Source organism: Pristiophorus japonicus, chromosome 13 (genome assembly GCF_044704955.1).
Source record: "Pristiophorus japonicus isolate sPriJap1 chromosome 13, sPriJap1.hap1, whole genome shotgun sequence".
In the NCBI taxonomy this organism is placed as follows: domain Eukaryota; kingdom Metazoa; phylum Chordata; class Chondrichthyes; family Pristiophoridae; genus Pristiophorus; species Pristiophorus japonicus.
The window spans coordinates 181,855,493-181,927,581 of NC_091989.1; positions in this window are offsets into that span (position 1 = coordinate 181,855,493).

Sequence of the window (72,089 nt, forward strand, 5' to 3'; positions counted from 1 at the left end):
TAACTTTGACATTTCTGAGCACTTCTTGTCCAAAGTTTATTTCGAAGTGCAGGCCTGTTTGCCGTCTCCAATCTCTCTGCACAACATAGGCTCAAACTGCATCACACCCAGCAACTGTGGGGTGGATCCTGAGTTTATGCGACAGTGTAAAACGGGCGCTAACGAGTCGGCAGCCAGAATTTTTTATTTTCACTGAAATCAAGCGGGAGTGATGTAAAGCAGGCTGCTGACTTTCTTTCGCCCCGTTCACACTATCGCACAAAGTCGCAATCTACCCCACTGTGGGCAATATCACAGGAGATACGTTAGTCATCACCATCATAGGCACTCCCTCGGAGTCGAGGAAGACTTGCTTCCACTCTAAAAGTGAGTTCTCAGGTGGCTGAAGAGTCCGATGCTGGAATTACAGTCTCTGTCACAGGTGGGACAGACTGTCGTTGAGGGAAAGGGTGGGTGGGGAGTCTGGTTTGCCGCACGCTCCTTCCGCTGCCTGCACTTGTTTTCTGCATGCTCTCGGCGACAAGACTCGAGGTGTTAGCGCCCTCCCGGATGCTCTTCCACCACTTAGGGCAGTCTTTGGCCAGGGTCTCCCAGGTGTCAGTGGGGATGTTGCATTTTATTAAGGAGACTTTAAGGGTGCCCTTGAAACATTTCCTCTGTCCATCTCAGGCTCGCTTGCCGTGACGAAGCTCCGAGTAGAGCGCTTGCTTTGGGAGTCTTGTGTCAGGCATGCGGATGATGTGGCCCACCCAACGGAGCTGATTGAGTGTGCTCAATGTTTCGATGCTGGGGATGTTAGCCTGAACGAGAACACTGATGTTGTTATCTGTTAGTATAAATGGGAATGGTAGCATAGTGATCATGTACTATGGGAACGGTAGCATAGTGGTTACATTACAGGCCTGGTCATCCAGTGGTCTGGACTGTTGATCCAGAGACATGAGTTCAAATCCCACCACGGCAGCTGGGGAATTTAAATTCAGTTAATAAAACAAATCTAAAATACAAAGCTAGTTTGTCGTAAAAACCCATCTAATTCACTAATGTTCTTTATTGAAGGAAATCTGCTGCCCTTATCCAGTCTGGCCTATATGTGATTCCAGACCCACAGCAATGTGGTTGACTCTTCACTGCCCTGTGAAATGGCCCTAGCAAGCCATTTAGTCATATAGGGATGGGCAATAAATGCTGCCAGCGACACTCATATCCCGTGAATGAAAAATAAATAAATCTGTGAGTGTGGTGTGTGTCAGCATACCTCTTGCGCATCTCCAATTTTCACCGTTTCTCCATTAGTGGGCGTATCTTCAGCTGCCGAGGCCCTAAGTTCTGGAATTCCCTCCCTAAACCTCTCCACCTCTCTACCCCTGTCTCCTCCTTTAAGATGCTCCTTCAAACCTTTTTGTCCAACCTTTTGTCACCTGGCCTGTCCTAGTATCTCCCATGTCCTGGCCAATATTTATCCCTCAATTAACATAACAAAAACAGATTATCTGGTCATGATCACATTGCTGTTTGTGGGAGCTTGCTGTGCACAAGTTGGCTGCTGTGTTTCATACATTACAACAGTGAATACACTCCAAAAGTACTTCATTGGCTGTAAAGCTATTTGAGGCGTCCGGTGGTCATGAAAGGCGCTATCCAAGTCTTTCTTTTTTTATTACGTGGACTCTCTATCAAATTTTGTTTGACAACGCTCCTGTGATGGGCTTTGGGACGTTTTACTACATTAAAGGTGCTATAAAATGCAAGTTGTTGTTGTAGTTACGTATATGCTGGAAATACATGGCAGATCAGTCGGCAACTTTAAAGAGACAGCTTAATGGCTTGCTCAGAGACCTTTGTTCTGACGCACAGTTACACAAAACATTTGCCTGTGTTCTCTCTTCGCCGAAACTGAGTGAAGAATTCCAGCATTTTCTGATCTTGTTTGGTTTCCATCCTTTGCAAAGCTTCTTTATACTTACCAAATAAAGTCCACTATTTTTTTTTCTGTGTAAATTATTTATATTGTGTCTTTTTAAAGATGTTATCAATAAACTCAGTGAGACTCTTGGCATTTTAGCGGAGTTGGATTGTGTAGGTTATTGAATTCAGGCTGTATGATCCCAAGATTCAGCTTTACAATGCGCGGGTCATTAGGAGCATCCATGCAGAGCCTTTGCATCCACAAATGCTGCCTACATTCAGCCTTTAATTCCAGCACAGGCCTTGAGCTTTATCTGGGTTGGGATTGGAATGCCTTCTGCTGGAAGCTTATCTCAGCTTACACTCGCCGCAAAGCACTCCTGCTCCTCCATGCTCCACGGTCGGGTAAGTACTCTTTAACATCTTCCCCCTTTTGTTGGTGGCCTCCAGTGGTCCCGTTGGTTAGACCACTTGTAGACGCGGTGTGGTGTTGTCTGTATTAAGGGCAGTCCAACATAAATAAGGGGTCCTCAAAGTGGGATTAGCCCCCCCCCCCTCCCACCATGCCAAAAGGGTGTAAAGTCCCATTCAGGCGAGGGCCAGAGATGCATACACTGGAGCCTTTATCAATATAGTGGGCTAGAGCTGGGTGTCATCAGCGCACACTTGGTAACTGATGCCGACTGTTGTTGAGGTGCAGCATGTAGACGAGTAAGAGGAGGGGGGGGGCGGGTCAGAGATAGATCCTTGAAGGCAGGTGGGGTGTGGTCTCAAGGTGACAGGATGTTGGTGAGCATGATCAGATCCATGATCAGATCAGCCATGATCTTATTGAAAGGCGGAGCAGGCTCGAGGGGCCGTATGGCCTACTCCTGCTCCTATTTCTTATGTTCTTATGTTATTATGACAAAAGAATTAACTGCATGGTGTAATATGAAGGTCACTCTCTGCCATGAAATCCTCAGTAAAGGTTTAGAAAAACCCTGAAAACTGTGTCCATGAACTCCACAATATACACTATCATAGGATCATAGATTCATAGAATAGTACAGCAGAGAAAGAAACCATTCAGCCCATTGAGCCTGTGCCAGCTCTTTCGAAGAGTTGGTCCCACTAGTTAATCCCACTCTTTCCCTATATCCCTGCAATTTATTCTCCTTCAAATATTTATCCAATTCCCTTTTGAAGGCTGCCATTGAATCTGCTTCCACCAGCCTTTCAAGCAGTGCGTTCTAGATCAGCTCCGCTGGGCAGGCCACATCATTCGCATGCCAGACACGAACCAAAGCAAGTGCTCTACTCGGAACTCCTTCACGGCAAACAAGCCAAAGGTGGGCAGAGGAAACGTTACAAGGACACCCTCAAACTTCCCTGATAAAGTGCAACATCCCCACTGACACCTGGGAGTCCCTGGCCAAAGACCGCCCTAAGTGGAGGAAGTGCATCCGGGAGGGCAATGAGCGCCTCAAGTCTCATCGCCGAGAGCATGCAGAAAACAAGCGCAGGCAGCGGAAGGAGCGTGCGGCAAACCTGTCCCACCTACCTCTTCCCTCAACGACTATCTGCCCCACCTGTGACAGGGACTGTGGTTCTCATATTAGACTGTTCAGCCACCCAAGGATTCATTTTAAGAGTGGAAGCAAGTCTTCCTCGATTCCGAGGGACTGCCTATGATTGATTGATTGATCTAGATCATAACAACTCGCTGCATAAAAAAGTCTTTCCTCATGTCGCCTCTGGTTCTTTTGCCAATCACCTTCAATCTGCACACTCTGGTTATCGACCAGCCATTAGAAACAGTTTCCCTTGTCATGTATTTAACCATCTTGCAATGACATTGTCATGTAACTGTAACTCATGTACACTGTTCCTGTACCCTGGAAACCCAGGTGAGGAGCGTCTCCCGCAAGTTCACCCCCTGTGGTCAGGATGTGCATTTCTTTACTTTTATCTAAACCCTTCATGATTTTAAATGCCTCTATCAAATCTCCTCTTGGCCTTCTCTGCTCTTAGGAGAACAAACTCAGCTTCTACAGTTTATCCACTTAACTGGAATCTCTCATCCCTGGAACCATTTTCATAAAGCCCTTCTATACCCTCTCCAAGGTCATTTCTATAAAACATATTGGATATGGGGATAAGGCAGGAAGGTGGATTTGAGGTAGAAGTTCAGCAATGATCTTATTGAATGACCGAGCAGGTGCAAGAGGCCATATGGCCTCCTCCTGCTCCTGATTCTTATGTTCTTGTGTTATCGGTGTGAAGCGAATTTCAGATGATGCATCGTGAACTGCTGGATCTTTGAATTTTGTGGTTTATGAATCTAGATTTAGATAGGTTAAGCGAATGGGCTAAGGTTTGGTAGATGGAATACAATGTCGGAAAGTGTGAGGTCATCCACCTTGGGAAAATAAACAGTAAAAGGGAATATTATTTGAATGGGGAGAAATTACAACATGCTGCGGTGCAGAGGGACCTGGGGGTCCTTGTGCATGAATCCCAAAAAGTTAGTTTGCAGGTGCAGCAGGTAATCAGGAAGGCGAATGGAATGTTGGCTTTCATTGCGAGAGGGATGGAGTACAAAAGCAGGGAGATCCTGCTGCAATTGTATAGGGTATTGGTGAGGCCGCACCTGGAGTATGGTCACCTTACTTAAGGAAGGATATACTAGCTTTGGAGGGGGTACAGAGACGATTCACTAGGCTGATTCCGGAGATGAGGGGGTTACCTTATGATGATAGATTGAGTAGACTGGGTCTTTACTCGTTGGAGTTCAGAAGGATGAGGGGTGATCTTATAGAAACATTTAAAATAATGAAAGGGATAGACAAGATAGAGGCAGAGAGGTTGTTTCCACTGGTCGGGGAGACTGGAACTAGGGGGCACAGCCTCAAAATACGGGGGAGCCAATTTAAAACTGAGTTGAGAAGGAATTTCTTCTCCCAGAGAGTTGTGAATCTGTGGAATTCTCTGCCCAAGGAAGCAGTTGAGGCTAGTTCATTGAATGTATTCTAGTAACAGGTAGATAGATTTTTAACCAATAAGGGAATTAAGGGTTACGGGGAGCGGGCGGGTAAGTGGAGCTGAGTCCACGGCCAGATCAGCCGTGATCTTATTGAATGGTGGAGCAGGCTCGAGGGGCTAGATGGCCTACTCCTGTTCCTAATTCTTATGTTCTTATGTTCTAACTTGAATGCCTTTAATGACATTCAAGTGCTGTCTTATGATGAGAGATTGTGTAAAACGGGCCTGTACGCTCTGGAGTTTAGAAGAATGAGAGGTGATCTCATTGAAACATACAAGATTCTGAGGAGGATTGTAGGGGCAAATGCCGAGAGGCTGTTTCCCCGGGCTGGAGAGTGTAGTACCAGGGGTCACAGTCTCAGAATAAGGGGTCGTCCATTTAGGACTGAGATGAGGAGAAATTTCTTCACCCAGAATGTGGTGAATTCTTTGGAATTCTCTGCCCCAGAAGGCTTTGGATGCTCAGTCATTGAATATATATTTGGAGTCTAAGGGAATCAAGAGATATGGGGATAGTGCAGGAAAGTGGAATTGAGGTAGAAGATCAGCCATGATCCTATTGAATGGTGGAGCAGGTTCAAGGGGCAGTATGCTCTCCTCGTGCTCCTAATTCTTATGTTCTAAGCCAAATATTAGAACCACCAGCACTTCTTCTAAGGGGAATTCCCACTGTTGTGGGCCCAGGGCCAAGGGTGTGCCCTTCAGGAGGAAAATCATTCCAAACTGGATCGCAATCTCAGCAGCGTTGGTATTTGTTCAGCTTCTGGGTAGTCTGGAGACATCTTTGGGGCATCCCGTTCCCGAGGCGATTACTTGTGCTGGGAATATTTGGAAGCACTGAGGGGGGATTTCAAGCCTGGGCTTTCCTGTCTTCATTTGAGAATGCCGCAAAATTAAGAACATAAGAACGAGGAGCAGGAGTAGGCCATTTGGCTCCTCCCACCTGCTCCACCTTTCAATAAGATCATGGCTGATCTTCTACCTCAACTCCACTTTCCTGCACTATCCCCATATCCGTACTGAATTCAAAAGAAACTTCTTCAGCCAGAGAGTGGTGAGAATGTGGAACTCGCTGCCACAGGGAGTGGTTGAAGCGAATAGTAGCGATGCATTTAAGGGGAGGATAGACAAGCATATGAGGGAGAATGGAATTGAGGGTTATGATGACAGATTTAGATGAGGAAAGACGGGAGGAGGCTCGAGTGGAGCATAAATGCTAGCATGGACTGGTTGGGCCGAACGACCTGTTTCTGTGTCGTATAACATATGTAATCGTATGCAAACCCTTGATGCCCTTAAGATCCAAAAATCTATCAATCTCTGTCTTAAATATACTCAACGACTGCACCTCTACAGCCTTCTGGGGTAGAGAATTCTCAGTCTCAGTCATCTCAGTCCTAAATGGCCAACCCCTTATTCTGAGACTGTGACCCCTCCTGGTTCTCGCCTCCCCAGCCAGGGGAAATATCCTGAACCCTATAATCTCTCAAGGGTATCCGTTATTCTTCGCATATATCTGAAACTACTTATATTTTTCCTGCGCCATTACACCAAAGTCTGGAGAATTTCCACAGGGTTCTTCACATCTACTGCCTTATCTGCAATGCACATACCCTGGGGAAACAGCATAAATGGCCTTCCTATCCCATGTACGAGGGGTCGGCAGCAGCGGGGCGGAAGTGGGAACTGCCGGAAAAAGCACCTGGGAGAATTTCATGTGCGGCGACCATTCATCTCCGCCGCGTAGGTGGCACTTTCCAGCCGTAAGAGGCATTTTCCGGAGGCTGAATTTTGTAAGGGGTTTTCAGGGAGTGTTGTTGTGCCTTGGATGTCTCTCTCTGGGCTTCTGCCCTCACAGCTTATGCCTGGCCTGTGAGGTACCATGAGTGCTGTAAGAGCACCCTTGGAGAGACTTATGAATGGGGTTTTGAGACTCGTGCGTCCCCACAGCTTATGCCTAGCCTGTGAGGCACCTGTGAGTGTCAAACACTCCTAACCCCTTCTTCCCTAGCCTGTGACACACAGTTGAGCATTTTCGAGGCGCTCCTAGCTTCCCTTACACGGTTCTGACATAAGACTCGCGATCAGGAGATGTAATACAATAGAACTGAGACAAGGTGATTCCAAGAGGAACTTAGGCTTCCAATTTATTTGACAAGGTGTATCTCAACAAACAGCAATACACCAACAAAATAATTCCCCTAAATCCCACTAAACGGACACAACGAAAATCTTTACACCAGTTTAGCAGTGCAATGCCCAACCTCCCACCTTTCCTGGCCTAACTGAGTTGGGAGTTCCGGGGGCCAGAGGTTATACTCACTACTTCTGCAAGTCTGGTGGTTTGTTTCTTCTATCTTCGGTGTCTTCGGACACTGGTTTTCCTTCAGTGTCGAGAGGCTTGCTGGTTGTTGGATCACGAGAGCAGGGAACCACCCACACGACGTCAGAAACCCTTTTTATAGCCAGATTATCAAGTCTGCCTCTCCTGCTGAAATCGATTCTTCCCATTGGTGGGCTTTGTGATTTTGAAAAATGCAGCAGTTTTAGATTATTGCGGGTTTTTTCCACTGATGTTAACCTACTCAAGGATTGAGTGGGTGTTGATTGCGTTGGCCTCTTGTAGCCATTGTGTCGGCCCTTGGGTTGTTTTGGGTTCCCTGGTTTCTGAAGGTCTGCATAATTTTCCTCCAATTCAGTTTTTCTAACCTACTCAAGGTTTGAGTAGGTGTTGATTAGGTTGGCCTCCTGTAGCCATTGTGTAGGCCCTTGGTTTGTTTTGGGTTCCCTAGTTTTCTGAAGGTCTGCACAATTTCCTTCCATAGTGTAAACATGGGGAAGACAATAGTATGAGTCAGTCCCACAGTTTTCGAGCAAGTGCTCTCCCATTGGCTTGAAAGCCCCATGCTTCGGGCTGACTCTGTCCCACCATTGGCCCTCCGGTGTCCTCCCCCGTCCAATCACTGCTCTGCCAAGGTCAAACTGTCTTGGTTTCAATTCACAGCACAGACCGATCCCACAGCCCTTTTCCTTCTGGGTAAAATGAGGGGGTTTTTGTCCTTCCCTACAATTTCAGCCCCCAAGTCTTCAGGTGAGTTCGAAGAATGAAAGATAATCCGACCAGAAAATGCAGTTATAATTCAGACCACATTCGAAAGTCATGCGTTCTGTCATTTATTTTTAATCGGCTCAGATTTAGCAGAGCCAGATATTTTGAGTGGCATTGCAGGAACATAAACCTCACCAGGTGAGTTCACATCTGGAGTACTGTGCATAGTTTTGGTCTCCTTATCGGAGAAAGGACATATTTGCCTTGGAAGCGGTGCAACAAAGATTCACCAGACTGATTCCTGGGATGAGTGGATCGAGAACTAGTTAGAGACAGGAAGCAAAGAGTTGGAATAAACAGGTTCCTTTTCAGAATGGCAGGCAGTAACTAGTGGGGTGCCGCAGGGTTCAGTGCTGGGACCCCAGCTATTTACAATAAACATTAATGATTTAGACGGAGAAATTGAATGTAATAGCTCCCAAGTTTGCAGATGGTACTAAGCTGGGTGGCAGTGCGAGCTGTGAGGAGGATGTTAGGAGGCTACAGGGGGACTGGGACAGGTTAGGTGAATGGGCAAATGCATGGCAGATGCAGTATAATGTGGATAAATGTGAGGTTATCCACTTTGGTGGCAAAAACATGAAGGCAGATTATTATTTGAATGGTGACAGATTAGGAAAAGGGGAGGTGCAACGAGACCTGGGTATCATGGTACATCAGTCATTGAAGGTAGGCATGCAGGTACAGCAGGCAGTAAAGAAGGCAAATGGCATAGCAAGGGGATTTGAGTATAGGAGCAGGAAGGTTTTATTACAGTTGTACAGGACCTTGGTGAGACCACACCTTGAGTATTGTGTGCAGTTTTGGTCTCCTAATCTGAGAAAGGACATTCTTGCTATTGAAGGAATGCAGCGAAGGTTCACCAGACTGATTCCCGGGATGGCAGGACTGACATATAAACAAAGACTGGATCGACTAGGCCTGTATTCACTGGAATTTAGAAGAATGAGACGGGATCTCATAGAAACATATAAAATTCTGACAGGATTGGACAGGTTAGATGCAGGAAGAATGATCCCAATGTTGGGGAAATCAAGAACAAGCAATCACAGTCTAAGGATAAGGGGTAAACCATTTAGACCGAGATGAGGAGAAACTTCTTCACTCAGAGAATTGTGAACCTGTGGAATTCTCTACCACAGAAAGTTGTTGAGGCCAGTTTGTTAGATATATTCAAAAGGGAGTTAGATGTGGCCCTTACGTCTAAAGGGATCAAGTGATATGGGGAGAATGCAGGAATGGGGTACTGAGGTTGCATGATCAGCTATGATCATGAACGGTGGTTTAGGCTTGAAGGACCGAATGGCCTACTCCTGCACCTACTTTCTATGTTTCTATGTTTTTTATGATGAGAGATTGTGTAGATTGGGCCTTTAATTTCTGGAGTTTAGAAGAATGAGAGATGATCTTGCTGAAACATATAAGATTCTGAAGGGGATTGACAGATTGATAGACGCTGACAGGTTGTTTACCCTGGATGGAGTGTCTCGAACTAGGGTTTCAGTCTCAGGATAAGGGGTCGGCCATTTAAGACGGAGATGAAGAGGAATTTCTTCACTCAAGTGATTGCAAATCTTTGGAATTCTCTGCCCCAGAGTGCTGTGGATGCTCAGTCGCATATTCAAGGCAGAGACCGATAGATTTTTGGACTCAAGGGATATAGGATCGGGCAGGAAAGTGGAGTAGAGGATGAAGATCATCCGTGATCTTATTGAATGGTGGAGCAGGCTCGAGGGGCTGTATGATCTACTCCTGCTCCTATTTCTTATATTCTTATGTTCTTAAACCCACGACCTCTACCACCTTGAAGGAAAAGAGCAACAGGCGCATGGGAACACCCACCACCTCCAAGTTCCCCTCCAAATCACACACCATCATGACTTAGAAATATATCGGCCGTTCCTTCATCGTCACTGGGTCAAAACCTTGGAACTCTCTTCCTAACAGCACTGTGGGAGCACCTTCACCACACGGACTGCAGCGATTCAAGAAGGCAGCTCACCACCACCTTTTCAAGGGAATTAGGGATGGGCAATAAATGCTGGCCTTGCCAGCGACGCCCACATCCCGTGAACAAATTTTTTAAAAGGTTGAGGGCGAGCCGCCATTTTCGCGAAGCTAACGGCGGAGCGGCGCAAATCGTCCTGCAACTTGTGGGGATTCGCTACTCCCGGGGTCTCTCTGCCTTGCCACAAATTGGTGGATGCTGTACAGATTAATAATGCCGAGCGCCATTAAACTCACCATGACGTTCCCAGCAAATACTGGGCCTTATTTTGTATTATTTATCATTTAACAGTAAAAAGGTTACAGCAATTTGGGAAGCAGAGACATAGAGTTGGTTGGAACAGTGAGTGTCTCCTCAATTCCTGCTGAGGAACTGGGAGACACAAAACGAAGACAGTGCTAGCAGGAAGGTATAATTATACCATGACAACTTTGTTTTATTATGAACGTGGATCTGTACAACGGCAGAAAATTGACGCGGAAATGTGACAACAGGAAATACGATTATTGTCGACTGCGTCCCTCTCAATCTGTTGCTATAGCAACAGTTACGACTGTGTAACTTCAGATCCGAATCATAATTCTCTGTGTAAGCCAGCCAAGCATGTTGTTTGCAACGCATCATTCCCAAATGGGTGAAGCACAATTGTATCACTGGATGTTGTGTACATCAGAAAACACATGCAGTGTTCTGTGGGGTGACAACACGAGCAACTTCAGTAATAAATCTAGTGTCACTTGAAGTATGAACAAAGAACGGTTGTCAGATACAGGGCAGTAATTGAGTTGAGGAGTTCCAACAATGTTGATATTGATTCAGTCACTGCCTTGAAGTTTATTGCTAGCTGTCTATTATTCTACATATAATGCAGATGTTGCTTCAGATCTCATGCTTCAGTGCTCATAACCTTCTCTCTACTTCTCTTACCGCTGCGGTTGAATCACAAAATGATGAGCCTCTCCTTACTACGACGCAATTAGATGCTTTTTCTCCCTTTTGAAAATACAAGGGGGGAGAAATTCTATTAGGGCCGCCCCTTAACACCTCCCGCCTGAGCGGCATGCCGTCAGCGCCTGCCGCAAACTTCAGTGAAGGTTTAACGGCGGCGCTGACAGATTGCGCTGCACTCGCTAGCCCCGCCCACCCGATGATGTCACCCAGTGCACAATGCCCCCATAGTCCCGCGTTTGCTAAACTGACTTTCTTGCCTGCGGTAGCGCCTGGCGCTGAGATCGGTGGGGAAAGCAATCGGTCCAGCGACGATCCCGGGGCGATATCGTCCGGAGAGCAAGGTAAGTGCTGAAATTTCACTTTTTTAACTTTTATTTATTCGTTGCAGTAGTGGTTGTGGTTTATTGAATTTTTCTTTTCATCTTCAGGTGCTGGGATGCTGACATCCTCGTGCCAAAAAGCTGAGTCAACCTTCTGCGCTATCGCTCCGTTTGCGCCCGAAGTGGAGTGTGAAATGCTTCCCTTAGCGCTGCACTCTCCTCTCAGGGCGATATAACTTTGTTCTCATAAGAACATAAGAATTAGGAACAGCAGTAGGCCATCTAGCCCCTCGAGCCTGCTCCGCCATTCAACAAGATCATGGCTGATCTGGCCGTGGACTCAGCTCCAATTACCCGCTCGCTCCCCGTAACCCTTAATTCCCTTATTGGTTAAAAATCTATCTATCTGTGATTTGAATACATTCAATGAGCTAGCCTCAACTGCTTCCTTGGGCAGAGAATTCCACAGATTCACAACCCTCTGGGAGAAGAAGTTCCTTCTCAACTCGGTTTTAAATTGGCTCCCCCGTAATTTGAGGCTGTGCCCCCTAGTTCTGGTCTCCCCGACCAGTGGAAACAACCTCTCTGCCTCTATCTTGTCTATCCCTTTCATTATTTTAAATGTTTCTATAAGATCCCCCTCATCCTTCTGAACTCCATCGAGTAAAGACCCAGTCTACTCAATCTATCATCATAAGCTAACCCCTCATCTCCGGAATCAACCTCGTGAATCGTCTCTGTACCCCCTCCAAAGCTAGTATATCCTTCCTTAAGTAAGGTGACCAAAACTGCACGCAGTACTCCAGGTGCGGCCTCACCAATACCCTGTATAGTTGCAGCAGGACCTCCCTGCTTTTGTACTCCATCCCTCTCACTTTGAGGCAGTGGACATCACCTGGCACTAAAGGAAGATGATACCGAATTTCTAGCACACAGTTTCTTATAAGCCTAACCATCCTTACATATAATTATATATAAATTATAACATCATCAACATCATAGGCAGCCCCTCGGAATCGAGGAAGACTTGCTTCCACTCTAAAAATGAGTTCTTAGGTGACGGAACCGTCCAAGGCAGGAATTACGGTCTCTGTCACAGGTGGGACAGACAGTCATTGAGGGGAAGGGTGGGTGGGGAGTCTGGTTTGCCGCACGCTCCTTCCGCTGCCTGCACCTGGTTTCTGCATGCACTTGGCGATGAGACGAGATGAGACAGCTCCCTCCCGGATGCTCACCCTCCACTTGGTCAGGGACTCCCAGGTATGGGTGGGGATGTTACATTTTATCAAGGAGGCTTTGAGGGTGTCCTTGAACATTTCCTCTGCCCACCTGGGGCTCGCTTGCCGTGCAGGAGTTCCAAGTAGAGCGCTTGCTTTGGGAGTCTTGTGTCAGGCAGGCGAGCAATGTGGCCCACCCAGCGGAGCTAGTCGAGTGTGGTCAGTGCTTCGATGCTGGGGATGTTGGCCTGGTTGAGGACGCTAACGTTGGTGTGTCTGTCCTCCCAGGGAATTTGCAGGATCTTGCGGAGACATCGTTGGTGGTAGCTCTCCAGCAATTTGAGGTGTCTATTCGAAATACGGTTGACCACTCTGCTTGGAGGCATTCCTGGAGGTTTGGTCATGTGACATTCTGACCACGTGCCATCTGACCACATGACACCAGGTCACGTGATGCTCAGTCACGTGATTTCTACAAATGTTGCCGTATTTACCTTATAAAGGGTTGGACCCCTGCTGTTGAGTATTTTTGCTCGTGGTTTTGCCCCAGCAGTCGCGAGAAGTTCCAAGAGCCAAGAGGACCCTCATGAGCTGGGGAAGAGGAGAAACCAAAGGCGGGAGAGCAATTTGCAGAAGCAGGAGGAACTTTGATTCGACTCACTGAAATTGCACTGATAACTAATAGTGGTAACACTCAGAGAATCTCTCATAACCAAGAGTAATACAATAACTCACTGATAGTCCATATATAACTGATTGTAATAGGCATAATGCCTGATGAGAGAAAGCTATGTGCTAGAGTCAAAGTGAAGTGGTGCAATGATTTACCCCTGCACCCTTGGAAAATACCAACTGGAGCAAGGTCCAACCAAGAACAACAACAATAACAACTTTATTTATGTAGCACCTTTAACATAGTAAGACCTCCCAAGAAGCTTCACTGGAGCATTATCAAACAAAATTTAACACCAAGCCACATAAGGAGATCTTAAGGCAGGTGACCAAAAGCATGGTTAAAGAGGTAGGTTTTAAGGAGCATCGTAAAGGAGGAAAGAGACGAGGAGAGGTTTGGGGAGAGAGTTCCAGAGCTTAGGGCCCAGGCAGCTGAAGGCACAGCCACCAATGGTAGAGCGATTAAAATCGGGGATGCTCAAGAGGCCAGAATTGGAAGAGCGCTGATATCTCGGAGGATTGTGGGGCTGGAGGAGATTACAGAACACAAGGGATTCTGACAGTAGTTCATGCTGTTTGGGATCTGTACGCATTCTGTGTTTGTGAAAGAGCTTTGTAAAATTCCTACCCTATTGGAAAGGTGGAAACAGAAAAAGAATAAGTAAATAAGGACCCAGGGTTGATGCTGGAGTCAGCAAGCCGGTTAGAGAGGATGAATTGAAGGTCGATTGGAGGAAGGTTAAAAGGTTATTCGAAGGTCCTAGAATTAGTTGAAGAAATGAATATTGAGGCAAGATGAGTTGGCTAAATTAGGAATTTCAGTCAAACCAAGCAAGAGATGGGGTCAGTTACAGCTGTGGGAGTGAGAACAAGATGCCGACAGCAGGAAAACTAAAATACATCTCAGAGAGCCATTTTTAGCCTGAACTGAGATGCACCTAACTGGCAGATTCAATTGTGGCTTTCAATAGGGAGTTGGATAAGTACCTGAAAAATAAATGCCGGGGCTACGGGGAAAGGACAGGGAGAGTGGGACTGGCTGAAGTGGTCCTACAGGAAGCTGGCACGGGCTCAATGGGCCGAATGGCCTCCTTCTGTGCTGTAACCATTCTATGAAGTGGGATTTAAAAGAGAGGTAGCAAGATGAAGAGACAGTATAGAAAAAGTATTTCCATATTCAAGATCCTCAGGCACACCTCATTACTTCAGAGGATCATAAGACCAATAGGGAGTTATAAATAATGCATCGTAATGAAATCAGATTCCAGAAGTGCAATCACCTTCTCGGTTATACCCCAAGAACCCCTGCCTCAGTGTTCATTTCTTCAATTAACCCTAGAACCTTCGAATAACCTTTTAACCTTCCTCCAATCGACCTTCAATTCATTCTCTCTAATCGGCATGCTGACTCCAGCATCAATTCTGGTCCTTATTTATTTACTCTTTTTCTGTTTCCGCCCTTCCAATAGGGTAGGAGTTTTACTCTTGCACGGCAAGCGGTTCCCAGGTGGGCAGAGGAAATGTTTGAAGGACACCCTCAAAACCTCCTTGATAAAGTGCATCATCCCCACCAGCACCTGGGAGTCCCTGGCCAAAGACTGCCCAAAGTGGAGGAAGAGCATCCGGGAGAGCGCAGAGCACCTCGAGTTTCGTCGCCGAGAACATGCAGAATATAAGCGCAAGCAGCGAAAGGGGCGTGTGGCAAACCTGTCCTATCCACCCTTTCCTTCAACCACTGTCTGTCCCACCTGTGACAGAGACTGTAATTTCCGTATTGGATGGTTCAGTCACCTGTGAACTCACTTTTAGAGTGGAAGCAAGTCTTCCTTGATTTCGAGGGACTGCCTATGATGATGATGATATACCTCAAGAGAAGGTTGACCTTGTAAGTGACTAGGTTCCTTCTGCCATAGAAGGATAATGTGAATGCAATCTCATGATGAGACTCACAAAGCGAATCAAGGTGCTACGAGCACATACAAACTTTTAAACCGAGTACCTCTGTTCAGTTCGGAAGCCTCCAGTCACCTGTCATTTTAATTCCCCACTCCCACTCTGACCTCTCTGTCCTCTGCCTCTTACAATATTCCATCTTTCGATGTCGCACTTTACAGTCTTCTGGACTCAACATTGAGTTCAACAATATCAGATCTTAACCACTGCTCCCATTTAATTGGACGTCAGCTCTTGATGATTCTGCTATCCCCATTTCTAGACTTTATTATTCCAACACACTCTTGGCCGGCCTCCCACATTCTACCCTATGTAAAGTAGAGGTGATCCAAAACTTGACTGCCTGTGTCCTAACTCGCACCAAGTCTCACTCACCCATTACCCTTGTGCTTGCTGACCCACACTGACTCCTAGTCTGGCAAGGCCTTGATTTCAAAATTCTCATCCTTGTTTTCAAATCCCTCCATGGCCTCTCCCCTCCCAACCTCTGTAATCCCCTCCAGCCCCACAACCGCCCAAGATGTCTATGCTCCTCTACTTCTGCCCTCATAAGAATCTCTGATTATAATCGCTCAACCATTGGCGGCCTTCTGTTGCCTGGGCCCGAAGCTCTGGAACTCCCTGCCTAAACCTCTCCGCCTCTCTACCTCTCTTTCCTCCTTCAAGATGCTCCTTAAAACCTACCTCTTTGACCAAGCTTTCTCCTTGATTTCTCCTTGTGTGGCTTGGTATCAAATTTTTTATCTCATAATACTCTAGTGAAGCGTCTTGGGATGTTTCACTATGTTAAAGGCGCTATATAAATACAAGTTGTTGTTGTTCTTGTTGTTACACCTCCTTTAGACCCACCTTTTGTTTCTTTAGTTGTCCCATAACCTTCTCCCTTTGCCACGCTCCCATCCCTTTTGTCATTTAATCTCTTCTGCCTTCCACCCTATCACAGGCCTTCCCTTTTGTTCTTTCATCCTCTCCCCCTTTCCCTTGCTTAAAATCTATTACATCTCTAACGTTTTGCAATCCTGACGAAAGGTCATCGACCTGCAATGTCTGTTTCTCTCTCCACAGATACTGCCTGACCTGCTGAGTAGTTCCACAAACTTCTTGTTTGTATTTCAGATTTCCAGCATCTGCAGTATCTTGCTTTTGGTTTAGAACTGAGCAGCTAATGACCTCCCACATTCTTCAAGCTGTGGAGACCCAATTTCGAACAAGCTGCTACACTTACCATAGTGGCCTTTACAGGAGAGAGGAGCTTACCGCGGCTTCGGTCAGATGTACAAATCGACTGGGTGGATCTTGTGACAAAGGGGCCAAAATTGCCTCTCCCGATAAGGCTTCTGGCCACCTGAGAGCGACGGTCACGGGGCGGCGCGGAATGGCCGCCGACTCTCCGCGGAGTGGCCACCATTTTGCAAATTGTCCTTCATGAGTTTAGGAGTGTAAGCGTTACACAGTTTCATAACAGGCACAGGAAGAGACCACAAACTAAAAATGGTTTAAAGAAACTTTTGGGACTGCCTTGGTGGGGAAAAAGGGCGCCAGCCTGTGACAAGTGGTGACTCATCACAGATCGATACAATCTCTGCGGTCAGGAGCTAGACCTGATTATATAAAGGGTTTGATACAATCGTGCAGTGGAGCCCCTGGATTGATTGGCCAGAGGGGGAAAAACAGTTCGCTATGGAGGCTACAAGTCGACAAAAAATCAGGACAAGAAAAGATTCCACAAGGTGCACATTTTTAGATAACGGGACACTAAAGATGAGGAGTTATCTTTTGCCCCGTCGACTCCATGTGCAAATTGTGGCCACCAAAACGCAGCCAGTCAAACAGATCACCACAAAACATCGAGGTCGATCCAGACGCATTAACAGAGAAGCAGCCCATCAGGAGATATATTCATAAAATGGGTATATAGGTAAGAGCTGGAAAGAACAGCTCAGAGAACACTAGAAGGAAAAAGATCAAGAAGACCATGAAGCCAGACTACGGTTGACCAGCAGGACGAGAAAGAGGGAACATCGGAGATGAACAACAGGTCAAGGAACAATGACCACGAGCCGACAATCGACAACAACAGCAACTAAATGGATGGGTGATTGTATGTCTTCGGTCAATTATCTCAGAAGTCTTGTTCTGTAATTTTTAGTGGGTTTTTGTGTAATAAACTAACAATTGGGTTTAAGCCTAAACTTTGCGTTACATGGAGTTCTTCCTGTAATTCGCAAGGTATAGGAATCAAAGTAGAGGGAAAAATGAACACCCTACAGGAGTGGTGCCCGGGACCGCTCATCCAGCCATGTCATGCACGCACCAACCCCTCTCATGAAATTGATCTGTGGGAAATGGCCCCTTTCCCGGTATTGCCCCGCAGGAGTGGCCCCATCACCGGTCGGTACCCCCAACAGCTTTTTGTGTCGGTGCACTCTCTGTGGCATGGTGGCATTGCCGCCCTTAAAGGGGACGGCGCACTGCCGCGGCCGCCATGTTGTTTTTTTTTTGACGACTGACTGCCAGGGCGACCCAACAGTTATGCCCGCGGGTTTGGCCAGGCCTCCAACAGGCAGCCTGGCACTCCCTCTTGGGTGCCAGGCCACTGGACCGGCTGAAGCCCTCCCTGTTGGCCCAGTGGACCTAACTTAAACATACGCAGAGCTCGCAGCGGCTCTCCCCTTGAACTGAAGGGGAGGGAGGTGGTGACGCGTCAGCGCAGGGCTGATGACTGGTCGGAGTGGCAGTCCCACTGCAAGGGCACCTCTGCCCCTCAACCGCCACAACTTCCGCCCCGAGCCCAAAAACACTTCAAAGTGCCAAATATCGACGCCATCTCCGCTGCATGGGTTACGGCGGAGAAAAACTTCCAAAAATCGGAGGGTGCGCCCCATAATCTGCAAAAGCGGGGCAATATGTTCTCACAGTCACGTACCTCTTTTTGCCAAGTGGGTAGAATTTTTACCAGCTGGAGCACTGTGTCCAATTCTGGGCACCACACTTAAGGGAGGGTGTCAAGTCCTTATAGATGGTGCAGAGAAGATTTACTAAAATGGTACCACAGATGCAGGACTTCAGTTGCATGGAGAGACTGGAGAAGCTAGGGTTCTCCTCCGAGCAGAGAAGGTTAAGGGGAGATTAAATAGAGATGTTAAAAATCCTGAAAGGCTTTGCAGATAGTAAATAAGGACAAATTATTTCTAGTGGCAGAAGGGTCGGTAACCAGAGGACACAGATTTAAGGAAATTGAGAAAAGAACTGGAGTTGAAATGAAGAAAATGTTTTTTTACGCAGCACGTTGTTATGATCTGGAATGCACTGCCTGAAAGGATGGTGGAAGCAGATTCAATAATAACGTTCAAAAGCGAATTGGATAAACACTTGAAAAGGGAATGATTTCCAGGGCTATGGGGAAAGGGAGGAGGACTGGGACTAACGGGATAGCTCTTTCAAAGATACGATGGGTCGAATGGCCTCCTTCTGTGCTGCATCAGTCTATGACTCTCACTATGATAATCCAAGGACACTGAAGTTACTGCCATCCGGCTCACCAATCATATTCACTCTGTCACAGAGTTTGATAAATTATCCCCATTTCACATCGGGATTGAGGAGCACTCTGCACAAATAGAGCTTCTTCACATCAGTCGGAATTTTCCTTTCACCACTTCCTTCCTCAGTTTGTCACAGACTCTTATGAAGTAGGAAAAATAAATGGGGGTCATTTTAATTCTCGTCGATAGTGTAAAGCGGACAATATTGGATTGGTTTGCTACAAATGTCTTGAAGTTTATGGAAACGAAAATCAGGAGATGCGTGCACTAGGCGGCTGATCCAATATCACCCGTTTACACTATATTTATTCATTCTCAGGATGTGGGCGTCAATGCCAAGGCCAGCATTTATTGCCCATCACTAATTGCCCTTTAGAAGGTGGTGGTGAGCCGTCTTCTTGAACCGCTGCAGTCCGTGTGAAGATGCTCCCACAGTGCTGTTAGGGAGTGAGTTCCAGGATTTTGACCCCATACTTTCAGTATACATCTGCACTATCCATGACATTTCCTCCATGTCACTTAGTGTCTCTGCACCTTGCTGTAAGCGCACTTGTGGATGCTGTGTGAAGGGCAGGGATGGGCAACCAATGATACACCCCGACACGCAGTGAAAAAGCCTGCCAACACCCACTGTCCAGGTCACGGGAGTTCAAGGTAGGGCCATAGGTGGACAATAAGCCTGACCTTGGAGTCCAGATCACTCAGGGTTATTAATGCTTAGATTTCTTCTCCGCTGGTTTGTCTTGGTTGAATTTCACGAGGGGTTGGAGGTTTGAAAGGGTTGTACTTTGTGCTTTTGACTTGTTGGTAAATTCCAAAGGCAGAATATCAAAATCATCAATATCAGCAACTGGAAGTATTTACAAATGACTGGTCACATGGATTGAATCTTTTTATGCATGGTGCCAAGGACCCACAAGACAAAAGCTTGAACACACCTGGTCTCCATGCGCACAATAAACATGACCACTTTGGCAGGGTTCTGTGAGCTGATCGCACCAATGGATTATACCCCAAAAATAGACGGTATCTCCATGAAAAGACAAGAGAAAGAGGGGCATATGTGTACAATTTAAAAAGGCTGTTTTTATCGATTAACTTAACTGGTTCCAGAGGAGATATATATTCTCCTGTTTACATTGCTGTTCACACTGTACATTAATGAGTTAGACGAGGGGATTAAATGTAGTATCTCCAAATTTGCGGATGACACTAAGTTGGGTGGCAGTGTGAGCTGTGAGGAGGATGCTATGAGGCTGCAGAGTGACTTGGATACGTTAGGTGAGTGGGCAAATGCATGGCAGATGAAGTATAATGTGGATAAATGTGAGGTTATCCACTTTGGTGGTAAAAACAGATGGAGACAGACTATTATCTGAATGGTGACAGATTAGGAAAAGGGGAGGTGCAACGAGGCCTGGGTGTCATGGTACATCAGTCATTGAAGGTTGGCATGCAGGTACAGCAGGCGGTTAAGAAAGCAAATAGCATGTTGGCCTTCATAGCGAGGGGATTTGAGTACAGGGGCAGGGAGGTGTTACTACAGTTGTACAGGGCCTTGGTGTGGCCACACCTGGAGTATTGTGTACAGTTTTGGTCTCCTAACTTGAGGAAGGACATTCTTGCTATTGAGGGAGTGCAGCGAAGGTTCACCAGACTGATTCCCGGGATGGCGGGACTGACATATCAAGAAAGACTGGATCAACTGGGCTTGTATTCACTGGAGTTCAGAAGAATGAGAGGGAATCTCATAGAAACGTTTAAAATTCTGACGGGTTTAGACAGGTTAGATGCAGGAAGAATGTTCCCAATGTTGGGGAAGTCCAGAACCAGAGGTCACAGTCTAAGGGTAAGAGGTAAGCCATTTAGGACCGAGATGAGGAGAAACTTCTTCACCCAGAGAGTGGTGAACCTGTGGAATTCTCTACCACAGAAAGTTGTTGAGGCCAATTCACTAAATATATTCAAAAAGGAGTTAGATGAAGTCCTTACTACTAGTGGAATCAAGGGGTATGGCGAGAAAGCAGGAATGGGGTACTGAAGTTGCATGTTCAGCCATGAACTCATTGAATGGCGGTGCAGGCTCGAAGGGCTGAATGGCCTACTCCTGCATCTATTTTCTATGTTTCTATGTTTCTATATTCGCTTCTTACATGGAGCAGTGAGGCCTTCCCTGTGGGTGAAACATGTACCATCTATGGCACCAAAGAGAATCTACTGTCCTCTCTCACATTCAAATGGTTTTGAATGGAAGACATGGTAGATTAAGGGAATGGTAGCATAGTAGTTATGTTACTGAACTAGTAGTCCAGAAGCTTGGATTAGTGATCCCTGGGACAAGTGTTCAAATCCCACCATGGCAGCTGTGGAATTCAGGTTCAGTTATATTTGTCGGAACATAGCATGATGGAAATTCAATCAAGAAAGTTGTCGGGGAAATACTGATCGAGTTGCAGAATGCAGACAGGACACTGATCTAATTAACAAACTGCCATTGTCACTATTTCTGAGGTAGCGGTTCAAAAATGTGGAGTCAGGTGGGAAAACAAGGTAAATAAGCCAGATCTACTAAATGGATTAAAAGCAAGCCAAGAACCTTTGACTTGCGATAGATACGTAACTATAATATAATCAAGGAGAATGAATGTGAGCCACGCCCTGGGGACCACCCCCAGGAGCACATGGCCAGGGACCGAGAAAGATCTCAGAATGTAACCATTTCTGTATTCTGCAGAGTGCTGCACGTCGAGCAGTCGAGGGAGGCTCTCTGCGCATAGGCCCAAGAAATAAATGATGTTGAATTAAGACCTACCCGACTCGACTCATTAGAAGGACCGGAGGTGGTCTCGGTTGAAAAGCAATTGAGACAGTTAGGGCGCATTTCACCCGGACGAGGTCCGATCTCTGAAGTGTTACCTCAATAAGTTAGAATAAATTGAGTATCACTAATGGTGGCCATGTAACTACTGGATTGTCGTAAAAACCCACCTGGCTGACTAGTGTCCTTTAGGGAAGGCAATCTGCTGTCCTTACCTGGCCTGGCCTATATGTGACTCCAGACACACGGCAATGTGGTTGACTCTTAAAGGCCCTCTGAAATGGCCCAGCAAGGCACTCAGTAGTATTCAAAAAGATGCTCACCACCACTTTCTCAAGGGCAATTAGGGATGGGCAATAAATGCTGGCCTTGCCGGCGATGCCCACATCCTATGAAGAAAAAATGTGTCTGGCCAATAAAATACAGGAGTAGCTGTCCTTGGATAGCCGAGAAATATAGAGGGAGATTATGCAACAGTATTAAGCTAATAGTTCATCAGGTAGATGCACTACTTTGACCTGGTAGTTATTGTGTTCCAAACACAGATGAGGCTGCACACAGGGAAGTTAAAGTAACAGTGACTTCAGTCTTTATTAAGACACTCCAGAGTGAGGAACAGGCCTTAGGGGCCGGCTTATATGCAGTGCTCCCAAGGGATTCTGGGATCCCTTGGGACTTCAGGGGATGCGCTCCCTGGTGGCGGAACATGGGAGTGCATGCTTTACAAATACACAACGTCACTCCCCCCCAAAGTCAAAGTGAAAACTATTTACAAGGTGAGGCGGTCGGGAGCCTTTCTTTCCCTGGTGGACCACCTCGGTACAAATGTCTGTTCTGGTGTGTTGGCTGTGCCCTCGCTGGGCTGGTGTGTTGTTGGTTCAAAGAGCTGCTGGGTGAGCCTGGCCTTGCTGGACTATTGGGCGTGATGGGTTCAATTTCCTGGTCCGAAGTGGTGTCGCTGATCCTTTGGGTGTGTGTTATGGGCTTGAAAAAGGTGGTGTCTGCTGTGGGTTGGTCAGGGCAGTCTGTGAACCGCAGCCTCGTTTGGTCCAGGTGTTTTTTGCAAATTTGTCCATTGTCTAGTTTGACTACAAACACCCTATTCCCTTCTTTAGCTATCACCGTGCCCGTGATCCACTTGGGACCATGTCCATAGTTTAACACATACACAGGGTCATTCAGATCAATTTCCCGTGACACAGTGGCGCGACCATCGTTTACATTTTGTTGCTGCCGCCTGCTCTCTACCTTATCATGCAATTTGGGCTGGACCTGCGAGAGTCTGGTTTTAAGTGTCCTTTTCATGAGTAGCTCAGCCAGGGGCACCCCTGTGAGTGAGTAGGGTCTCGTGCGATAGCTGAGCAGTACTCGGGACAGGCGGGTTTGGAGTGAGCCTTCTGTGACTCGTTTAAGGCTCTGTTTGATTGTTTGTACTGCCCGCTCTGCCTGCCCATTGAAGGCTGGTTTAAACGGGGCCGAGGTGACATGTTTGATCCCATGGCGGGTCATGAATTCTTTAAATTCGGCACTGGTGAAACATGGCCCATTGTCACTGACCAGTATGTCAGGCAGGCCGTGGGTGGCAAACATGGCCCTCAGGCTTTCAATGGTGGCGGTGGCGGTGCTTCCCGACATTATTTCACATTCAATCCATTTTGAAAAAGCATCCATCACCACTCGGAACATTTTACCGAGAAACAGGCCCGCATAGTCGTCATGGATCCTTGACCATGGTCTGGAGGGCCAGGACCACAAACTTAGTGGTGCCTCTCTGAGCGCGTTGCTCAACTGAGCACACACGCCGCATTGCCGTACACAGGACTCTAAGTCAGAGTCGATACCGGGCCAACCACACGTGGGATCTGGCTATTGTTTTCATCATTACTATCCAAGATCCGAGATGAACGTCTTCCTACCCTTTTTGGGTAGCACTACGCGGTTACCCCACAACAGGCAGTTTGCCTGAATGGACAGCTCGTCCTTTTGCCGCTGGAACGGCTTGATTGGCTCTTGCATTTCAACGGGGATGCTGGCCCAGCTCCCATGCAGTACACAGTTTTTTACTCGGGACAGCAGAGGATCTTGGCTGGTCCAAGTCCTAATCTGGCGGGCCATGACAGGTGATTTATCATTTTCAAATGCTTCCATGAATATCAACAAGTCTGCAGGCTGCGCCATTTGCACCCCCGTGGTGGGCAATGGTAGCCGACTGAAAGCATCCGCACAGTTCTCGGTGCCTGCCCTGTGGTGGATGGTATAGTTATATGTTGATAGCACGAGTGCCCACCTTTGTATGTGGGCTGAGGCATTAGCATTTATCCCCTTGTTTTCACCGAACAGGGATATGAGGGGCTTGTGATCGGTTTCCAGCTCAAATTTGAGGCCAAACAGGTACAGATGCATTTTCTTTACCCCAAACACACACGCTAATGCCTCTTTCTCAATCATGCTGTAGGCCCTCTCGGCCTTAGACAAGCTCCTGGAGGCATAGGCGACAGGTTGCAACTTCCCCACAACGTTAGCTTGTTGTAATGCACACTCGACTCCGTACGACGATGCATCACATGCTAACACAAGTCTTTTACAGGGTTATACAATACAAGCAGCTTGTTGGAACATAAAATGTTTCTGGCTTTCTCAAAAGCAATTACTTGTTTTTTTCCGATACCCAGTTCTCACCTTTATGCAATAACACATGTAGGGGCTCTAAGAGGGTATTTAACACCGGTAGGAAGTTACCAAAATAGTTGAGGAGTCCCAGAAACGACCGCAGCTCCATGACATTCTGTGGCCTGGGCGCGTTCCTGATAGTCTCTGTCTTGGTGTCTGTGGGTCGAATGCCATCCGCCGCGATCTTTCTCCCCAAAAACTCCACTTCTGTTGCCATGAAGATGCATTTCGTGCTCTTCAGCCGCAGCCCTACGCGATCCATTCGCTGGAGGACCTCCTCCAGGTTTTGTAGGTGCTCGACAGTGTCCCGACCCATGACCAATATGTCGTCCTGAAAAACCACCGTGCATGGTACCGACTTGAGTAGGCTCTCCATGTTTCTCTGGAAGATCGTTGCAGCCGACCAAATTCCAAACGGGCATCTGTTGTAAATGAACAGTCCCTTGTGCGTGTTGATGCCCTTCAAAACTCCTCCAGCTCCTGCGTGATGTAGGCCGAAGTCAGGTCGAGCTTGGTGAATGTCTTGCCTCCTGCCAGCGTCGCAAATAGGTTGTCTGCCTTAAGTAGCGGGTATTGGTCCTGTAGCGAGAAATGATTAATAGTTTATAATCGCCGCAAATCCTGACCGTGCCATCACTTTTGAGTACTGGAACAATCGGGCTGGCCCACTCACTGAATTCCACTGGGGAGATGATGCCCTCGCGTTGCAGCCTGTCCAGCTCGATTCCCACTCTCTCCCTCATCAGGTGAGGTACCGCTCGCGCCTTGTGGTGAATGGGTCATGCCTCTGGGACCAAGTGGATCCGCACCTTCGCCCCGGAAAAGTTTCCAATGCCTGGCTCAAAAAGGGAAGGAAATTTGTTAAGAGCCTGGGTACATGAGGCCTCATCGACATGTGATAGCGTTCGGATGTCATCCCAGCTCCAGCGGATTTTGCGCAGCCAGTTCCTTCCAAGCAGTGTGGGGCCATCGCCCGGGACAATCCAGAGTGGCAGTTCATGTACCGTGCCCTCGTAGGTGACCTTGACCATGGTGCTGCCCAGGACAGTGATAAGCTCTTTGGTGTACGTTCTCAGTTTCGTGTGAATGGTGCTCAGGGCTGGTCTAAGTGCCTTGTTGCACCACAGTCTCTCAAACATCTTTTTACTCATGATGGATTGGCTAGCACCAGTGTCCAGTTCCATGCCTACGGGTAAGCCATTCAATTTTACATTTAGCATTATAGGTGGACATTTCATCGAAAATGTGTGCACCCTGTGTACTTCAGCATTTGCCTCCTCTCTCTGAGGCTCGAAATTGCTTTGATCCGCCATGGACCGATCTTCCTCTGCCATGTGGTGGTTAGCAGGTTTTGCAGAGCTTATAGCTTATCTGCAAGCTTGTTGGAGGTGCTCCATTGTTTCACAGCTCTTGCAAACATACCCTTTGAAGCGGCATGAATAGGCTGAATGGAAGCCTCCACAATGCCAACAAGGTATTGCCTTGCAGTCATTATTTGTTGCGGACTATGAGTCACCTGGGTCACCTGAGGCCTGCTGGCAGTTGCAGACTCGTGGTTTCTGCCCTGTACATTTCTGCTCGCAAACACAGTTCCAGTTATTTTATGAACATTGCTAGCACTTGTGTGTTGTGAGATTTATTTGGTTTATCACTGGTGGACATAAACGCCTGTGCTATTGCAATGGCCTTACTGAGGGTCGGTGTCTCTACAGTCAAAAGTTTTCATAGGATGGTCTCGTGGCCAATGCCCAGTACAAAAAATCTCTGAGCATCTGCTCCAGGTAGCCATCAAACTCACATTGTCCTGCAAGTCACCTTAGCTCGGCGACGTAGCTCGCCACTTCCTGACCTTCAGATCGCTGGTACGTGTAGAACCGATACCTCGCCATCAGCACGCTCTCCCTCGGGTTAAGATGCTCCCGAACCAGTGTACACAGCTTCTCATACGACTTATCTGTGGGTTTCACTGGAGCCAGAAGATTCTTCATGAGGCTGTAGATCGGTGCCCCGCAGACCAAGAGGAGGACCGCTCTCCTTTTTGCAGCGCTTCCTTTTCCGTCCAGCTCGTTGGCTACAAAGTACTGGTCTAGCCGTACGACATATGCTTCCCAGTCTTCACCCTCTGAGAACTTCTCCAGGATTCCCACAGTTTGCTGCATCTTTGCGTCGCCAGTTATTGTGTTCCTAACACAGATGAGGCTGCACACAGGGAGGTTAAAGTAACAGTGACCTCAGTCTTTAATAAGACACTCCAGAGTGAGGAACAGGCCTTAGGGGCCGGCTTATATAAAGTGCTCCCAAGGGATGCTGGGATCCCTTGGGACTTCAGGGGATGCGCTCTCTGGTGGCGGAATATGGGAGTGCATGCTTTACAGTTACACAACATCACTAAACAAACATTCAAACATTGCCCCACAATTGGACTCTCGACATTGATGGGGAACAAGAGATAAAGTCCAGCCATTGTTCGGCCTGTGGTGGAAGTTGACGCCTTGCCTAGGCCAGAGACAAATGTTAAAGCTGCTGACATAATAAGATCATTGTGTAATGACAGGTTTGACAAAGGATAAAAAAAATCACCGCAGAACATTTAAACTGAACAGCAGCGTATTCATCATCACAGAGAGAAGTTCTTTTTAACAAGATTTGGCCTTCCACCTCTTGCAATGACAGGAGTCTTTAAAAAAAAATCTTCTCACTAAATAAGATTTCCTTCAGCAATTACTTTTTATGCTTTGTCCCAGACAGATACTGATTGAAAACCTATGATTTGAGGGCAGATCTTGCACAAGAGGTTGATTGGTAGTGCCTCTGCATTAGGAAACACATCAAGTCAGTATGACACCAACAGCATGCCCGAGGCAGTACTAAAACGCTGTAGGTAAGAGATAATGCTGGCAAGTAAAGTCCATGTTTTATGTCCTGGGCAATATTTATCCCTCATTCAACGTAACAAAAACAGATTATCTGGTCATTATCACATTAATGTTTGAGAGAGCTTGCTTGTGTGCAAATTGGCTGCCGCGTTTCCTAGAACAATGACTACACTTTTTAAAAAAGTACTTCATTGGCTGTAAAGCGCTTTAAGACGTCCGGTTGTTGTCAAAGACGCAATGTAAATCCAAGTCTATGCATTGATTAGTAAACTCCTATTTTTTATGTTCAGAGGTGTTTCGAGGAGACTAAGTTTCTGGAATTCATTTAGTGGTAATCTATAATCTCTGGATTACTACCAACGATGTCTCCGCAAGATCCAACAAATCCGTGCACCAACGTCAGCGTCCTCATTCAGGCTAACATCCCCAGCGTTGAAGCACTGACCACACTCGATCAGCTCCGCTGGGCAGGTCACATAGTTCGCATGCCAGACACGAGACTCCCAAAGCAAGCGCTCTGCTCAGAACTCCTTCACGGCAAATGAGCCAAAGGTGGGCAGCGGAAATGCTACAAGGACACCCTCAAAGCCTCCCTGACAAAGTGCGACATCCCCACTGACACCTGGGAGTCCCTGGCCCAAGACCGCCCTCGGTGGCGAAAGTGCATCCGAGAGGACCCTGAGCACCTCGAGTGTCAATGCCGAGTGTATGCAGAAATCAAGCGCGGGCAGCGGAAAAAACATGCAAAAAACCTGTCCCACCCACCCCTTCCCTCAATGACTATCTGTCTCACCTGTCTCTGTCTTTACTTCAGTTAAAATTCTCATTCCGCATTTTCAAATCCCTCCATGGCTGCACCCCTCGCTATCCCTCTGACCTCTTCCAGCCCCACAACTCTCCATGATCTCTGCGCTCCTCCAATTCTGGTCTTTTATCCATCCCTTATTTTCATCGCTCCACCACTGCCGGACGTGCCTTCAGATGCCCAGGCCCTAAGCTCTGGAACTCCCTCCCTAAATCTCCGCCTCTCTACCTCTTTCACCTCATTTAAGATATTCCTTAAAACCTACATCTTTGACCAAGCTGTACTAATATCTCTTTATGTGGTTCGGTGTCAAATTTTGTTTGATAACGCTCCTGTGAAGTGACTTGGAATGTTTTATTGCGTTAAATACAAATTGTGTTAACAAATTGAGGTACGTGAAATTGCCTATTGCTGTATGAATGCCTGGCTATAGCTTGATGTTTTAATAGGTAGGAGTTTGCAAGTTTTTTTTGACAAGTTTATTGGATGTCACGAGTTGCTAACTTGAGCAATTCAATCTCTTTCATCAAATTTTGTGGAATTGTTCAAATGATCACAATGTCCATCATTACTTGTAGCTGGTGGCAGGCTGGGCTTCCTAACAATTTAACTGCACACTCAAACAGCGTGAGTTTCTTCCCGTCAGCAAAGTTTAGACGGGTCATGGAGATGGAAATTGGATGGTGCAGTTGGCCAGTGCAGATTTCAGTATTTATCCCTCAATCAGCATCACTAAAAGAACAGATTATCTGGTCATTATCACATTGCTGTTTGTGAGAGCTTGCTGTGCGCAAATTGGCTGCTGCGTTTCCCACATTACAACAACGACTACACTCCAAAAGTACTTAATTGGCTTTAAAGCACTTTGAGATGTTCTGTGGATGTGAAAGGTGCAAGTCTTTATTTCTTTCTTTTCTTCATTTGTTCATTCCTTCCTTCCTTATTTCTTTACTTATTTCTTTATTCCTTCCTTCCTTCTTTCCGTCTTTCCTTCTTTCTTTTTCTCTTTCTTTCTATATTTCTTTCTTTCACCTGAAGTAGCATATCGTCCATTTTACCATCAACCATTGGTTAAAATCGGAAAATTAATATCATTCCTTTGTTACAGAGAATGTTCATAGTCTCTCTCTTTGTCTGCGTGCTTTAGCTAGATGTATATGAATTAGCACTCCTGCTACAGTGCTTCATGCAGAGTCTGATTTTGGGTGCCAAGACAGCACATCCTTCACTCCTTCTGTACAAAACTCTTTTTTTTTGCGAGCACTATTCCTAAAGCCTCCTCAATAAAGACAAACATATATTATCCTTAGAGCAGAGAAGATTAAGATGAGACTTAATAGGGCTGTTCAAAGTCATGAGGGGTTTTGATAGAGTAGATAGGGAGAAACTGTGGCAGAAGGGTTGGTAACCAGAGGACACAGATTGAAGGTAATTTTTTTTTTTTACACAGCGAGTTGTTAGAATTTGGAATGCACTGCCTGAATGAAAAGAAGGAAAGAAAGACTTGCATTTATGTAGCACCTTTCACGACCACCGGATGTCTCAAAGCACTTTACAGCCAATGAAGTACCTTTGGAGTGTGGTCATTGTTGTAATGTAGGAAACACGGCAGCTAATTGCCGCACAGCAAGCTCCCACAAACAGCAATGTGATAATGACCAGACAATCCGTTTTTAGTGATGTTGATTGAGTGATTCATTGTGGCCAGGACACTCCCCTGCCCTTCTTCGAAATAGCGCCATGGGATCTTTTACGTCCATCTGAGAGAGTGGACGGGGCCTCGGTTTAACGTCTCATCTGAAAGACGGCACCTCTGACAGTGCGGCGCTCTCTCAGCACTGCACTGGGAGTGTCGGCCTCAGAGGTAAGAGTGCTACCCACTGAGCTACAGCTGACACATCGGGTGGTGAATGGACATTCAACAGCAAACTTCAAAATGGAACTGGATAAGCACTTGAAGGGAAGAAAAGTGCAGGGCAAGAGGGAAAGAGTGGGGGGGGGAGTGCGACTAATTGATTAACACTTCCAAAGAGCCAGCACAGGCACAATTAGCCAAATGGCCTCCTTCTATGCTGTATCATTCTATCATTCTTTGACTAACCCACCATTCTGTGTCAGTAGATTTGCACGTCTTGTTTTTATAGACCATTTATCTCCATATTTCATGTAGGGTACTTCTAGGTTGCTGCTGGATGGGGGTTTGTTTGACAGTTGTTAAAAGCTATTACTTTTTGTTGTGTCAAGTGCGGTGTTGAACTGAATAACTATTCTTACTTCTGATGTTGATGGATATCTAGCCTTCTCCATGGTACACCCATTATATTGTTTTGAAAACATGACTTGTACTCTTTGGGGCTGTCCAGGAGCTGTGCAAGTGCGTTAAGAGTGATGGCATGTATTCACCCAGAACACCAGTGCAATTTGTGGGCTTAAGATGTTGCTGTCATCGTTAGATTTAACTGTTCCTTTTCGGCTTGAACCTAAGCTGCTAAGAGAATACAATCTGGCATCCAGCTCAGCTCTTTGAAATAATTTGGTGGTCCTCAGTCGATTTGATGTGTGTGACCCCTCTGGGGATTTCTTCAATTACATTCTGACTGTGACCATAATTTGAGTACCAGATTTACGAATATATCCTGGGTGTTGAAATTGGAATTTGTGTTCATTGGGTAGTTGAAAGCATAAAGGTCACGTCACGTCAGTGTTGGACACGGTTACAATTGTCAGACTAATTTCATAGGAACTTTGCCCAACTTTTACTCCAGCTTCTGGAACTCACTGTCCCTTCATTTCTTTGCCGTCTACAGTGCCAGAATGGTTTGACGGACTAACGTCTACGAACATACGAACAATGACGGACTGGTAACGACCATCTGGTCCACCGAGCCTGTCCCACACAATTGCGATACCTTGTGTATCACAACATATACACTCTGCCCCACCCAAAAGCATGTGATCTCCTGGGAGAGGCAAAAAAAAACAGATTAAAAAACCCAGGCCAATTTGGGGAAAAACAAATCTGGCAAATTCCTCTCTGACCCACCTCGGTGATCAAAACTAGTCCAGGAGATCACTCTGGCCTTGAATTCCTCACAGTACTGTAAGAATCGGCGGAAACATTGACAGACTTCAATGCATTTTGGACTTTAAGTTTTGGACAGTGCTTTTCAATATTTTCTGTTACCGCAGAAGAGCAGACAGCATGACTTGGGATAGGTCCAGACATATTCCACAGCAATACGCTTCAGGTGAGCGGGGATGGGTCAATGGCTGAAATTGCACGAAGATGGCTGATGGGGCCCTTTGTCATGTAATGGGCACTCCTGTTCTGCAGTAGGCTATTCCGAGCATTTGCCTTTCTAGGATATTCAACCTGGCTGCGATCTAGATGTAGGTTACCAGCTAGTTCTCGTCTAGCCCCTTGTAATTGGTTAGGCAGATAGATCCAGGCGAAAAAAACTAAAAAAAATATATAGAATAGATTCGAATATTATTTAAATGGTGAAAAAGCTAGGAACAGTGGAGATACAAAGAGATATAGGGGTCCATGTACACAGATCACTTAAATGTGCAGCCTTTACAAAAAATAATCTAAAGGCTAATGGAATGTTAGCCTTTATATCCAGAGGGCTAGAATATGAAGGGGAGGAAAGTTTTGCTACAGCTATTCAGAGCCCTGGTTAGACCACATCTGGAGCACTGTGTACTGTTCTGGACATCACACCTTAGAAAGGATATAGCGACCTTGGAAGGAGTGCAGTGCACATTCACCAGAACGTTACCAGGACTCCAAGGGTTAGATTTTGAGGCTTCGATTCCCTAGACTAGTGAAGGTTAAGGGGTGATCTGCTTGCGTTTTTTAGGATTTTGAAAAGAAGTGATAGTGTCAATAGAGAGAAACTCTTTCAGCCGATGGGGGAGACTAGGACAAGGGGACGTAAAATCAGGGGAGAAGTTAGCAAGAGCTTCTTTACGCAAAGGGTGGTAGAAGTGAGGAACTCCCTCCCACAAAAAGCAGTAGATGCTGGGGCTCAATTAATAATTATAATCGATAGATTTTTGCTAGCCCAGGGTATTAAGGGATATGTAGTGAAGGTAAGTGGATGGAGTTAGGATACAGACAGACATGATCTCATTGAATAGTGGAATAGGCTCAAAGGGCCGAATGGCCTACTCCTACTCCTAGATTCCTATGTTTAAGCGCACCACTAATATAGCATAGAATTCCATAGAATTAACAGTACGGAAACAGGCCAATCGGTCCAACAGGTCGATGCTGGTGTTCTTGCTCCACACGGACCTCCTCCCACCTTACTTCATCTCACCCCATCAGCATATTCTTCTACTCCTTTCTCCTTTATGTGTTTATCCAGCTGCCCCTTAAATGCATCTATGCTCTTCATCTCAACCACTCCCTGTGGTAGTAAGTTCCACATTCTCACCACTCTCTGGGTAAAAATGTTTCTGCTGAATTCCCTATTAGATGTATTGGTGACGATCTTACAATTATGGGCCCTAGTTTTAGTCTCCCCCCACCCCTCCTGCCCAGAAGTGGAAACATCTTCTCTACATCTACTCTTTCATAATAAGAACATAAAAACATAAGAAATAGGAGCAGGAAAAGGCCATATGGCCCCTGGAGCCTGCCCCACCATTTAATACGATCATGGCTGATCTGATCATGGGCTCAAGTCCACTTCTCTGCCCGCTCCCCATAACCCCTTATCCCCTTATCGTTTAAGAAACTGTCTATTTCTGTCTTAAATTTATTCAATGTCCCAGCTTCCACAGCTCTCTGAGGCAGCGAATTCCACAGATGCACAACCCTCTGAGAGAAGAAATTTCTCCTCGTCTCAGTTTTAAATGGGCGGCCCCTTATTCTAAGATTATGCCCTCTGTTTCTAGTCTCCCCTATCAGTGGAAACATCCTCTCTGCATCCACCCTGTCAAGCCCCCTCATAATCTTATATGTTTTGATAAGATCACCTCTCATCCTCCTGAATTCCAAAGAAAAGAGGCCAAAACTACTCAACCTTTCCTCATAAGTCAACCCCCTCATCCCCGGAATCAACCTAGTGAACCTTCTCTGAACTGCCTCCAAAGCAAGTATATCCTTTCGTAAATATGGAAACCAAAACTGCATGCAGTATTCCAGGTGTGGCCTCACCAATATCCTGTCAAACTGTAGCAAGACTTTCCTGCTTTTATACTCCATTCCCTTTGCAATAAAGACCAAGATTCCATTGGTCTTCCTGATCACTTGCTGTGCCTGCATACTAACCTTTTGTGTTTCATGCACAAGTACCCCCAGGTCCCGCTGTACTGCGGCACTTCGCAATCTTTCTCCATTTAAATAATAACTTGCTCTTTGATTTTTTTCTGCCAAAGTGCAGGACCTCACACTTTCCAACATTTAAAGAACTTAAAAGACTATAATTTTAAAGACCTCGATCAGGTAACCCTGTAGTCTTCACTTTTCTAGAATAAAGAGCCCCAACCTGTTCAATCTTTTGCTGATAGTTTTAACTTCTTAGTTTTGGTATCATCCTTGTAAATTTTTTGTGTACCTTCTCCAGGGTTTCTTTATCCTTGTTGGTAATATGGAAACCAGAACTGTGCTCAGTACTCCAAATGTGGTCAAACCAAGGTTTTATATAAGTTTAACATAACGGGAGGGAAATTTAGTCACACCTCCATTGTGGCGTTAATCCAGTTGGAGCGATACATTTTGCGCAACAAATTCTTTGCTTCTGCTGCCGCAAAATTCACCATCTGCGCCCTGAGTTTGCAGTGGAGCACTAAGGGAGGCGCTGCACACCTCTTTTAGGGCGCTAGGCCGGCTGGGCAAATGGAAATCCCGAGCTAAACAGCCGGCCTCGGAGCGCCCTAAGAGAGGCCTGGGGTGGAACAAAAATCTGGAAAAAAAACCCACTAAAAACATTCCCAATAAATAACTCACGCCACCAGAACATAAATCGCAAAAAAAAAAAATTAAGCACGCTTACCTCAGCTCGACATTACTTCCCTCAGTGCGGCCACTACAGCTCGGACCGCCAGCTTCCACAGGACGCTTTACGGAGCGTTACAGGCCGGTGTTGCAACCAGGAGTGATTGTACAACGGCGCGCCGCTTCCGGGCGGTGATGCTCCATGCCCCCTCGAAACCAGCAATGAATCTCCCGGCGGGGCGATGGAAGCTGACCGTCAGCCTGGAAGTGCTTACCGTCACTATTACCGACCCTCCAGGACGCTAGCTGGAGCGGCAGAAGACCGAAAATCCAGCCCAACTTCTCTGCCTTTGAATTCTGTTCCTTTAGAAATTAACCCCAGTACTTGTTTAAATGTTCTTATAAGCAACTATAAGATGCTAAACTAAGCAGCAAAGTTCCAACGAATCCAAAAGGAATCTTACCAACTAAATCGTAACATTATTATTCATCATATGCAGTCTTTCGCAATCGAGGAAGGCTTGCTTCCACACTAAAAGTGAGTTCTTAGGTGATTGAACAGTCCAACATGGGAATTACAGTCTCTCTCACAGGTGGAACAGACAGTGGCTGAAGGAAAGGGTGGGTGGGATTGGTTTGCTGCACGCTCCTTCCGCTGCCTACGCCTGGTTTCTGCATGCTCTCGGCAACGAGACATTATTACCAGTGTCTAAAAGGCACTTTGTTCCCTGTGGTGTCCACTGGTCATTGAAGTTAAGTGTACTGCACCTGGTATTCCCAAGTGTTGTCCCATCCAAGCATTAATCAGTTCTGACTCTGCTTGGCTTCCGAGATTTTTTTTAAAGGAATACTCAACATTAAAAACATTTACAGATAATCCTATTGTATCACACAAATCCACTCTGCCACTCTTTAACATCAAAAACTGAAGTTTAATTTGTCTACCATGCCATATATTAATCTATTGTACTTTAAGAACTGATCATAAAATACTATCTTTACAATCCTTTCTGAATAGAACATCCACAGAGTTTTAGAATGGTCTTTTAGCATATTTAAAATGCTCTTTTAGGTTTATTCTCCTCCTTCTTTGCACAATCACGAATCTAGCGAAACTGAACAACGCATCAAGGCTTCTTCGGCAGCACCTCCCAAACCCGTGACCTCTACCACCTAGGAGGACAAGGGCAACAGGCACATGGGGACACCACCACCTCCACGTTCCCCTCCCAGTCACACACCATCCTGACTTGGAAATATATCGGCCATTCCTTCATCGTCGCTGGGTCAAAATCCTGGAACTCCCTCCCTAACAGCACTGTGGGAGCACCTTCACCACACGGACTGCAGCGGTTCAAGAAGGCGGCTCACCACCACCTTCTCAAGGGCAATTAGGGATGGGCAATAAATGCCGGCGTTGCCAGCGACGTCCACATCCCAGAACGAATTTCTAAAAAATTTTAATTCATCGCCACTCCGCTAGACTTGGGCAGACTCTCCTGCAATCTGCATTTCAAAATTGAGTCCCACGGGATTCCCATTCGCGTTCTTTGGTCCCCACCCAACAAGCATAACTCACATAACTGTCGAACATAGTACTGTGCAATGAGACAGGATTGATAAATGATTGAATTTCAAATTCAGTTGGAGGATGAGAACATTGGATCTCAAACCAGTGTCCTAAGCTTAAAGGAGACTACAAAGATCTGAAGGCAGAGTTGACTAAAGTGGATTGGGAAAATAGATTAAAGTATGGGACGGTTGATGAACAGTGGCAGACAATTAAGGAGATATTTCATAACTTGCAACAAAAATACAACCCAATGAGAAGTTAAAACTGTAGTGGAAGATATAACCATCCGTGGCTAACTAAGGAAATAAAGGATGGTATCAAATTGAATCAAGGGCATACAATGTGGCCAAGACTAGTGGGAGGCCAGAGGATTGGGAAACTTTTAAAAGCCAGCAAAGAACGATTAAAAATATGATAAAGAGAGGGAAGATAGATAATGAAAGTAAATTAGCACGAAATATAAAAACAGATAGTAAGAGTTTCGACAGGTACATAGGGGTCAAGTTTCGGGCCGAGCTTAGAACGGCGTAGCCCCGCAATCCACGCTGGATTTCCACGCTCAAAACTGCGCTGAAAACATGCCTCGGTATTCTCCATTCCCTGAGCTTGATCCAGGCCCTCAGCGCAGCGCAGCACAAGCTGTGGGGGGCGGAGCCAGGTCCCGGCGCTGAAAACAGTGCCGGGACCTCTGCACATGCGCGCTACAGTCGGCACGCAAGTGCAGTAGCTCCAGGTGCCCAAAACTGTGTGGGAGGGGCCAGAAGCACGCCGCCCCTAGCCCTGGCCGAATGGGCTCACTGGGGCAGCGAAGATCGGGCTGCACCTCCCTCCTCGAGCTCCTGCTCTGGCTCCGGCTCTCCCCCACCCCCCTGTTCAGCTCCCGCTCCCTCTAGCTCTCTCCCGCACCCGCCCCCCCCCCCGCCCCCAGTTAGCTCCTGCTCCACTCCGCCTTCCCCCTGCACCGCCCCCCTCAGCTCTCGCTCCAGCTCCCACCACCCCGACCCCCACCCCCTTTCAGGTCTGGTCCGCTCCCTCTCCACGTTTTCGGTGGGACCCTCCTGGCTGCTTCTCGTCGGCCGGGCCCGTTCAGCCTCCCCCCTCTCCCCCCTCTCCTCCCTCTCCCTCTCCCCCTCCATCCTCTGTCCTCTCCCTCTCCCTCCCCTTTCCTCTCCCTCTCCCTCCCTCCCCTTTCCTCTCCCTCCCTCCCTCACCTTTCCTCTCCCTCCCTACCTCCCTCTCCTCTCCCTTTGCTCTCCTCTCCTCTCCCCTCCCGCTCCTCTCCCCTTGGGGGTCTTTGTGCATGAAACACAAAAAGTTAATATGCAGGTCCAGCAAGTAATCAGGAAGCAAATGGAATGTTGGCCTTTATTGCAAGGGGGATAGAGTATAAAAGCAGAGAATTCCTGCTACAACTGTACAGGGTATTGGTAAGACCACACCTAGAGTACTGCGTGCAATTTTGATCTCCGTTTTTAAGGAAGGATATACTTGCATTGGAGACTGTTCAGAGAAGGTTCACTAGGTTGACTCTTGAGATGAGAGGGGTTGACTTATGAAGATAGGTTGAGTAGGTTAGGCCTATAGTCATTGAAGTTCAGAAGAATGAGAGATGATCTTATCGAAACATGGTGGATGCAGAGAGGATATTTCCATTCATAAGGGAAACTAAAACTAGGGTACATTATCTCAGAATAAGGTGCCGCCCATTTAAAACGGAGATGGGGACAAATTTCTTCTCTCAGAGGGTCATAAATCTATGGAATTCTCTGCCCCAGAGAGCTGTGGAGGCTGGGTCATTGAATATATTTAAGGTGGAGATCGACAGATTTTTGAGTGATAAGGAAGTAAAGGGTTATGGGGAGCGGGCAGGGAAGTGGAGCTGAGTCCATGATCAGATCAGCCATGATCTTATTGAATGGCGGAGCAGGCTTGAGGGGCCAAATGCCTACTCCTGCTTCTATTTCTATGTTCTTATGTTCTCATGTTCTGAAACTCATTTAACTGCAGACATCAGGCCCTTTCAGAGCAGTATGGAAATTGATTCAAGCTTTTGAGAAATGGAAAAAGAGTAGGTGATTTACAAATACCATATAGTGACTCTGAATCACTCCCTCATCCCCAAACCACCCCCTTCATCTCCATGACATTAGCAGTATGATTGGGCCCAAACGAATCCCAGAAAAAAAACCCTCAATGCTAGAGTTAATAAAATGCTGAATACATAATCAATTATAGCTGGAAATACACAGCACCTGGAAAGAGAACAGTTCTTGTGATAAGAGAAACTCATTTTTATTCTGAAATAAAAACAGAAGATGCTGGAAATCTCATCGGGTCAGGCAGCATCTGTGGAGAGAAGCAGAGTTAATACTTGAGGTCGATGACCATTTGATTCTGATTTTTAAAATTATTATTCTTTCCTGGGGCAATGCAGGCATTTATTGCCCATACCTAATTAATTGCCCTTGGGAAGGGAGTGTTGAGCCAACTTCTTGACAACTGAGTGAGTTGCTAGGCCATTTCTGAGGATAGTTAAAAGTCGACCATATTGTTGTGAGTCAGTCGCTACATACCGCCCGGCCCGGCCCCAGCCTGCAAGACCATCAGCAGGCCGGGGCCATCGGAAGGAGCAGAGTGCAGTGGCATACCACTGCAGGGAGCAGCGCGTGCTGCTGCAGGAGGGCGACGGCTGCGAAGTCAGGTCGATGATTGCAGTGCGGGCAGGCGCAGCAGGAAGGGTGAAGGAGCAGCAAGATTTTGTAGATGGAAGTGACCGGGGCCCAGGAGAGGCGTGAGTCTGGGGCCTAGAAGAGGCGAGGGCCCGGAAGCAGTATGGGCCAGCCCACACTGCGATACGTGTGCGCACTAGGCCCGTGCAGCAGAGCTGGTCTCCAGTCGTCTTGGGTAATCCTTGCCACTGGACCAAGACCGAGCTCTGTCAAGCCCGTGTGGTGGCTGGTGTGCAACGGCCACCACACTTTAAAAAAATCCACGCACAGGCATCTTCCACCCTTCAAGACATAGTTTGGGATCTGGAATATTAGGTCCTTCATTGAAATACCTGTGAACTCATTCGCTTTTGGCGTGGAAGCAAGTCATCCTCGCTTCGAGGGACTGCCTATGATGATGACAGGCCGGATCTGCTAAGGATGATAGATTTCCTTCCCTAAAGTGAACCAGTTGGGTTTTTACAACAATCCAGTAATTTCACGGTTACCATTACTGATCGTTGCTTTTTATTCCTGATTTTTATTTTAATGAACTGAATTTAAATTTCTCAACTGCCGTGGCAGGATTTGAAATCGCGTCTACGAATCATTAGTCCGAGCTTCTGGATTATTAGTCCAGTAACATAACCTCGATGCTACCGCTCTCTCACATGCATGGTTGCACCTGAAAAATGAATTACAAAAAAACCTTTATAGATCTGTGCATGTCCAGAGTCTCCTGTTTCTTGCTTTACACGTGTGTTGCTTATGAGAGGCCTGCACTGTCCAGAAGGGTAAATTAGCTCTCTTAGCGATAGTGTACAATAGGTGATATTGCATTGGCCTCCCTCTATAGAACCTTTCCCTAATTTTTTTTCTTCTGAAGTTGACCGAGAGAGGTCCATAAGGGTCCACTGTTCCGATATCGCCTGTGGTTCAAAGCCAAAGTTAGCCTTTGATATATCATGAGCTCAATCTCTGTTGTGGAAGAAAGAAGGCAAACGGCACCCAATGAACAAGTACACTCTTCGACAGCTTTTTAAGGATTAATGCTTTTCTCTGATAAATAATTTACAGCTGGTCGTGGGTTAATATATCTGGGTATCATTAATATTTTCTTCACTGCTACAGCTAAAGGCTGTGACTCAGTTCTAAGTTAGGATTGCCTCAGTGGGTAGCACTCTCAACTCTGAGTCACAAGCTTGTGGGTTCAAGTCCCACTCCAGAGATTTGAGCACAAAAATCTAGGCTGACACTCCCAGTGCAGTACTGAGGGAGTGCTGCACTGTCGGAGGTGCCGTCTTTCGACTGAGACATTAAACCATCAGGTGGAGGTAAAACATCCCATGGCATTATTTTGAAGAAGAGCAGGGGAGTTCTCCCCGGTGTCCTGGCCAATATTTATCCCTCAAGCAGCACAACTAAAACATTATCACATTGCTGTTTGTGGGAGCTTGCTGTGCGCGAATTGACTGCTGTGTTTCCTACATTGCGACAGTGACTACACTTGAAAAGATACTTTATTTGCTGTAAAGAGTTTGAGATGTCCTGAGGTCATGAAAGATGCTATATAAATGCAAGTTCTTTGTCTCAGTGATCTTTTCCCTCACATCCTCTCAATAGAACATATAAGATTCTGAGGGGGCTTAACAGGGTAGATGCTGAGAGGATGTTTCTCCTCGTGGGGGAATCTAGAACTAGGAGGCATAGTTTCAGAATAAGGGGTTGCCCACTTAGACAGAGGTGAGGAGGATTTTCTTCTCTCAGAGGGTAGTGAATCTTTGGAATTCTCTACCCCAGAGAGCTGTGGAGGTTGAGTCATTGAATATATTCAAGGCTGAGAAAGACAGATTCTTGAACTATAGGGGAGTCAAAGGCTATGGGGAACAGGCAGGAAAGTGGAGCTGAGGCCAAGATCAGCCATGATATCGAATGGTCTACTCCTGCTCCTATTTCTTATGTTCTTTTGTTAGAATGGAACTCATTGCACTACCACAGCAAGGGATTATGGAACTAGTTGATGCAGTGGGTTAGACACTGCGGATCTACCTCTGGGATATGGGTTCAAATCCAACCCAGACAGATGCGATGAATATCTCTTCTCTCTGATGGTTGTGACGGTCCGATGTGAAATAGGTTTGGGCAGCTCGATCCAGTTATGAGTGGGCTTGGGTCTTCACAACAACAACAAGAACATTTATATAGTGCCTTTAACATAGTGAAATGTCCCAAGGTGCTTCACAGGAGGAGTGTTAGACAAAAAATTGGCACTGAGCCGCATAAGGAGAAATTAGGGCAGGTGATCAAAAGCTTGGTCAAAGAGACAGGTTTTATGGAGCATCTTGCAGGAGGAAAGAGAGGTAGAGAGAGATGGAAAGGTTTAGGCAGGGAGTTCCAGAGCTTAGGGACTAGGCAACAGAAGGCCACGGCCACCAATGCTTGAGCGATTATTATCAGGGATGCTCAAGAGGGCAGCATTAAAAGAGCGCAAACATCTTGTGGGGCTGTGGGGCTGGAGGAGATTATAGAGATAGGGAGGGGCAAGGCCATGGAGGGATTTGAAAACAAGGATTGGAATTTTAAAATCAAGGCATTGCTTTACTGGAAGCCAATGTTGGTCAACAAGCACAGGGGTGATGGGTGAGCGGGACCTGGTGCGAGTTGGGACACAGACTGCTGATTTTTGGATCACCTCTAGTTTACGTAGGGTAGAAGGTGGGAGGCCAGCCAGGGGTGCATTGGAGTAGTCAAGTTTGGAGGTAACAAAGGCATGGATGAGGGCGTCAGCAGCTGATGAGCTGAGGCAGGAGTGGAGACGGGTGATGTTATGGAGGTGGAAAGAGGCAGTCCCGTTCAAAACTGACATGATTCAGCACTAAAATGACACATCAGTGCAGTAGGAGGCCCTTTTTTTTGGAGTTGGGACATGGGGTGAAGGAATTGGAGAAAGGAGCTCTGAAATTGGCTCTGTTATACCCGGGGCGTGTTTTATGCTGACACTGGGTGCCTGAACTGGAAAGTTTTTTGATCCCCAGCAATAGACCCCCCCTCGCCTTGCTTAGCACAAAAGATATTAAGGTACTGATAAGGCTGGCTCAGCCTCTCCACGTCGATTCCAGTTGTTCACTGAATTTTTCCAAGTGCAAATCTTTTATGCTCTGCGCAACATTCTTCAAATCCTCTTGTTCCCTTGCTAGAGAGCTTTTTTTTTGTTCCGTCAAAACGGACGTCTTTTGAATTCAGCGATTGAACCTGCAAATTATATTTCCACGATGCGAAAAGACAACATTCAAGGAGAAATGATTCGATGGCATTGGATGACTGCCCTGCAAAGCCCTGCAGCAAGCAACAGAGCCATACTTCATCGACCAGCAAACACTCCCCAAGCCCCCTCTAATCATTGGGCTTACAATGAAGTGACTGCTCCATGAACCGCCACCGAGTTGGATTTCTCACATTGTTCTGTTTAAAATAATACGGCAGAGTCCCGGCGAAGATTGTTATTTCAGGGTCAGTTGACAGCTTAAAAGAGCTGGATTGTTATCTGTCAAGTGAAGGGATGGAGAGTTACAGAGATAGAAGGTTACAGAACAAAAGGGGATGCCATTTGGCTCAACACAGCTGTGCTGGAGCAATCCAAAAACTAATCACATCGGCCTGCTCTCTCCTCATAGCCTTGTATTTTCCGATGCTTCAAATATTTATCTTATTTTTTTTTACCTTTAAGAGAGGCGATGGTCTCGGCCCTGTGGTAAAGCATCCCAACAACCCTCCGTATAAAGAACGTTCCCCTAATTTCACTCCTCATTGTCTTGGTGATTGTAATGTATGCACCTGTGAGTATGCTCCCAGGTTTGGAACAAAATGGTTGAAGAAACAAAATAGTTGTAGAGCTTTGGCTATTGGGGACTTGGCCTGGAGAGGCAGTCCCATGCAATAAGTTTTTAAGTCGATTCACGGGCTCCCAGGGCATCTGCAATTTCTGCGGTCTGGAAGAGACCGTGTTCCACATTTTTATGGAATGTGCGAGGTTGCAGCCCCTCTTCCAATATTTGAAGGGGCTGCTCCTCAAATTCTGGTTGCACTTCAGTCCCACACTCCTGATCTTTGGGCACCCTGTGCGGAGGGGAGCAGGCAGGTCGGAGGGCCTTCTCGTAGGACTGCTCCTGGGCACGGCCAAGGTGGCCATCAACCGGTCCAGGCAGCGGGCGGTCGAGGGGGTTCGTTCAGCCCAAATGCCTGCCTCTCTTCCATGCGTACATCCGAGCCAGGGTGTCCCTGGAGATGGAGCATGCGGTGTCCACCGGTACGCTCGCGGCCTTCCGCGAGAGGTGGGCACCGGAAGGACTGGAGTGCATCATCACCCCCGGCAACCAAATTTTAATTTGATCTTAATGTCAAAAGTTTCATTTGTCTAAGTTGTCGGTTTTAGTGCTCCCCCGCCTCCCCCCCCCCCCCCCCCACACCACACACTTTTAGCCAGGGAGCACTTGTATAATTCGTGTTTTTGTGCCCTCAAAAAAAAACCAAGGGGGCACTTGAAACGTTTTTGGAGTGTGCCCCCCCCCCACCTTTAATCAGGGGGCACTTGATTAAAGTGCACAACTAAAATAGTTGTAGAGCTGTTGCTATTGGGGACGTCGCCTGGAGGAGCAGTCCCGTGCAATCATTTTTTATTCAGTTCACGGACTCCCTGGCCGTCTGCAATTTTTGCAGTTTGGAGGAGTCCGTGTTCCATGTGTATGTTGAAAGTATGAGGTTGAAGCCCTTGTGGTGTATGAAATGATCCGTACTGTGAACCAGCGACTACGTGTAACTTCGTCAATCTTTAATGGCTTCCAGAAGTAAAGATACAAAGGTGCAGTTCAGGTTATATACCGGGCCCAGCACGAGTGCACCTATGACGCTAGGAGCTCCGACAGTAGTGCCCCCTGTTGGTGGGCAGTCCTTATGTATATACATTACATCATTCCCGCCCCCCAGTTCTTGGCACAAGTCCATATTACAAGTTCAGACGGTCTGGAGTCCTTCGCTCCCTGGTTGACCGTCTCAGTACAATTCCAGTACTTTCCGAGTCTCTCACGACTTGGATTGGCCGTTGACCACATTGGGTTCTTCTGATGGCTGGACGTGAGTTGGTTGATCATCTAAGCTCGCGGTGTCTTCTTCCAACTGTTCCGTTTCGTCAGTGTGTCTTAGCTTGATTTGATCAATGTGTTTCCTGCACATCTGCCCATTCTTGAGCTTAACCATATACACCCGGTTACCCTCCTTATCCATAGCATTGCCCGGGAGCCACTTAGGCCCTTGACCATGGTTAAGTACATACACTGGGTCATTTACAGATATGTCACTGTCACTGACACTGCGGCGCGGTTGCGATACCATTGCTGGCGTTGACGTTGGGATTCGACATGATCGTTAAGGTCAGGATGGACTAGAGAGATCCTGGTTTTGAGGCCTCTCTTCATCAATAGTTCCGCAGGCAGGATCCCGGTGAGCGTGCGTGGCCTTGCCCTGTAACTGAGCAGTATGCATGACAGGCGTGTCTGCAAGGAACCGTGAGTTACACGTTTCAGGTTCTGCTTGATGGTTTGAACTGCCCACTCCGCTTGACCATTGGACGCGGGTTTGAATGAGGCTGACCTCACGTGTTTTATGCCGTTGTGTTTCATGAACTCTTGAAATTCCAGTATCGTGAAACACGGTCCGTTGTCGCTGGAAAACACGGCTCTCAGGTTCTCAATGGTGGCAGTGGAAGTGCTGGATGACATGATCATACATTCTATCCATTTGGAGTGTGCATCCACCACCATAAAAAACATTTTACCGAGGAAGGGGCCCGCAAAGTCGATGTGGATTCTAGACCACGGTTTGGATGGCCATGACCACAGACTGAGCGGAGTTTCCTTTGGGGCGTTGCTTAACTGCATGCAAGTGCTGCACTGATGCATGCATGACTCTAAGTCCGAGTCAATGCCACCAAACATGGGACCTGGCGATGGCTTTCATCATGACAATACTAGGATGCGTACTATGTAACTCCTGTACAAATCTCACCCTGCCTTTCTGGGGCATTATAACACGATTACCCCACAGTAAACAGTCGGACTGGATGGAAAGCTCATCTTTGCGACGGCTATATGGTTTGGTTTCATCACGCATTTTCTTGGGGGTGGTCAACCAGTCCCCGTTAAGAACAGAACGTTTTACAACCGTAGAGTCGGATCCTGGCTGGTCCAGGTCATAACTTGTTGAGCAGTGACAGGCAACCCTTCACTCTCAATGGCATTCATGACCATGAGTAGCTCTCGTGTGGGCAACAATAACTGGCTCAATGCATCAGCACAGTTGTCGGTGCCTGGTCTATGGCGAATGACATAATCATAGGCAGATAATGTCAGCGCCCACCTCTGGATGCGAGATGACGCATTGGTAGTGGTACATTTATGTTCCAAGAACAACAATATAAGTGGCTTGTGATCGGTTTCCAGCTCTAAGCGAAGCCCAAACAGATACTGGTGCATTTTTTTAACCCCATAAACACATGCTAAGGCTTCTTTCTCTACCATGCCTTAGGCTCTTTCCGCCTTGGACAGGCTTCGAGGTGCGTATGCAGCTGGTTGGAGTTAGCTTGACTCATTGGCTTGCTGGAGTACGCAGGTACCTTAGGACAATGCATCACAGGTCAAAACTAGATGCTTGCATGGGTCATACAGTACCAGTAGCTTGTGGGAACACAACAGATTTCTAGCCTTCTCAAAGGCTCTGTCTTGAAGTCACCACACACCCAGTTGTCTCCTTTCCTGAGCAGCTTGTGCAAAGGCTCTAATACTGTGCTCAATTTGGGTAAGAGTTTACCGAAGTAGGTGAGAAAACCCAGGAATGAATGCAGCTCTGTCACATTCTAGGGCCTGGGTGCATTTTTGATGGCCTCTGTTTTCACGTCTGTAGGCCTGATTCCGTTTGCAGCAATCTTTCGTCCAAGGAATTCGACCTCTGGTGCCATGATGTTGGGGGAGTCCAGAACCAGGGGTCACAGTCTAAGGATAAGGGGTAAGCCATTTAGGACTGAGATGAGGAGAAACTTCTTCACTCAGAGAGTTGTTAACCTGTGGAATTCTCTTCCGCAGAGAGTTATTGATGCCAGTTCATTAGATATATTCAAGAGGGAGTTGGATATGGCCCTTACAGCTGAAGGGATCAAGGGATATGGAGAGAAAGCAGGAAAGGGGTACTAAGATGAATGATCAGCCATGATCTTATTGAATGGTGGTGCAGGCTCGAAGGGCCGAATGGCCTACTCCTGCACCTATTTTCTATGTTTCTATGAAAATGCACTTCGAACGTTTCAGCCTGAGTCACACTTTGTTCAGACGATGCAGAACTTCTTCCAGATTGTGCAGGTGCTCGGCGGTGTCACGACCTGTGACTAGGATGTCGTCTTGGAATACCACGGTCCTGGGGAAGGATTTCAATAGGCTCTCCATGTTGCTCTGAAATATGGCTACTGCGAACGAATGCCAAAAGGGCACCTGTTGTAAATAAACAGTCCTTTGTGCGTGTTGATTCACATAAGTTTCTTTGGTGATTCAACCAGTTCCTGTGTCATGTAGGCCAACGTTAGATCCAATTTGGTGAACGATTTTCCCCCGGCTAGTGTTGCAAACAGGTCATCAGCTTTCGGTAGCGGGTACTGATCTCGTTTCGAAACTCGGTGGATCGTGACCTTGTAGTCTCCACAAATCCTGACCGTGCCGTTGCTCTTTAACACCGGAACAATGGGGCTGGCCCATTCATTGAATTCGACCAGTGGTATGACCCTCTCTCGTTGTAGCCTGTCCAATTCGAGCTCGACCTTTTCTCTCATCATGTGCGGGACTGCCCTGGCTTTGTGATGGATGGGCCTTGCGTCTGGGCCTAGTTAAATCTGCACCTTGGCTCCCTTGAAGTTGCCAATTCCTGGTTCAAACAGTGAGGGAAATTTGCTCAGTACTTGAGCACACAAAGCATCATCCGCTGATGATAAAGCTTTGATATCGTACTATTTCCATTTTACTTTCTTGAGCCAACTCCTGCCAAATAACGATGGGCCATTGCCCGGGATAATCCATAACCGTAGATCATGAACCGTTCCCTCATATGACACTCTTACTGCTGCACTACCGATCACTGGTATGAGCTCTTTGGTGTAGGTACCGCAACTTCACATTTATCGGACTCAGCTTGGGTCTCTCTGCCTTGGTCTCCCGCAGCTTTTCGAAAGTCCTCTGGCTCATTATCGATTGACTCGCACCCGTGTCTAATTCCATGGATACCGGCACACCGTTTAATTTTACCTCCATCGTTATCGGTTTGTAGGGGTAAAAGGAGGCTTCTCTCCCTCAAGGTGAACTAACTGATATAGTTAATCGACACCTCGACCAGCTCTCACTGTATAATGACCACGGAAGTAAACAAACGAAACCTCAGGTTTACCGGTTTTATTACGAGCAATGCACGGGAAGGTTCAGTCGTGGAACCTCCGAAATACAAGAGGTTCCGAGTACTATTTATACAGGTTTTGAAGAGGAGCACCCTCGACAAAATCCTCGATAGGTCTAATTCTATCAGCGAAGTTACATTGATTTGTCGACTCTTATCAAACGGTCTCTGAGTGGTATATGCAATTGCCCATCTTCTATGGTGTTGTTCCATGACTTGCACTTTGCCTCAGTATCATAGATGCCTAAACTGGCTTCCTTATCTCTACCTCAGAGACTTCTGATCAACAACTGCTGATTTTGCTGTTTAAGTATTACAGAGGTTACGGATTCAGTTTAATGCATTATACATTTGTGCTATACCTACATAAGCAAGTGTTACATACATAGGCAATTACACAGACCCTCCTAATACTGATAAGTTCACTACCTTCAGCATAATTCTGACCACCTATTTGCAACTCTTACAATTTATCCATTACAGTTCCCCCCTAATGGCCCTTGGCTATATGCCCAAGATAGGCTATTTCCCAATTAATACCTCACAGGTGAGCTTCCAGGGTTGTCCTTTCGCTTGGGTAGCGTTACTTCCCGAGCTACAGGATCTACCTGTTGGCTTTCCCATCAAGGTTATACTAAATAGGTCCTTTCTGCCGGAGTGTCTGATTTCCCTTTATTCAATGTTTTAACTATAGTACAGGCTAGGGCCTGCCTCTTACGTCGGTTGCACCTTTTTACAGGATAATACTGGCAAGATGAGTTCCCTTGTACTACAACCAGTACATTTAGCCCAGCATAGTTCGTGCATAAGTCCTTTTTAGCCAACATTTTCTTGGTGTTCGAATTATGCCCCGCCTGAGGTATCCTCTGTTTCTTCTATCTTTCCTCCACTTGGGGTCTTTTCTAATCTGCCGAATTTCTGCCCCACCTGGGGTATCCTCTATGTTGTTGGATGGTGTCCAATTCAGTCGAGTTTGTTCCTTTTTCAGTTCGAGTATTGGTTTTCCTTGTGGCCCGATGGCCTTCGCATAACCCCCTCAGGTAATGTCCATCATTGTCCCATCGACCTTTCCTCCTTAAGCTCAGGGGTTATAATAAACCCCTTTATATCTCCCTCGTCGAGCGGAGTAAAGCAGAAGTCACTCTCCATAATGGTGCATGAGGTGTTCCTTTCTTCATTTCAGTTGCCGTGGTGCTTACACATCAAACTCCATTTCCTCGTGGAACAGCGATAATTTCGTAGTCCTGTGTTAGGCGGGTGATACTCAAGGTGCACCGGTCCACTTGGTCATGTCCACAGTCATCTTTGATCATTCGTAGCGGATCTCAACATAAAGCAACTTGGTTATTTTTATAACAATCATCTATGCTGAGACTCTTCGTACTGTTGTTCTCTTCAGTTACATTTCTGGTTTGTCATGGTACCGCACGCGAGATTGATTTCTTATTTCTCCTACATTGTTTGGTATAGAAGATCTCCCTTTGTCACATCATACTGTGGTATAGATAATACAAAACCTATTGTATTTAAATGTCCGGTTACACCTCTGGCCTTTGGGACCCAAGCATGACTGTTTCTCTGCACCTCGCAGACATGAGTCATGTTTTTGTCCAAGGTCCAATTTCTTATACATCGAGTGTTATCCAATTCATCAACTTTCCACTCTGAATCTGCTCTAAGTTATGTTGTATTCCACTGAGCAACCATGCTACGTATGCTGTACATAATAGTTCTGTCTGTATGGTTTTACTCAAGTTTCGTTCTGCTCTATTTATCGAATTTATAGTTCTAATTCCCTTTCTACGCCATTACCCAGTTGTGCCTGTACTTTTTCAGTATTCTCATCCCTTTCCAGCAATTCCTGTAAGGTTTGTGTTAGGGCGTTAACTCGATCATCTATCGCGTGCAGGTCTATAGTGTTTACCGTCGCAACTCTCGCTGCGTACCATTTCTAGTATCCTTCTTTTTCCCCGGTCCCATTTTTTTATCTGATCCTCTTTCCACATTAAACTTCATGGTTTTTGATTCAGGGCCTTTAAGTGCTCGCAGGGTCAGGTTTTTATACGGGCTTATAGTGTTTAACCCACAGAAGTTGAGGGTGGTTATAGTGTTTAAATTTAGGAATACAGTAATTATTCGCTGACGTACCCTGAAGTGTATCATATCCTTGGTCTGCCTTATCCCCCTTTTGCCCCAGCGTTCATAGTTGGACACGTTGGTGGCACTGAGGGTGTGATGGTCGGGGCTCTGGTAGTGCTCACTGTTGCTAAAGTAGTGGGTGGGGCCGTGTTGGTGGGTCTATCTCGGGAGATTCCCTCCACCACCATTCATAGATGTTGAGTGAAATCGGCATCCCCTTCCCCCGGGGGCAGTATCTCTGTCCCTCCTGATTATAAAACACAGCATGGTCTTATTCCCACTAATTATTGGTCATGTATTACTGGCCCATCCCCAATGTTGTTTCGTTTCCTTGTTACGTTGTTTTATGCCCATCATTTAAGTCTACTGGTGCTCCATCTGTCACCATCAGTGTTTTTGATTCTTTATTAAACTAATGTCGACCGAGTTCCTGTAATACATGCCTTGCCGTCCCTCAGCCTGTTGTCCTTGATATGAGGCTGTGTTACCCCACATTGTTTCCACGAGCACTAGAGTCCTGCAAAAAACAATATTTCCCAGTCGTCACCGGTTAGTTAGTGCGTTTTTAACTGGGTCCGGTGTTTCCACTTGCCAATACCCTTTATAACTACAATAATTTACCATTATTACCTGATAGGGTCCGGTCCATTTGGGTGCCAGCCTGGACCTCTCTGGGGTAATCATCTAATTGCCTATTTGGGGTGTTTGGACCTTCTGTCCTTAGTGTCGTTCTCTAAGTCCTTGATTTGCTAATTCTAGCCTGTGTCTTTAAATCATGTAACTGCTGACAGAGTTCTATTACAAATTTCCGTATCCTATCTTTTTTTTAGTTCAAAGGGTGTCATTCCTGTCGTCTGACTAGGGGTTGCCTTGAGCTTCATTAGTACTCGGGGTATCTGTCTACCCATCCCTTTCCAGTCTCTTTGATATGAGATAATCTTGCCTGATCATTAGTAAAGCACAGGCCTGTTTCATTATCTTCCCTGTGAAGTGTGTACCTTGATTTAAGTCTACTGCAGTGGCATTATTTCTTCTGCTAGGCTCCTGGCCACGGTTTCTGCTGAACAATTTCTAGTGGCGAAAGCCTCTACCTAATTCGTAAACTGGTCTATTAATTCTAGGCAGTATGTCTTCCCTTTGTTGCTGGGTAACGGTCCAGTAAATTCTATCTGCAAGTTTTCCCAGGGTCCTTTCAGTCGGGGCTGATGTCCCATTCTGACCTTTACTTTCCCCCGGATTGTATTTTGCACATATCATGCACCTTCTAAAGTGGTCCTCTATATCTCTACCCATTTCCTTCCACCACCAGCATCTGGACATCGAGCTTATCATGTTGGTTCTACCTGTATGGACATACCCATGGTATAAATTTAATAGGCTCCTCTGGATGCTTTCCAGGGCCACCACATTCCCATTATTTCTTTCATATCCCCTCGGTCCCTTGTTGGGCCCCTCGCTACTTCCACCCATCCTTTTCCCTGTGGCTTCTCCCTGTACCTTGAGCATGTTTACTTCCACAGGCCCGATTGTACATGCTCCGACTTGGGCTTCTCCGGCCAGTGTACCTGTCTCTGCCACTCGCTTGGCTGCTTCATCTGCCCATGTTGATGTCGATCTTGGGGTAGGAGGGAGGCTTCCACTCATGTATCACTGTCTGCTCCAGGCTATCATATAATCTTGCACTACTCGAAAATCATATCGACTGTCTGTATTGATGTTTACTCTTTTTCCCCTAGCTAGCCTCAGAGCCTCAGTGAGAGCCACTATTTCAGCCACTTGAGCTGATCGATCCCCTTCTAACCGTCCTTCCCTTTTGACCTGTCCGCTGCTATCTACCACGGCCCATTCTGTCCTTGGTGTCCCACGGATATAGTGCCGAGACCCATCTACATATAGATCCATGTCTGCCTCCTCAAGCGGGGTCACTAGCATGACTACTTCCCTCAAATCTTCTCCTGTTGGGCTAAACTGATGCTTTTCTCTCTCCGTAATGATCCACCTTACAGGGTTGTTACAATTGTCTTTTATTCCCACCTAGCCCTTTGTGCATTGGATACCGTTTTTAGTCTTCCTGTGTTAACTAACTCTACTAAGGTATGCTGGGTATATGTCCCGACATTACTATGCCACTGGCCTATGCCTGTCCCCATGTAATGATCTTTACTGTGGTGGGTATAGATGTGGAAGGGCCTATTGTGGTCGGGTAATCCCAGGGCTGGAACACTTGTGAGAGCTTGTTTTAACCTTACAACCACAATTTCCTGATCTTGGCATTTCTGCAGTAGTTGAATAGCCCGAGTACCTACCTGACCCCTTTCACGGTTCCTGGCCTAGGCATTGATTGAATTGCTTCCGTTCTATCTTCGGGCATCTGTCTCTTCCCTTGTGATATTATGTATCCTAGATATGTTACTTCGCTCCTTCCCAGCTGCACCTTCCTAGGATTTATTTTTAATCCTGCGCTCTATCGAGCTCCTAGCACTGTAGTTAAAGCTAGTACGTGTTGTTGTTCTGTGCTGGAGGCAATAAGGATATCATCCACATACTGCCAAAGGGTGCTCCCTTCTTTGCCTGTTGTGGGCCTCACCTTCCTGCACCTCCTCCCTTATTGCGGCTAAAACATATCAGGGGAGCTGCGCGGGAGGGTGTCTCCTCCCCTTCGTCTCTGTTGCTATTTGTGCTATCTTCTCCCTTTGTTCTGACTTTAACTCCTCTACCTGTTCTGCCCATTCCAAAGTTTCATCGTAATCATCTGCTACCTTAATTCCTAACTTAATCTGTCTCTTCCCTGGTTCTGCCATTCCCTATGTGCGTCTCGCATTTCTTCCACCTTTTGCCAGAATTCTGTATTCCTACTATTTGCTTTAGGGGTTGGTTACTCATTCAATAAACTTTGGGCTGAGGGGTACCTCCTGTATAGTAATCTGGGCTGCTCTACGTCCGTTGGAGGGAATGGTGGTAGTGCGTATCGGTGCCGCTGATAAATAGCCATTATCATGTGCCGGGAGCCACTCTACTCCACACTCGTTATCCCAGTCTGGTTTACTGTCAGGTTGGGTTTGCGGGGCACCCACCGTGAGGCACATTGGCTCTATTACCGTATGGCTATGGCTGTGCACTGCACTATCTGTCAGGTCCTGTCTTTATCTCTTCCAGCTTATTTATCTTAGCTTCTAACTCTTGAATTTTTTTTGTTTGAGTATCTATCTGTCCTCTGCAGCAGGCAAGTATTATTACATAGGCTTTCTTCGTTTTATTTTTATTCTGACTATCCCACCATTTCCTCTGTCTGTCAGGTGAGTCTTCTTTCTTTTATTAAGAAATCCAAATGAATAATGTCCAGTATAAAACAGCTGTCAATGGAAAGGGTTAACTTCTTTACAGGTTTGCAAGAAAGCCTGACGTCATTACGTGACTTCGCATAATTTTCCCCCCAGGTCTTTGTGCCTTCAAAACTTGCTTAGAAATTAGGAATCCGTTAAAACAGCAGAAATCATTAGCAAAGCTGTTATAATTAGCTTTAAATAAAAACCTTCTAATCGGGAAAGACAGCATTTTAGATTAAACTCCAATTTTTCTAAACTTCCAATTAAAATACTTGCTAAAGATTTGTTTCGCTTTAAAATGAAACCACACATTTTTAATAGCTGTTTTGTTTACTGAAATCTAATTTTCACACAAGCTATATACATTCCAGCATTTTTTTTTTAACGGTCCTGTTCACTGAACAAATCTTGTGTTTTATTTCTCTCGGCACAAAATCTAAACTCCCGTGCCGGTTCCATCTTTTTTGAGAAATTTCTAATTCCCAGTTTTTTTCCCTTACTTTTCCCAATTGAAACAATATCTTTTTCAGAGCCAATATCAACTAGTTACGTCTTTTTCCATTACAAACACTTTTTTTCCCCAATTAGACGTTCAATTTGTTTCCTTTTAGCAGCTGCAGCTTTCATCTTTTATCTTTTGATAATAACAAGCTGTTCTGTGTTGAATAGCTATCCCAGCATTTTGTTTTTTATTAATCTTTTTCCATTTTTCTCAGCTAGTATTTATACCCAGGACCCTTTTGGTCCATGTTCCACAGACCCCCCTTTGTCTTCATTTTATCCCACTGGCTAGTGTCTCCGAAACATCCTGGGGTCCCACCCTCTTTTTTAGGATGTATTGCTTGATTGCGCTGTGCACGATCAATACCGGCTTCTCCGTGTTATTACCGTGTCACGCTTCGGGACATACACCTTATTTTTCCTCTAACGATCACTGGGGTCCTCCCCCCCTTAGGTTGTATGCCTTCTTTTTCAGGCAATACACCTACTCCCAACCTTGGTTTTCAACCTTCCGTGGTTCGCTATAACTTGTTCTACAGATTACCCCTTCTGATTCTTTATGCAGATTATCTCCTTCCCTTTCAATGCTACAAGTTGCAGATGGTACAAAATCATACTCACTGCCATTCAGCCGTCACATCATCCAGGTCGGAGGGTCAATATCCTGTTCGTGACGCCAAATGTAGGGGTACAACGGAGGCTTCTCTCCTTCTATGGTGGACTCACTGATATAGTTAATCGACACCTCGCCCTTCTGTTGGGGTTGAAAGGAAGGTTTCTCTTCCCCGGGGTGGATTAACTGATATAGATAATCGACACCTCGCCCAGCTCCCACTGTATAACGACCAGGGAAGTAAACAAACGAAACCTCAGGTTTACCGGTTTTATTACGAGCAATGCACGGGAAGGTTCAGTCATGGAACCTTCGAAATACAAGAGGTTTCAAGTACAATTTATACAGGTTTTGGAGAGGAGCACCCTCCTACAAAATCCTCGATAGGTCTAATTCTATCAGCGAAGTTACATTGATTTGTCGACTCTTATCAAACCTTCTATGGTGTTATTCCATGACCTGCACTTTGCCGAAACTGGCTTCCTTATCTCTTCCTCAGAGACTTCTGATCAACAACTGCTGATTTTGCTGTTTAAGTATTACAAAGGTTATGGATTCAGTTTAATGCGTTAAACATTTGTGCTATACCTGCATAAGCAAGTGTTACATACATAGGCAATTATACAGACCCTCCTTATACTGATAAGTTCACTACCTTCAGCAGAATTCTGACCAGCTATTTGCAACTCTTACAATTTATCCCTTACATGGTTGGCTCTTTGTTAGTAATTTTACCTCCATCATTATCGGTTGGCTCTTTGTTAGGAACACACGTACGCTATACACTTCCTCCTCAGAGCTCTCAAATGCCTCGGGCTGCATCGCCAGATCCACGCTGGATTGATCATCATCCACTTGGTGTGTCGCAGCTCGCTTGTTCTGCTGTGGACCCATCCGCTGCAGATGCCCCGTCTTCGCACACCCTCTGCATACATACTGCCTGAAGCGGCACTGATGGGACCGGTGATTGCCCCCACAACGCCAACACGTTGAGCTCGGATTTGCGCCCGATGGCGGGCTTTGTGCAGCTCCCGTTCTCGCATGCGCAGTCAAGTAGGCCCTGCCATGTGCAGCTCTGCCGGCCGTCGGTACAATTTTGTACACAGTACTTGCTGTGGAATTCATGTTTTGTCTTGATATCTACTTCGTGCTTTTCTGCGTGGACATGCAAGCCTGGGCGATGGTGATGACCTTGCTGAGGTCCGGCGTCTCCGCAGCCAGCAGCTTACTTAAGATCGCCTCGTGGTTGACCCCGATCACGAAAAAGTCACACAGCATGTCTTCCAACGCAGGTCCAAATTTGCAAGGCCCTGCAAGACGTCTCAGGTCGGCAACAAATGCCGCTACGTCCTGGCCTTCTGGACGAATGTGCGTATATAAGCGATATCTGGAAATCAGGATTCCTTCCCTGGGTTTTAGGTGTTCCTGAACTAGAGCACACAGTTCTTTGTAATCCTTTTCTGTCGGAGGAGTGGTTGAGAGCAGATTCTTGATGAGTGCATAGGTCGTGACGCTGAGAAGAACTGCCCTGCGCTTCTCTGCATACTTGTCTTTGTTTAGGTCATTTGCCACGAAATACTGGTCAAGACGATCCGTGAAATCTTCCCAATCCTCTCCCTTTGTGAATCTCTCGAGAATTCCAACAGTACTCTATCGTGCTGTGCTCGCCATACTTTTGCTGGGTTCGTATTTGCCTCGACGCCAGTTGTGGTGTATGAAATGATAAATGAACTCCGTACTGTGAGCCAGTGACCAGGTGTAACCTCGTCAGTCTTTGATGGCTTCCAGAAGTGAAGATACAAAGGTGCTCAGGTTATATACTGCGCCCAGCACGAGTGTACTTATGACCCTAGGACCTCTGATGGTAGTGCCCCCTGTTGGTGGGCAGACCTTATGTACATACATTACAGCTCCTATTCCATTATTTGAGGGGGCTGCTCCTCATATTCTGGTTGCACTTCAGTCCCACGCTCCTAATCTTTGGGGAGGGGAGCGGGCAGGTCGGATGGCCTCCTTATAGGACTGCTCCTGGGCATGGCCAAGGTGGCCATTAACCGGTCCAAGCAGTGGGCGGCCGTGGGGGTCATTCAGCCCGACTATCTGCCTCTCTTCTGCGGATACATTCGTGCCAGGGTATCTCTGGAGATGGAGTACGCTCGTGGCCTTCCACGAGAGGTGGGCACCAGAGGGACTGGAGTTCATTATCACCCCCGGGCACAGAATTTTAATTTAATTTGGTAAAGTTCCCTTGTTAATTTTGACATTTGTGGGTTCTAGTGCCCTCACAAAAGGGGGTACTTGATTTAAAGTTCTTACAAAATAGTTGTAGAGCTTTTGCTATTGGGGGCTTGGCCTGAAGGAGCAGGCCCATGCAATAAGTTTTTAAGTCGGTTCACGGGCTCCCAGGCAGCCTGCAATTTCAGCGGTCTGGAGGAGTCCGTGTTCCACATTTTTATTGAGTGCGCAAGGTTGCAGCCCCTCTTCCAGTATCTGAAGGGGCTGCTCCTCAAAACCTGGTTGAACTTCAGTCCCACACTCCTGATCTTTGGGCAGCCTGTGCGGAGGGGAGCGGGCAGGTCGGAGGGCCTCCTCGTAGGACTGCTCCTAGGTAAGGCCAAGGGGGCCATCAGTCGGTCCAGGCAGTGGGCGGTCGAGGGGGCCGTTCAGCCTGACTGCCTGACTCTCTTCCGCGGCTATATCCGAGCCAGGGTGGCCCTGGAGATGGAGCACGCGGTGTCCACCGGTACGCTCGTGGCATTCCACGAGAGGTGGGCGCCGGAGGGACTGGAGTGCATCATCACCCCCGGCAACCAAATTTTAATTTGAACCATGTCAAAAGTTTAATTTGTTTAAGTGTGTTTGGTTTTAGTGCCCCACCCAACCTCTTTAAGCCAGGGGGCACTTGAATAATTTATGTTTTGGTGCCCTCAAAAAAAAACAAGGGGAACTTGAAAAGGTTTTGAAGTGTGCCCCACCTCCTTTAATCAGGGGCACTTGATTAAAGTGCATAACTAAAAAAGTTGTAGAGCATTTGCTTTTGGGACTTGGCCTGGAGGAGCTGTCCCGTGCAATTGGTTTTTAAGTCGGTTCACGGACTCCCAGGCCACCTGCAATTTCTGAGGTCGAGAGGAGTCCGTGTTCCACGTTTTTAATTGAGTGTGCGAGGTTGCAGCACCTCTTCCAGTATCTGAAGGGGCTGCTCCTCAAAATCTGGTTGAACTTCAGTCCCACACTCCTGATCTTTGGGCAGCCTGTGCGCAGGGGAGCGGGCAGGTCGGAGGGCCTCCTCATAGGACTGCTCCTAGGTAAGGCCAAGGGGGCCATCAGTCGGTCCAGGCAGTGGGCGGTCGAGGGGACCGTTCAGCCTGACTGCCTGACTCTCTTCTGCGGCTATATCCGAGCCAGGGTGGCCCTGGAGATGGAGCACGCGGTGTCCACCGGTACGCTCGTGGCCTTCCACGAGAGTTGGGCACCGAGGACTGGAGTGCATCATCACCCCCCGGCAACCAAATTTTAATTTGATTGGTTAATGTTCAATTTAAAGTTTTATTTGTTAATTTGTGTGTTCTAGTGTCCCTTTAATAAGCTTTATCTGTTTATTTAAATTAGTTGTAGAGCTGTTACATTGTGAGTGCCTTAGCCAGTCACGTGATGTTCACAAGACTCAATAAAACCCCAGCCAGTTGGGTCTAGGTCATCCACGATGAGGTATGCAGTTGTGAGCCTAGTGGATGAACTGGTAATGTGTAGTGTGATTGTTAAACCTTGTTAATAAACCAATTAGTTTTTAATAGCAATGTGTTGCTATGAATTCTTAAGCAAAGAACCTATGAAGCAAATACATTACACTGATAATATTAAATAATAACTTTTAACATTGTTGTTGCCAATTTAAGTGTATCTAAGGGTTAAGTCATGGCAGGAGAGCTCGGTCGGGAGTTATGCTCCTCCTGTACCATGTGGGAACTCAGGGATGACTCCAGTGTCCCTGACGACTATGTGTGCAGGAAGTGTATCTACCTCCAGCTCCTGACGGACCGCGTTGTGGAATTGGAGCTGAGGGTGAATTCACTCTGGAGCATCCACGATGCTGAGAATGACGTGAGTAGTACGTGTAGCGAGTTGGTCGTACCGCAGGGAAAGGGTCCACAGCCAGATAGGGAATGGAAGACCAGCAGGAAGAGCAGTGCAAGGAAGGTAGTGCAGGAGTCCCCTGTGGTCATCCCCCTGCAAAACAGATACACTGCTTTGAGTACTGTTGAGGGGGATGACTCATCAGGGGAGGGCAGCAGCAGCCAAGTTCATGGCACCGTGGCTGGCTCTGTTGCACAGGAGGGCAGGAAAAAGAGTGGGAGAGCGATAGTGATAGGGGATTCAATGGTGAGGGGAATAGATAGGCGTTTCTGCGGCCGCAACCGAGACTCCAGGATGGTATGTTGCCTCCCTGGTGCAAGGGTCAAGGATGTCTCGGAGCGGGTGCAGGACATTCTAAAAAGGGAGGGAGAACAGCCAGTTGTTGTGGTGCACATTGGTACCAACGACAGAGGTAAAAAAAGAGATGAGGTCCTACGAAATGAATTTAAGGAGCTAGGAGCTAAATTAAAAAGTAGGACCTCAAAAGTAGTAATCTCGGGATTGCTACCAGTGCCACGTGCTAGTCAGATTAGGAATCGCAGGATAGCACAGATGAATACATGGCTTGAGCAGTGGTGCAGCAGGGAGGGATTCAAATTCCTGGGGCATTGGAACCGGTTCTGGAGGAGGTGGGACCAATACAAACCGGACGGTCTGCACCTGGGCAGGACCGGAACCAATGTCCTCGGGGGAGTGTTTGCTAGTGCTGTTGGGGAGGAGTTAAACTAATATGGCAGGGGGATGGGAACCAATGCAGGGGGACAGAGGGAAACAAAAAGGAGGCAAAAGCAAAAGACAGAAAGGAGATGAGGAAAAGTGGAGGGCAGAGAAACCCAAGGCAAAGAACAAAAAGGGCCACTGTACAGCAAAATTCTAAAAGGACAAAGGGTGTTAAAAAAACAAGCCTGAAGGATTTGTGTCTTAATGCAAGGAGTATCCGCAATAAGGTGGATGAATTAACTGTGCAAATAGATGTTAACAAATATGATGTGATTGGGATTACGGAGACGTGGCTCCAGGATGATCAGGGCTGGGAACTCAACATCCAGGGGTATTCAACATTCAGGAAGGATAGAATAAAAGGAAAAGGAGGTGGGATAGCATTGCTGGTTAAAGAGGAGATTAATGCAATAGTTAGGAAGGACATTAGCTTGGATGATGTGGAATCTATATGGGTCGAGCTGCAGAACACCAAAGGGCAAAAAACGATAGTGGGAGTTGTGTACAGACCTCCAAACAGTAGTCATGATGTTGGGGAGGGCATCAAACAGGAAATTATGGGTGCATGCAATAAAGGTGCAGCAGTTATAATGGGTGACTTTAAAATGCACATAGATTGGGCTAGCCAAACTGGAAGCAATACGGTGGAGGATGATTTCCTGGGGTGTATAAGGGATGGTTTTCTAGACCAATATGTTGAGGAACCAACTCAGAGGGAGGCCATCTTAGACTGGGTGTTGTGTAATGAGAGAAGATTAATTAGCAATCTCGTTGTGCGAGGCCCCTTGGGGAAGAGTGACCATAATATGGTGGAATTTTGCATTAGGATGGAGAATGAAACAGTTAATTCAGAGACCATGGTCCAGAACTTAAAGAAGGGTAACTTTGAAGGTATGAGGTGTGAATTGGCGAGGATAGATTGGCGAATGATACTTAAGGGGTTGACTGTGGATGGGCAATGGCAGACATTTAGAGACCGCATGGATGAACTACAACAATTGTACATTCCTGTCTGGCGTAAAAATAAAAAAGGGAAGGTGGCTCAACCGTGGCTATCAAGGGAAATCAGGGATCGTATTAAAGCCAAGGAAGTGGCATACAAATTGGCCAGAAATAGCAGCGAACCCAGGGACTGGGAGAAATTTAGAACTCAGCAGAGGAAGACAAAGGGTTTGATTAGGGCAGGGAAAATGGAGTACGAGAAGAAGCTTGCGGGGAACATTAAGGCGGATTGCAAAAGTTTCTATAGATATGTAAAGAGAAAAAGGTTAGTAAAGACAAACATAGGTCCCCTGCAGTCAGAATCAGGGGAAGTCATAACGGGGAACAAAGAAATGGCAGATCAATTGAACAAGTACTTTGGTTCGGTATTCACTAAGGAGGACACAAACAACCTTCCGGATATAAAAGGGGTCAGAGGGTCTAGTAAGGAGGAGGAACTGAGGGAAATCCTTATTAGTCGGGAAATTGTGTTGGGGAAATTGATGGCATTGAAGGCCGATAAATCCCCAGGGCCTGATGGACTGCACCCAGAGTACTTAAGGAGGTGGCCTTGGAAATAGCGGATGCATTGACAGTCATTTTCCAACATTCCATTGACTCTGGATCAGTTCCTATCGAGTGGAGGGTAGCCAATGTAACCACACTTTATAAAAAAGGAGGGAGAGAGAAAACAGGGAATTATGGACCGGTCAGCCTGACATCGGTAGTGGGTAAAATGATGGAATCAATTAATAAGGATATCACAGCAGCGCATTTGGAAAAAGGTGACATGATAGGTCCAAGTCAGCATGGATTTGTGAAAGGGAAATCATGCTTGACAAATCTTCTGGAATTTTTTGAGGATGTTTCCAGTAAAGTGGACAAGGGAGAACCAGTTGATGTGGTATATTTGGACTTTCAGAAGGCTTTCGACAAGGTCCCACACAAGAGATTAATGTGCAAAGTTAAAGCACATGGGATTGGGGGTAGTGTGCTGACGTGGGTTGAGAACTGGTTGTCAGACAGGAAGCAAAGAGTAGGAGTAAATGGGTACTTTTCAGAATGGCAGGCAGTGACTAGTGGGGTACCGCAAGGTTCTGTGCTGGGGCCCCAGCTGTTTACATTGTACATTAATGATTTAGACGAGGGGATTAAATGTAGTATCTCCAAATTTGCGGATGACACTAAGTTGGGTGGCAGTGTGAGCTGCGAGGAGGATGCTATGAGGCTGCAGAGTGACTTGGATAGGTTAGGTGAGTGGGCAAATGCATGGCAGATGAAGTATAATGTGGATAAATGTGAGGTTATCCACTTTGGTGGTAAAAACAGAGAGACAGACTATTATCTGAATGGTGACAGATTAGGAAAAGGGGAGGTGCAACGAGACCTGAGTGTCATGGTACATCAGTCATTGAAGGTTGGCATGCAGGTACAGCAGGCGGTTAAGAAAGCAAATGGCATGTTGGCCTTCATAGCGAGGGGATTTGAGTACAGGGGCAGGGAGGTGTTGCTACAGTTGTACAGGGCCTTGGTGAGGCCACACCTGGAGTATTGTGTACAGTTTTGGTCTCCTAACTTGAGGAAGGACATTCTTGCTATTGAGGGAGTGCAGCGAAGATTCACCAGACTGATTCCCGGGATGGTGGGACTGACCTATCAAGAAAGACTGGATCAACTGGGCTTGTATTCACTGGAGTTCAGAAGAATGAGAGGGGACCTCATAGAAACGTTTAAAATTCTGACGGGTTTAGACAGGTTAGATGCAGGAAGAATGTTCCCAATGTTGGGGAAGTCCAGAACCAGGGGTCACAGTCTAAGGATAAGGGGTAAGCCATTTAGGACCGAGATGAGGAGAAATTTCTTCACCCAGAGAGTGGTGAACCTGTGGAATTCTCTACCACAGAAAGTAGTTGAGGCCAATTCACTCAATATATTTAAAAGGGAGTTAGATGAAGTCCTTACTACTAGGGGAAATCAAGGGGTATGGCGAGAAAGCAAGAAGTGGGTACTGAAGTTACATGTTCAGCCATGAACTCATTGAATGGTGGTGCAGGCTAGAAGGGCCGAATGGCCTACTCCTGCACCTATTTTCTATGTTTCTATGTTTCTATGTTTCTAAATTAGCCCACCCCTCATCACTGACTCCCTAACATCAACAACTTGTATTTATATAGCACCTTTAACCTAGTAAAATGTCCCAAGGAGCTTCACAGGAGCGTTATCAAACAACATTTGACACCCAGCCATGTAAACAGATATTGCCTCTGAAAAAATATCCCCCACCAGCAGCAATATGACTAGGCTTGAAATATTGTACCCACAAAAGTAGGTTTGACAAACAGTGAGGAGGACAATAAAAGACTTCAAAAAGAAAGATAGTGTACTATAGAGCTCCCCCTAATGGACTGCTGCTCCACTTAGCGAACTACTGTGGTAACGCAACTCCTGATGTATACTAATAAAAGGGACATGTGAGCAGGTCACATGATAGTTTTCTGCAGAGCCATCTTGTGTGCAGTGTGCTAATGATGTCGTAAAGAATCTATCACAGATAGGTGAGAGGAAAGAGCAAACAGGTGACTGACAATTAATGAGAATATGTGTGAAGTAATACAGAAGTGAATAAAAAGCAAGGATTGGGGATATATACGGAATAGAAAGATACTGACAAGTGTGGAAGAGAGAGACATAAGGGGTCAAATAAGTAATTCACAGAAAGCGTGGGTTCAGGTAGATGAAGGCACTAATTAGAATTTTGAATTCTATACATAGAGATACAGAGTACAGGAAGTAGTGATGAATTTATACAAAATATTGGCTAGAGCAGAGGTAACGTGCTGTGTACAGTTTGGGTGCCCCATTTTAGAAACAGGGAGAGAGGAGATGTAGTATTGATGTATCAGAATGATGCCATGGATAAAGAAAGAAAGACTTGCATTCATATGGCACCTTTCACAGCCACCGGATGTCTCAAAGCCACTGAAGTACATTTGGAATGCAGTCATTGTTGTAATGTGGGAAATGCGGCAGCCAATTTGCACACAGCAAGCTCCCACAAACAGCAATGTGATAAGGACCAGATAATCGTTTTTTGGTATGTTGATTGAGGGATAAATATTGGCCCCTTTTCACTCGGGAGAGGTCCCCTGCTCTTCTTCGAAATATGATCTTTTACATCCGCCTGAGAAGACAGACAGCCTTGGTTTAACGTCTCATCCGAAAGATGGCACCTCTGACAGTGCAGCATTCCCTCAGTACTGCACTGGAGTGTCAGCCTAGATTGATGTGCTCAATTCCCTGGAGGGGGTTTTCTACCCACAACCTTCTGTCTCTGAGAATCAAAGGATGGAAAACTGATAGTTATGAGGAGAGAAATGAGATACAGGTGGTGAAAGTGACGCTGGGCGATATATTGGGCGTTAGTTTTGGCAAAAGTGATCTTTACGACAAAAAAAAGTGGGCGGTCGGTATTATTCAATCTCGGTGTTAATTACGTGCCGAAAGTAACACTGGGTGATATTATGGGCATTGGTTTCGCCTCTTCTGATGATTCCGCCCAAAAAAAGTGGGCGGGCAGTATTATTCTTTCCCGGCATTACGTACATGACGAAAGTAATGCTCGGCGATAAGTGTCTGAAAAATAGGCGTCAGTTTCCATTTTGTGCCTAAATGGGTGATATATGGGTGTTACACATCATTTCAGCAGTAAAATGGACGTTAAGTGAGCGTTATGCATGCAAAAATCATGGAAAATCTAGCCCCATGACTTACAAGAACACTGAGATTTTCCGATATAATGGACTTTATCAAAAGGATTAAAAATGACTATAAATTCCCAGTTCAACACTACCAGGTACAAACCTAACTGCAAATTCTCCAGCTTACCCTTTCAGATTCAACCTTTTGCAATATCTATGCCTGTACTTAGCCAGTTACGTACAATTAAAATAAATTCTCCTTCGTAATATATATGCCTCTAAGTTAACTAGTGACATCCAATTAAAAATAAATTTAAACTTCGCAATGTATATGCCCCACGTTAACTTGTTATGCACAATGCCTTTCGCAATGTATATATTCAAACTGGTTTACACATAACCCTGTGGTTGATCAGTCCACCTGGATTAAAAACCTTCAGTGTGTTCTGCTGGCACATAGATCCCTTTGACGTCCTTGGCTCAAGAAAAAGAAGATTCCTTTGTCCTTGAGTTTTATAGTTCACAAAAAAACTGGGTCCGCATGGAAGCAGCGTGTCCAATTGTGTTTGGCCAGAGATAACTTGACCCTTTTGCTGATTGGCCAACTCGAATGTCACTCAATGTTCCTTCCTGTTCCAATTCAAACTTTATTCAGTTCTGTTCAACTTCCCGGCCCCGAAATTCACGGTCCCAGGAAGGACCATTACTGCCCGTTTGCGGCGGTCATTCGTCAAAATCTTGCGTTGTGGGCCACAGCGGTGATCGACCGACTCTCGTGGCGGCGTGGGGCTTGCGGCAGTAGTGACGCGGTAAAAGTGCGCACCACTGCCGCTCCGCCCCCGAACACATTTTCACCGTAAAGACGCCGGACCTTTAGCTAACGATGCCCTGCACAGAGGCAGGGATTTTGGAGCCAGTTTAGCTCGACAACAGTAGCTGAGTCAGCAGCAGAGAAGTCCAGTAAGAGATCATCTGGGGGAAGAGCAGCGAGCTCCAGATGGGGCGAGATCCTGGAGACAGCTCCGTGTTACTCAGCAACAAGTCCAGGAGCCTCTTCAATGGACCCGAGGAGTTCAGCACAGAATCCGCACGAGAGGGGAGGAAGAGAGCGAGAGGAAAAGAGAGAGGGTGAAAGAGGGAGAGAGGGTGAGAGGAATAAAGAGGGTGACAGGGGGAGAGGGAGGGAGAGAGGGAGAGGGAGAGGGAAAGAGAGAGGGTGTGAGAGAGAGAGAGGGAGAGAGAGAGAGAGAGACGGAGGAGAGAGGGAGAGGGAAGGAGAGAGGGTAAGAGAGAGAGGGTGGGAGAGCTGGAGAGAGAGGGTGAGAGGAAGCGGGTGAGAGGGAGAGAGGGAGCAAGAAAGGGAAAGGGAAAGAGAGAGGATGAGAGAGAGAGAGAGGGAGCGAGAGAGAGAGAGCAAGGGAAGTGAGCTAAAGAGACAGGAGAAAGAGATAGAAGTGCAGAAAGGAATGAGAAACAGAAAGAGAAAATTTGATTGGGAGAGAGAGAAATAGAGAAATAGGAATAGAGAAAAAGAAAAGGGGAATAACAACAAAAGAGAGAGAGAGAAATAGAGATCCCGATTCACAGAGAGAAAAATGAAATCTCAATCCAGGGGCTCAGACTGTTAATGTCGCCCCAGCTCATCATTCCACCCGGTAACAAATGGGAATCTGTTCCATCTCCGCCGCCTCCAGGCTAGATCCAAGGTTATCCCATCCTCTGTCATCGAACTACAGTGCGCAGACGATGCTTGCGTCTGCGCACACTGGGAGGCCAAACTCTAAGCCATCGTCAACACCTTCACCGAAGTGTATGTAAGCATGGGCCTTACACTAAACATCCGTAGGTCAAAGGTCCTCTGCCAACCTGACCCTGCCACACAGCACTGCCCCCCCAGTTATCAAAAGCCACAGTGAGGCCTTGGACAACGTGAACCATTTTCCATTCCTCTGGAGCCTTCTGTCAGCAAGGGCAGACAACGAGGACGAGGTCCAACACTGCCTCCAATGTGCCAGCCTTTGGTCGCCTGAGGAAGAGAGTGTTTGAATAACATGACCTCAAATCTGGCACCAAGCTTATGGTCTACAGGGCAGTAGTGATACCCACCCTCCTGTATGTCTCAGAGACGTGGACTATGTACAGCAGACACATCAAAGCATTGGAGAAGTACCATCAACGCTGCCTCCGCAAATCTATTGGGAGGACAAATGCACCAACGTCAGTTAGCCCAGGCCAACATCAGCAGCATCAAAGCATTGACCACGCTCCGCTGGGCGGGCCACATCGCCCGCATGCCCGACACGAGACTCCCAAAACAAACGTTCTTCTCAGAGCCTCGACACAGCAAGCGAGCCCCAGCTGGGCAGAGGAAACCTTTCAAGGACACCCTTAAAGTCTCCTTGATAAAGTGCAACATCCCCACCGACACCTGGGAATCCCTGGCCCGAGACCGCCCAAAGTGAAGGAAGAGCATCCGGGAGGGCGCTGAGCACCTCGAGTCTCGTCGCCGAGAGCATGCAGAAATCAAGCGCAGGCAGCGGAAGGAGCGAGCGGCAAACCTGTCCCACACACCCTTTCCTCCAACCACTGTCTGTCCCACCTGTGACAGAGACTGTAATTCCCGTATTGGACTCTTCAGTCACCTGGAACTCACTTTTAGAGTGGAAGCAAGTCTTCCTCGGCTCCAAGGGACTGCCTATGACGATGATGGTGATGCTCACCTCACATTGTACAGCAGCCCAGATATAGGTGCAAAAATAAAATTTAATACATAATCAATATACCGACAACCAACTACTAGAACAATAAACAGTGCAGAAAAATAACATATAGATATCATTTACCACCCTTGTGCTTTTCCTTCTCACCCCTCTTATGCGTGCCTAACCTGTGACTTTGCCTCAATGTTTCTCCTGTAGCTACCTCATGGTGTGGGAAGGTTGCTGTCTTCCCTGTTTGGAATCGGCAGATGTCCTTCTAGGGCGCCCTCGAGTAGCTTTGGGCCTAGAAGGGCCGGCTGGAGATTGGTCGGCACCTTCCTGGGAGGGTTCGGTCTGGCTTGGCTCGGGCCAGGCCATGCGCGGAGTCACTGGCAGAGTGACCAGGTCCGGGGCCCAGGAATGCTGCGCTCCGGAGGGAGCGCATCATCCGTAACCTGGCCCGAGGAGCCTGAATAACTCACCAAGGGGCAGCACAATACCACCACCACCAATCTGAGGGAGCTCAGGTCGGTGTGGTGGCACCATACCACAAGGTCCCCCATGGCCCGTGGTGGACCCAGCCACGAAAGCAACACTGAGGTCTCAGGGGGGGCATCCAGCTGATACTGCATGCGAGCAGGCACAACCTGAAAGCCACCAGATATGACAGCACTTAGACACTCCATCAACTCTTGCAGAGCCACGGCCATCCTCTCCAAAGCAGCACCGATACACTCGTTCCCTCACGCCTGTGCTGCAATGGCAGCTGCCACATCACCCTCAGGGTGAATTTCTTGTGGGAATAACGTCCCAATTAAGACAGCAAACTTTCAGGTTTGAAGAGTTAATAAGACTGGAACACTTTTTTTGCGGTCAAAAAGCTGAATTTGGATCCAATGGCCCGCCGCAAACATTGCGGCACTAATCGGGGAAAAAAAGTCTTTACACCACCAGCTTTCTGGCGGCTGAATTTCGGCCCCCCACCCTCCGCTGTCCCACCCTCCGAGGTTTCTTCAAACAGGTTTCAGATGATTGTTCGTCTCTCATAAGCCTTCAGATATGAAACCGATATGTGATGTTAAAGTTTCCAAACCACGATTGGTGAAGATCAGGAAGCTCGCCAACATTCTCCCTCAATCAGGGCCACACAGGAACAAAGTCTTCACTGCTGATTGTAGGAGTTACTGCGTGCAAAAATACCTTCTTCGTTTTCCTGCACAATTACTGTGAAATGAAAGTAACTTGTTGTGTATGAAGTGCTTTGAGTCGCTTTTGAGAGATCTAATAAACGGCTTTGTAAATTCAAGTCTTTTTTTTCATTTGATTCAGCATCTGTATAAACACTAATCAAATTGAAAACTGAAGAGAAGGTTCATGTTTACTGAAGTGCATTCATTAGCAAGCTTTCATAGGTCCTGCAATATCAAGCTCACCAGTGTAGGCGGCATCTGGACAAATGATTATAGTTCAGCCTGTGTGTGTTATACTTTTATCCCTTCCACCAAAATCACTAAAACAGTTTAATTTGGGCATTTATCTCACCGCCGTGTGCAAATTGGCTGCCTCGTTTATAACAGTGACTGCACTTCAAAAGTACTTCATTGGCTGTAAAGCACTTTGGGATATCCTGACCTCATGAAAGGTGCTATATAGGAGTGCGGTAGCATAGTGGTTATGTTACTGGAATTGTAATCCCGAGGCCTGTGACTGATGATCCAGCAGACGGGAGTTCAAATCTTACCGTGTCAGCTGAGGAATTTAAATTCAGTTCATTAATTAAATCTGAAATTAAAAAGCTAGTATCTGTAATGGTAACCATGGGCCCAATATTGCCCAGGCTTTATGTTATGAATGTAAATCTGTAATTACCATGTCTAACCACTAGTGGGCTTATCCCCTGGAGTCCCAAGGGATCTCACAATCCCTTGAGAGCACCTGTATATAAGGAGGCCTCACAGGCTGGAGAGGCTCTCTGAGATCTGTAATAAAGGACTAAGGTCACACTTACTTTGAGCTTGCAGTATCTAGTCTGACTCTTTATCCAAGACATAACAACTGACACCGAGATACAGATGACGAGCCCCAAAGCAATAATGCAGAGAACTGTGGGCATCCTGGAGAAATTTTCGAAGGGAGATGATTGGGAAACCTCCATGAGCGACTTGACCAATACTTTGCCGCCAACGAGCTGAACAGAGAAGAAAACGCTGCCAAACGAAGGGTGAACCTCCTCACCATTTGCGGGGCACCAACATATGGCCACGTGAAAAACCTGCTCGCTCCAGCAAAACCCACATACAAGTCATACGATAAGTTGTGCAAACTGGTCCGGGAGCATCTAAACACGAAGGAAAGCATTCTGATGGCGAGGTATCGGTTCTACACGTACAAGAGGTCTGAAGGCCAGGAAGTGGTGAGCTATGTCGCTGAGCTAAGGCGCCTTGCAGGACATTGCAAATTTGAAGGACACTTGGAGCATATGCTCAGGGACTTCTTTGTACTTGGCATTGGCCATGAAGTAATACTTCACAAACTTTTGAATGTAGAGACCCCAACCTTGAGTAAAGCCATAGCGATAGCCCAGGTGTTTATCTCCACCAGTGACAACACCAAACAAATTCCCCAGCACACTAGTGTTGCTGCAAGTACTGTGAACAAAGTAACGTTGTTTTCGAATCAAAATGCACATGGCAGGATTTACACGTCTTTAGCTGCACATCCGCAGATGACTCAGAGTCCAGTGGGACACCTTCAACGTATGTGCAGGCGAGCTGCAAACCCTGCGAATCCTGCAAGCCACCATGTTGCAGACCCTCAGACCGAGGAGGCAGAGGTTATATGGGGTGCACACATTTACCACAAAGTGTCTCCCGATAATGCCGAAGGTTGAATTAAATTGACTCCCGGTGTCCGTGGAGCTGGACACGGGTGCAATCCAGTCCATAATGAGTAAAAAGACTATCGATAAGTTGTGGTGCAACAAGGCGTCAAGGCCAGTCCTGACTCCCATTCGTACCAAACTTAGAACGTACACAAAGGAACTGATTCGCGTAATTGGCAGTGCTACCATAAAGGTCTCCTACAATGGAGTGCTGCACGATTTATCACTCTGGGTGGTACCGGGCGATGGCCCCATGTTGTTCAGCAGGTGCTGGCTGGGAAAGATACGCTGGAACTGGGACGACGTCCGAGCACTTTCGGCCGTCAACGACATCTCATGTGTCCAGGTACTAAGCAAAATCCCCGCGCTGTTCGAACCAGGCATGGGAAGTTCCAAAGAGCAAAAGTACAGATCCATTTTATTCCGGGGGTGCGATCCATCCATCACAAGGCAAGAGCAGTACCTTACATGATGAGAGAGAGGGTGGAGATCGAGCTGGACAAGCTGCAATGGGAGGGCATCATTTCGCCAAAAGAATTCAATGAGTGGGCCAGTCCGATTGTTCCAGTCCTCAAGTGAGACGGCACCGTCAGAATCTTTGGTGATTACAAAGTAATTATCAATCCTTTCTCACTGCGGATCAATACCCACTACCAAAGGCAGACGACCTATTTGCGACGCTGGCGGGAGGGAAAACATTCACGAAGCTGGACTTGACCTCGGCCGACATGATGCAGGAGCTGGAGGAATCTTCGAAAGGCCTCACCTGCATCAAAACGCTCGAACGTCTTTTCGTTTACAACAGATGCCCATTTGGGATTCGATTGGCCGCAGTGATATTCCAGAGGAACATGGAAAGCTAGCTGAAGGCGGTCCCGCACACCGTGGTCTTCCAAGGCGACATCTTGGTTACAGATCGGGACACCATCGAGCACCTGCAGAACCTGGAGGAGGTTCTTAGTCGGCTTAAGCTTGTGGGGTTCAGGCTAAATTGGTTGAAATGCGTTTTCTTGGCGCCTGAAGTGGAGTTCCTGGGGAGAAGAATTGCAGCGGACGGCATCAGGCCCACCGATTCGAAGACGGAGGCAATCAAGAACGCACCAAAACCATAGAACGTGACGGAGTTGCGGTCATTTCTAGGACTCCTGAACTACTTTGGTAACTTCTTACTGGGTCTTAGCACATTGTTAGAATCCCTGCACTCTTTACTATGGAAAGGAGATGAATGGGTATGGGGTAAAAGCCAAGAAAATGCCTTTGAGAAAGCTTGGAAGCTGTTTTGTTCAAACAAATTGCTTGTGTTGTACAATCCATGTAAACGTTTGGTACTAGCATGTGATGCGTTGTCATATGGGGCCGGGTGTGTATTGCAACAAGCTAATGAATTTGGGAAATTGCAACCGGTTGCTTATGCATCCAGAGGTCTGTCTAAGGGCAAGAGGGCCAAAAGTATGATCAAAAAAGAAGCGTTAGCGTGTGTTTACGGGGTAAAGAAAATGTCTCAATATCTGCTCGGGCTCAAATTTGAATTGGAAACCGATCATAAGCCGCTTACATCACTCTTTTCTGAAAATAAAGGGATAAATACAAATGCAGCGGCCCGCATCCAGAGATGGGTGCTCACGTTATCCGCATACAACTACGCCATCTGCCACAGGCCAGGCACAGAAAATTGCGCTGATGCTCTCAGTAGGCTACCATTGCCCACCACCGGGGTGGAACATAAGAACATAAGAATTAGGAACAGGAGTTGGCCATCCAGGTCCCTCTGCACCGCAGCATGTTGTAATTTCTCCCCATTCAAATAATATTCCCTTTTACTGTTTTTTTTCCCAAGGTGGATGACCTCACATTTTCCGACATTGTATTCCATCTGCCAAACCTTAGCCCATTCGCTTAACCTATCTAAATATCTTTGCAGCCTCTCTGTGTCCTCTATACAACCCGCTTTCCCACTAATCTTTGGGTCATCTGCAAATTTTGTTACACTACACTCTGTTCCCTCTTCCAGGTCATCTATGTATATTGTAAACAGTTGTGGTCCCAGCACCGATCCCTGTGGCACACCACTAACCACCGATTTCCAACACGAAAAGGACCCATTTATCCCGACTCTCTGCTTTCTGTAAGCCAGCCAATTCTCTATCCATGCTAATACATTTCCTCTGACTCCGCGTACCTTTATCTTCTGCAGTACCCTTTTGTGTGGCACCTTATCGAATGCCTTTTGGAAATCTAAATACACCATATCCATCGGTACACCTCTATCCACCATGCTCGTTATCTCCTCAAAGAATTCCAGTAAATTATTTAAACATGATTTCCCCTTCATGAATCCATGTTGCGTCTGCTTGATTGCACTATTCCTATCTAGATGTCCCGCTATTTCTTCCTTAATGATAGTTTCAAGCATTTTCCCCACTACAGATGTTAAACTAACCGGCCTATAGTTACCTGCCTTTTGTCTGCCCCCTTTTTTAAACAGAGGCGTTACATTAGTTGCTTTCCAATCCGCTGGTTCCTCCCCAGAGTCCAGAGAATTTTGGTAGATTATAACGAATGCATCTGCTATAACTTCCGCCATCTCTTTTAATACCCTGGGATGCATTTCATCAGGACCAGGAGACTTGTCTACCTTGAGTCCCATTAGCCTGTCCAGCACTACCCGCCTAGTGATAGTGATTATCTCAAGGTCCTCCCTTCCCACATTCCTGTGACCAGCAATTTTTGGCATGGTTTTTGTGTCTTCCACTGTGAAGACCGAAGCAAAATAATTGTTTAAGGTCTCAGCCATTTCCACATTTCCCATTATTAAATCCCCCTTCTCATCTTCTAAGGGACTAACATTTACTTTAGTCACTCTTTTCCGTTTTATATATCGGTAAAAGCTTTTACTATATGTTTTTATGTTTTGCGCAAGTTTACTTTTGTAATCAATCTTTCCTTTCTTTATTGCTTTCTTAGTCATTCTTTGCTGTCGTTTAGAATTTTTCCAATCTTCTAGTTTCCCACTAACCTTGGCCACCTTATACATTGGTTTTTAATTTGATACTCTCCTTTACTTCCTTGGTTATCCACGGCTGGTTATCCCTTCTCTTACCGCCCTTCTTTTTCACTGGAATATATTTTTGTTGAGCACTATGAAAGTGCTCCTTAAAAGTCCTCCACTGTTCCTCAATTGTGCCACCCTTTAGTCTGTGTTTCCAGTCTACTTTAGCCAACTCTGCCCTCATCCCACTGTAGTCCCCTTTGTTTAAGCATAGTATGCTCATTTGAGACACTACTTCCTCACCCTCAATCTGTATTACAAATTCAACCATACTGTGATCACTCATTCCGAGAGGATCTTTTACTCGGAGATCGTTTATTATTCCTGTCTCATTACACAGGACCAGATCTAAGATAGCTTGCTCCCTTGTAGGTTCTGTAACATACTGTTCTAAGAAACAATCCCGTATGCATTCTATGAATTCCTCCTCAAGGCTACCCCTTGCGATTTGATTTGACCAATCGATATGTAGGTTAAAATCCCCCATGATTACTGTCATTCCTTTTTCACATGCCTCCATTATTCCCTTGATTATTGTCCGCCCCACCGTGAAGTTATTATTTGGGGGCCTATAAACTACGCCCACCAGTGACTTTTTCCCCTTACTATCTTTAATCTCCACCTACAATGATTCAACATTTTGTTCATTAGAGCCAATATCATCTCTCACAACTGCCCTGATATCATCCTTTATTAACAGAGCTACCCCGCATTCTTTCCCTTCTTGTCTATCTTTCCGAATTGTCAGATACCCCTGTTA